The 72,089-nt window shown below is 39.9% G+C and overlaps 1 protein-coding gene across 8 annotated transcripts; it reads right to left on the bottom strand.

Annotated features, from left to right (window-relative positions):
• Positions 1–22,484: 22,484 nt before the first annotated feature.
• Positions 22,485–60,769, bottom strand: otx2 (orthodenticle homeobox 2). 8 transcript variants are annotated; one of them, XM_033027216.1, is made up of 6 exons: positions 29,728–30,006; positions 29,346–29,599; positions 29,189–29,261; positions 25,125–25,333; positions 24,549–24,700; positions 22,485–23,869 (listed from the first exon to the last, which is right to left on the bottom strand). In XM_033027216.1, the coding sequence occupies exons 4-6, from the start codon at positions 25,219–25,221 to the stop codon at positions 23,246–23,248; spliced, it is 873 nt and encodes a 290-aa protein (XP_032883107.1). In that variant the 5' UTR covers positions 25,222–25,333; positions 29,189–29,261; positions 29,346–29,599; positions 29,728–30,006; the 3' UTR covers positions 22,485–23,245. The 8 variants fall into 8 exon arrangements, with proteins under 8 accessions (XP_032883107.1, XP_032883110.1, XP_032883105.1 ...); XM_033027219.1 differs by lacking the exons at positions 29,346–29,599; positions 29,728–30,006 and adding an exon at positions 60,751–60,769; XM_033027214.1 differs by lacking the exons at positions 29,346–29,599; positions 29,728–30,006 and adding an exon at positions 33,633–33,861 and having other exon boundaries at positions 24,549–24,735; positions 25,125–25,222.
• Between the last annotated feature and the right edge of the window lie 11,320 nt (positions 60,770–72,089).

Here is a 72,089-nt window from a genome sequence, read left to right as displayed (position 1 = left end):
TACTGGATCTGCAGGGGCCAGAAGATTTGCAGGACACGTATCTGAATATGCTGGGAGACCGTAGCTACTGATAGAGATGCCGGGACTTGGACACATGGGTGCGTGATGCTAAATGACCAGGCAAAAGGTTAAGGTCAGTGAATTCAAAAACCACATCCTACTGACTGGAGCAGGTATGGCAAAGTTCACCACACTCCATTCACTCACATACATTGGTTGAGCCTCTGATTTTCAAACTTCATCCCTATATATTCAAATATTATGGAGGCTTAGGAAACTGTAGTTGCTGGAAATTTGATAAAAACACAAAATGTTGGAGGAACTCAGTGAGTCTGCAAACACACATTATACTGCCATCCGAATATGCTGGGAGACCGTAGCTACTGATAGAGATGCCGGGGACTTGGACACATGGGTGCGTGATGCTAAATGACCAGGCAAAAGGTCTGAAGAAGGGTTTCGGCCCGAAACGTCGCCTATTTCCTTCGCTCCATAGATGCTGCTGCACCCGCTGAGTTTCTCCAGCATTTTTGTGTACCTTCGATCTTCCAGCATCTGCAGTTCCTTCTTGAACACTTATACTGCCATCTATTTGCCCATGACAAGTACATGATCGGGCATATTGCACAAGTTCACTTACATACTTGATTCTTGCAGAATAAGAAATTCCGTTTGTCCATTTGTGGGATACAGCCAGTATTTATCATCCATACTTATTTTTCCATGAAGTTAGTTGTTTACTGGGCTGTTTCAGAGGTTATTTAACACATAGAAACATAGAAAATAGGCGCAGGAGTAGACCATTCAGCCCTTCGAGCCTGCACCGCCATTCAATGTGATCATGACTGATCATCCGACTCAGTATCCTGTACCTGCCTTCTCTCCATACCCCCTGATCCCTTTAGCCACATGGGCCACATCTAACTCTATCTTAAATATAGCCAATGAACTGGGCTCAACTGCCTTCTGTGGCAGAGAATTCCACAGATTCACCACTCTCTGTGTAAAAACTGTTTTTCTCATCTCGGTCCTAAAAGATTTCCCTCTTATCCTTAAACTGTGACCCCCTTTTTCTGGACTTCCCCAACATCGGGAACAATCTTCCTGCATCTAGCCTGTCCAACCCCTAAAGAATTTTGTAAGTTTCTATAAGATCCCCCCTCAATCTTCTAAATTCTAGCGAGTACAAGCCAAGTCTATCTAGTCTTTCTTCATATGAAAGTCCTGACATCCCAGGAATCAATCTGGTGAACCTTCTCTGTACTCCCTCTATGGCAAGAATGTCTTTCCTCAGATTAGGAGACCAAAACTGTATGCAATACTCGAGGTGTGGTCTCACCAAGACCCTGTACAACTGCAGTAGAACCTCCCTGCTCCTATACTCAAATCATTTTGCTATGAACTCAAATCCTTTTGCTATGTCCTAAATCCATGTAAACCATGAACTAGTGGCCAGCATTATCAACACACATTGTACTGTATTTGAGAAGGTTAGTCAGCTCTGGCATATGACGACGCACCAAAAATATGAGGTAACTAAAAATCTTGCAGCAATGCTTCCTGGTGCTTATTGCTTTGCGGGGATCTTAGGTTTCAAACTGGAACAAACTGTATAACAGGCAAGAGGATAAGAATGTGTGATTAAGCCAATCTGAGAAATGTCCCAAAGACTGTGGAGGAGTTTCCAGGTCTCTGCAAAAACTGGTTCCTTTCCATCTCCTGAAACAAGACCTGCAGTGTAGCACAAGAAAGCCACGGAGCCCATGTTGGACCATCTCCTTGGTTAGCTTCAGCACAGACCAGCATTCTTTTAAGAGGTGCAGGTTAGCTTTAACTTGTGCTTTCCATTCACTATATTGATCACTAATACAGAATCCAGCACTACCAACACCCTCCTCCTTCCCCCAACACCCGTGACTCCCTGCCAATGGCCACAATGGTTTGCAGTGGCTGTCTTTTGTAACCATCATGCCCAGGAAGCACATTTTATGAATGGGAATTTATTGGTTCGACTTCATCACACATCTCCAACCTCTTCCCTGTTTCCTTTTCATTTGACCTACTTATCTGCCCTTGTTTGCTCTCTTAATCAATTCACTCCATACATTTAGTATTCACACTATCAGTACCACACATCTAGCCTCCTGTCCTATCACTCCCAACACCTTCTTCTGCGTGGAAGTAAATTGCTTGTTAATACTATGACTTGGGGGCCTGTGGTTTGAGATTATTACTTATATAAATTTTTTAATCCTTACACACTCAGCTCCCATAATTTCTATTTTTGCAAAGGGGTGAAATTTGGTACAATTCTGCCTCTCACATGTGTTGCTAAAGCACGGAGCCAAGGTCCCCCAAAACCAAGCCAATTGCTTTAACTCCACTTTGATGGGCCAGAGATTCATGGTAATCAGTGGTAATGTTACATTTGTTTAAGGGATGTTTAAGCATACTGTTGAATCTCTTCCTCTGTCTACCTATAACGCTTTTCTCGTGACAGAGTATCTGTATTTCGGAGCCAGGTGTCAGGCATGTAAATGAAGTGACCTCCTTAACACAGCCGACTATTATAATTAGGGCCATGGTGCTGAGGATGTTGCTCCATGAGATGACACTGACATTGGTTTGTTCATTCCATTACTAGGTCACCTGTAAAACATGTTTCCACAAATGACTCAACTCTATGTTTTTGCTATTAATAGCATGGGGAATAAGCATTTTGCATTAATTATTAATTTTATGAATATGTCTTTGTCAGTAAGAGAATTAATTTGAAATTTAAATCTGAATGGCTACAATGACAGAGACAAGCCAGAAACTGTAAAGGCCTTTAAAGGTAGAGAGCGTTGAAGAGAAAAACACCATGACATTTCGGCTGCAAATGTGAATTGACTAATAAGGCTTTAAAGAGATTTAAAATATTTATATTTTAAGTTTATCGTCTGTCTGCACTTCATCATTTTCTAATATGAGAAAGCCTCAAAGAACTATCGATGCCGTGAGGAGAATGTTATCAAAAGAGTGTTTGAGAAGATGTGTGTTTTTGTAAATGCAGAAGCTGTCTCCTTACTATGAACAGCCATTCCCTTTTATTCCATTTTTTTAAAAGAACTGTCAAGGGTTGACACAAATGTAGAAGCTGATTAGTCTGAACTATTCATTTTCATATAAAAAATTTAGTTGCCCTATTTTCTCTCCTGTTTTAATATTTGGTGATACTTATAAAATGTCTGTCATATCATAAATTGTTATTACTCACTATATCACATTAATATTAATGTTAATAATACCCTATATATTAATATCCCATTCCTCTTTTGTAAACTATGTATTTACCCTGAGATGAAGGTTTCATCTTTAAATACGAAAAGAAGTATGATTTATGTGTATATTTTGAAATTTGTAAAAAATGTCTACTGTTTAAATTAAATGAGTTAACATCAACAAAGCTAAGGTTCAACATGAGTGCTACAACTTCCAGTTTAATGACACTGTATAAACGCTCACTGTTTACATGGAAAATCTTTGAACTTGATTTTGACATTTGTGGTCTCTTTAGAATCTAGTCGATGGACAGCTCAGGTGAGTTTAGCTATTGTGTTGGTCCAATTTGGGATGAGATTAGAAAATATTTACTTAGATATACTGGAAATAATTTACATATCTGATTTAAAATAAGGTGGGTGAGAAAACAAAGATTTAAGTAAGATTTCAACAAAAATAACGTTAATATCTCATTGTGCAAGAAGAAAACCAACCAGCTGTAGCCATGTATAATAGCTGTAATGTCTATAGTTCTTCCACAGACTCTGTAGAATTAGCATTATAAGAAATATATAAAATTTATTTAAACTGTACCACCATTTTAAACCTTAGAAAATATTGTATTTTTTCTAACAGATTTCTGACTAAATCCATAATTACTTAATTCAGCAACAGTCAGAATTCCCATTCCCCCAACTTTGTTTTGAGATTCTAAGAGTCCGGGAGAGAATGCTGTGTTCCATGGAGTTTTTGATTTCTTAATCTGTCAGAGTCTTCTCCAACATGACAGGTTGAATGATCATTTTGACATTCACGAATATCTAAATGGCATATTACTTATGAATTTGCAAAGCTTAATTTTATCAAATGATGATTCCGTGGTAAATAAATTACATTTTGTTGCATTTTTTTTGTATGTGTTTAAGTTTAATCTTTCTGCATTAAAATTCAAAAAACACCACGTACAGTGTCCAAGAAAGATATGGACCATTCTATTGTTTAATTCCATGAATGACATCCTGTAGGAAGAAATGTGCCTGGAAGTCACAAGGTCCCTTGAATTAATATAGACGTGGCCTATTGTTTGGCTTTCTCATTTGTAAGATAAAATTCATTGATGGTAGCGTCACTGCCATGAAGTTGTGCATAGCTCAGGCAGCAAAGGAACCGAGATCAGCATTTAATTCCGCATCCACATTTTGCAGCTAATGGCTCAACGTTCAACACAGCCTTGGAATAAAAGCAGAAAATGCTGGCAACACTCCACAGGTCAAGCAACATCTCTGGGAGAAAAAAAAATGTTAACGTTTCAGGTCCAAGAACTTGAAACTGTGTGCTGTAGTTTGAGACTCTCCTACTTGCAGAAATATCTCAACATTTACCCTGTCAATCCTCATACCTAATCCTTATTATAAGCCCTTCCCTCTCAACATGTCATTTCTACTGACATACAAGCTCTAGATGGCAGAAGGAAGCAACTCAGATTTTTCTCCATTCTAGTCACTATTTTTAGTTAAGTTTGCTTTATTATTGTGACATATACCAAAATGCAGTGAAAGCTTTGTTTTGGGTGGTATCCAGTCAAATCTCTATAATACTAAAACTCTTCCTATTGTTTGTGTTTGTGCCGATGTTGTGTCAATCTGTTTTTCCTATCTTCTTCCAAATGCTAGGCCACAATCTTCCCATTTTCACATATCCTACTCGTATTTTTCCCGTTGTGGCGATAAACATCTTCCCGTCGCATTCTCATCTATATTTCCGATGATATTAATTCTTTAAATTTTAAAATCAGCCCCAAAAACTCACCCATTTTTGAAAAAAAACCCCAGAGTGACGTAACAATGCACTCGCAAGGCAGATGGGACACTCCGGGAGGGAGGGGCACTCCAGCGCTCGTGCGGTGGCTGCCGGCGTCCGACACCTGGTGGCGAGGGTGGAGCCGCGGGCCCTGGCTAGAGCCGAGCCTGGTGCTCGAGCTGCAGTGAGGGCCGAGCCCGGGGCTTGGGGTGGGACCGTGACCGGGGCCGAAAAAGAAGCCGCCGCTGGAACCAAGGGCGAGCCTGGGTCCGGGGTCAGGGATGAGCCTGGAGATGAAGTCGGTGCCTGCACTGGAGCCCAGGCAGCGGCCGAGCTGACGGCTGGAGTCTACAGCCAGGGCCGGGCCGTGTACGAGAAGCAGGCCGAGTTCTAGGCCCTGGCGCCCCTGGGTAGGTCCTGGGGCAGGGAATGGGAGAGAGGGGAGGAGGACGAGGGAAATGAGGAGGAGGGAGATGGGGAGGGGAGTGGGGTGGTAGAGGGAGATGGGGGGGGTTGTGTAGAGGAGGAAGATGGGTGGGGGGGGGGTGGAGGAGGGAGATGCCCCCTCCCTATCTACCCTCACTCCCACCCTCTCTACCCCCCTCCCTCTCTAACCCCTCTCTCTCCCTCCCTCGCCCTCTCCCTCTCTACCCTCCCTCCCCCCCCACTCTACTCCCTCCCTCTCCCTCTACCCCATCCCTCTCTCTCTCAACCCTCTCCCTCTCTGCCCCTCTCCCTCTCAACCACCTCCCCCTCCCTCTACACTCCCTCCCTACTCCTCTCCCCTCTCGCTCCCTGTCTACCCCCTCCCCCTCCCTCTCTACCACCACTCCCTCTCTACCACCCCTTCCTCTCTACCCCACCCATCTTTCTCTAGGGATTAGAGGGAGGGTGAAGAGTAGGAGGAGGGAGTGCTTGGGGGATGAGGAGAAATGAGCCATGCCTGCACAGTTGGGGTCTATGCGTGAGTGGTGGAATATTGCGTTGGGAACGGGTGAGTGGTGGAATCTTGCGTTGCGGGAGCAGACCCAACGGGTCTGCACTTTGTCTAGTTATACATAAAACTGTACAATCATACATAAGTTTAAGAGTGGAATGATTGTAGTGGATAATGGTAGATCCTCTTGTGAGGCAGCAAACAAAGTCACCAGACTTTGGCGCCATCTTATATCTTTCAAGTGTCTGACCTTGGCCGAAGGAAATAATGCAATTTCTTATCTTCTCACTCAAGAGGCCCAATGTACTGGATCGATGACCTTGGGGTCAGCCTGGCCCAGTGCAATAGACGCCATCAGTTACTTTCACGGCTACCACCAGTCTGTGCCGCTGCCGCAGGTTGCAATCGTTTCCCTCATTCATCCAACTGCTGTAGGGTCTTCTTTTTTCCTCCATTCAGACTCAAACATTGCAACCTCTCCAGGAAGTCATAGGAGAGCAGAAAGAGTGTGATGATAAATAAAATTGTCACTCCATTTAACACAAGGACAGCAGCATGGATACTAGACAGTGTGTAAATGAGAGGTTACCTAGAACACTATGGCACAGCAAGAGGGCCTTCGAGCAATAATGTTTGTTCCAAATATGATGCCGTGTTAAACTAATCTTCTTTGCCTGCACCTTATCCACATCCCTCCATTTCCTGCATATTGCTTGGCCACTAAAAGTCTCTTACCCTCCACTATTGTATTTGCCTCCATAACCACCCATACAGCACGGTCCAGGCACCCACCACCCTCTGCATTAAAAAAAATACTTGCCCCGTTCATTTCTTTTAAACCTTGCCTCTCTCACCCTGAAGCTAACTCTCTAGTCCTTGGCATTTCCAGCTTGGGAAAGGTTCTGACTGTCTACCCTTAGTTTAATGGCAGTTTTTACATTGGTGGGACAATAGGGGTTGAGTTACTACAAGTAATGCAAGGGAAAAGAGCCATGTAATTGCCAACTCCCAAAAGAGGCAAAGTATTACTTGGGTTTGACTACAGATGACTCAGCTGATTGACATTCTCAACAAAATGTTTCACCTCTGGAGAACAATGAAAGATTATGTTTTCGATCGCACCTGAGTCTCAAGGAGGTTAGGACATTTCCACTAGAATGCCATGTTTGATAGCCAATGCCTCAGTTTTGGATGCAACTCCCTACTGAGGCTCTGCAATATTGGGGCTCAACAATGAAAGCCCAGGATTGTGCCCTGAAAACTCAGAGAGTGAGCATGATGAACCTGGATATCATTGGAGGCATTAGGATATATCTGCCTGTCTCACAGTTTGCCCTCTCACACAAGGATAGGCAAGGTTTCACCTGTGGGAGCTGTAGTGGCTCCAGGAAGCACAAACATGCTGTCCATCCTCAGGAGGCACACAGCCGCGGTTCCAGTGCCACTCAGTTAATACGCTGCTTAGCTGAGAGCAAATAGCGAGGGCAATTCCTGAATTGGCATTTGACATTATCATTTGATTGCTCAGGAGTCGTAGAAACATAGAAACATAGAAAATAGGTTTTAGAAAACAGGTGTAAGCCATTCGGCCCTTCGAGCCATTCTATATGATCATGCAAAATCGGTACCCAGTTCCTGCTTCTCCCCATATCCCTTGATTCCGTTAGCCCTAAGAGCTATATCTAACTCTCTCTTGAAAACATCCAATAAATTGGCCTCCACTGCCTTCTGTGGCAGAGAATTCCACAGATTCACAACTCTCTGGGTGAAAATGTTTTTCCTCATCTCAGTCCTAAATGGCCTACCCTTCATTCTTAAACTGTGACCCCCGGTTCTGGACTTCCCCAACATCGGGAAATCTAGACTGTCCAATCTCTTAAGAATTTTATATGTTTCTATAAGATATCCTTTCATCCTTCTAAATTCCAGTGAATATGCCCATTTCATCATATGTGAGTCCTGCCATCCTGGGAATTAACCTGGTGCACTCCCTCAATAGCAAGAATGTCCTTCCTGAATTTGGGAGACCAAAACTGCACACAATACTCCAGGTGCGGTCTCATCAGAGCCCTGTACAACTGCAGTAGGACCTCCTTGCTCCTATGCTCAAAACCTATCCCTATGAGTCTATCTGAGGGTCTCTGCCAACTGTCTCCACAGCTGCAGGAACATTTTAAACCACCTCCCTCTGGAAAAACTCATATTATTTCTTCTGCAGAAAAACAAATGGAGGTTTGACAAGTAGGCCAGACTGCATCAATTGTAACTTTGGTCCAACCTCCTTTGTACACTTTAAACCATTCACCGCAGGTGGGTCGTACTGTCATGGGTGTTCACAGTTGGCTTTGAGAAAGAGTCGATGGGCCATCCCCTTGAACAATTGCAATTCATGTCATCACTCAGGGGTAGGGAGACATCATTAAGTTGGACAGGGTACAGATGAGATTCACCAGGACGTGACTTGGGTTTGCAGGCTTGAGTTATAGGAGGGGTTGGATAGGCTAGGACCTTTTTCTTTGCAGCATAGGAGGCTAAGGAGTGACCCTTTTGAGGTGTACAAGATCATGAAGGTGGAAGATTCTAATACTGGAGGTTATAGGCTTAAGGGAAGTGATTTAATAGAGACCTCAAAGACAACCTTTTCACTTGGAGGGTAGTCTGTATCTGGAATGAGCTGCCAGAGGAAGGTATAGAAGCTGATACAGTTATGACTTTGTAAGACATTTGGACAATATATATATATATATATAGGAAGGGTCTAGGAGGATATGGGCCAAATACAGGCAAATGAGACTAGCCCAGTATACCAAGTTGGTCAGTATGAACAACGAGGGCTGAAGGCTTGTTTCCATGCTCTAAAGCTCTATAATGGTATGTGGTGAACTTGCATTAACCACTTAATTCAGAATAGGTTGTGGTTTGGAGGGGAAATTGTGGGTGGTGGTTCCCCCATGTACCCACTGCACTTCCTACAATGCTAGTGATTGCAGTGCAGTGCATGGTCAATGAAACATTGACAAGTTTCCTCAGTTGATCCTGTAGGTGGCACATGTGAATCTGATGCACTGTGGTGAATAATTTGGGAATATGTAGACCCAGATGCTGGAATCAGAAACAAAACAGAAATGCTAATTTTGAAGACCAAAAGAACAAGAGACACGGTTCTCAGAAAAGGCAATTGACTGCCACGAGCATTCCATGAACTCTCCTCCCATCTTGGAAATGCCCTAAAATTCAATGATTATCTAGGTGGAGGAAGGGGGAGGGGGAGGGGAGGAGAGTGAGTGGAAGTTACTTAAAATTAGAGAATTCAATGTTCATACTGCTAGGTTGAAAGCTGTCCAAGTGAAATATGAGATGGCGCTCCTCCAATTTGCTTGTGCCCTCACTCAGGGAATGGAGGAGGCTAAGGACAGAAGGGTCAATATTGGAATGAGAATTTCAAGTTTTAAGTAACTTCTACTAATTAGAAGTAACTTCTACTTACATTCCCACCCTTGCCACCTTCCTCCACCCTAGCTTTTTTTTACTAGTTCCACAGTTCTGCATGGTGTTTCTCTCTTGAGATCACACTTACCCTAGTCAACAATGGGCCAATCAGGGCACCGCCCTGCATAAGGGCATTTTGTGGCCAGCTCTGATTGGTCCTGGTCTCTTCTCTCCTCCAGCTCTTTACCCCATCTCCCCCCACTTTCATTCTGAAGAACGGTCTCGACCCAAAACATCGCCCATCCTTTTGCTCCAGAGATGCTGCCTGACTCGCTGAGTTACTCCTGCACTTTGTGTATATCTTTGGTATAAACCAGCACCTGCAGTTCTTTGTTTCTGACACAAAATATTAACTGGTTGCACTTTCTGCAGATGCTGCTTGACTGGCTGAGATCTTCCAAGATTATTTTTTTATTTCAGGCACAGGTTGGATTCCAGTTAAGTCATCTATTTTCCCCGGAATTATTTTGCACCTATTGTATCTTCTTGGATCAGCTTTCAAGCAAGAAATTGATGGATATTTTGTGATGCAACTGACTTGTGCCTTGTTGATGGTGGAAAATGTTTAAGGTGCCAATAGGTGAATCACTCGCGATAGAAAACTTGGCTTCTAACTTGTCCAGGAGCAGAAAAGGATGCAGAAAGTTGTAACCACTGTCCAGTCCATCATCGGCTCTGACCTCCCCACCATCGAAGGGATCTATCGCAGTCGCTGCCTCAAAAAGGTAGCCAGCATCATCAAGGACCCACACCATCCTGGCCACCCACGCATCTCTCCGCTACCATCGGGCAGAAGGTACAGGAGCCTGAAATCTATTACATCCAGGTTCAGGAACAGCTACTTCCCCACAACCACCAGGCTGTTAAACTCGCCAACAAACAGACTCTGAACTGTAACAGCCTATTACACTTTATCTGCTTATTTATAGGTATATTGAACTGAACTGTTCTGTATTTTTGTTTACAATACTCTGTTGTGCTGCAGCAAGCAAGAATTTCATTGTCCTATCTGGGACACATGACAATAAACTCTCTTGACTTGACTTGACTAGACTATGACCAATCCTGTCAAATTTCTAATCGGTACACGGCTGTTGAATTCAACAATAATGATGCCGATGAAGTTCAAGTGAGAGTAATTAGTCTCTAATGGTGGAGTTTGTGTGCCAAAACTTACTTACAACTTTTCAGCTTGTCCCTGAACAATGTTCTTATCCTCCGGTATGTCAGAACAAACTGCTTTACAATCAGAGCAGACTTAGAATTCAACTTCATAACAGGATAGAAATAACAATTGATGTCATCAATGGTCAATGCTTCATTTTATGTTTTAGTGTCATATTTGTGTAGCAAGAAGAATATTACAACTTACATCACTTACATCAGTTTGCAGAGACTAACAGTGGCATATAACGATGCCATGAGAACACTGCTAAGGAAACCTAGATGGTGTAGTGCTAGGAACATGTCTGTGGCTGCAGGAGTCAGCAGAAGCTATCCTAAGAAATCATATGTATAAATTCATTTGCAGGATAAATGACTCTAAAAATGTAATTATTGTTACCTTGTCAAACATAAGGGTTAGCACGACACGTTATGAATCACAGCTGTGGAGACACTGGTATCGTTGTCCCGTTGTAGGACATTGATCATTCTTTTAATCTGGATTTTTAATTCATGTAGTGTGTTTTTTTTTAATATATAATTTATGATGCTTTTATAAGTGATATACTAAGATTTTATATGTACTTTATGATATTTTTTAATATGCAATGCATTTATATGTAATGTTGCCCCTTGTCTGGACCTCGAGTCCGTAATAAAGTTTATTATTGTTATTATTATTATTATTATTATTATTATTATTATTATTATTATTATCTATCTTCAGTCAGAAGAAGGGTCTGTTCATTGTCATCTGTTGTCAAATGTCATCTGTTCATTCCCTCCACAGATGCAGCCTGCACCATTGTTCCTCCGCCAGTCATTTATCTATCCACATGTGTACAGAGTACATTTGCTATGTTATATGTGGAAAGTTTGGAGCGGTATATAGTTTTTAATAGAGCGTCAGAGTTTGTTACGTCGTGCTAAATTCTGTACTGTACAATTCAACATTTACAGGATTCCATTCTCTTAATATTTTGCTTGTTTGAAATCATCAGCAGCATCTTAATCCACCACTCATTGTTTTGTATAATTTAAACAGTCATTGTTTCAATGTAGGCTGGCAGTACTGAATTGTTCTCTGGGCAAGATAGCATTCTAAGCATCCTGGAGCTAAACATTGTTAATGCGGTTTGATATAGTTAAATATGATGAGCTGCCAGTGTGGCCTTAAAAGCTTCTTAAAATGGTATGGTTTGAGTTGCTCCCTGTTCATAAATGCCTTCTTTGTTTCCTGTCAATATGTCTGATACTCAGACTGAGATTCTGAACATACTGTGTGATTAATTGTAAATAAAAGGCTTTCAAACTTCAAGATAATTTATTAGTGTCATATGTACATTTTTCAATCTCACAATAAATTCTTTAAACTTTTATTGTTAGATTAAAGATTATTTTTTCAATAAAATCAATAATTAAAAGGACAATTTGCAAACACTTGGCAATATTTGTGCCAACTAGAATTATTAAAGAAAATTATTAAAGAATTCTCTTCACGCATCAAGGTTGTTGTTACACAAAATTGCTGGAGGAACTCAGCGGGTGCAGCAGCATCTATGGAGCGAAGGAAATAGGCGACGTTTCGGGCCGAAACCCTTCTTCAGACTCTGAAGAAGGGTTTCGGCCCGAAACGTCGCCTATTTCCTTCGCTCCATAGATGCTGCTGCACCCGCTGAGTTCCTCCAGCAATTTTGTGTACCTTCGATATTCCAGCATCTGCAGTTTCCTTTTGAACAAGGTTGTTGTTACAATGAACATAAGGCATCATTTAATTTAAGGAAGCTATGTTTTATGGCAAGGTAGACACAAAATGCTGGAGTAACTCAACGGGACAGACAGCATCTCTGGAGAGAAGGAATGGGTGACGTTTCGGGTCGAGACCCTTCTTCAGACTGAATATATGGCATCTATTTTGTTATTCGTTGTCATAACAGCTATTAACACTTTACTCAAAGTATCTACTCGATAGAAACATACAGAGCATATATCAGAAATAATACAGACTAAGACAGATTGTACCGATTTGTTTTCTGCTTATGTTTTATTCTTAATCTTGATATGTAATTTATGTAAGTGCCCTGTTTCTGCTGCACATACATGTTGGCATGTAATTTTCAGTTTTATAACATACGTAACAGAATTAATATTTATTTTAAATTCTGATATGAAGCTCAAAACATCCTTTGCTATCTCTAAACGTTTTTTGGTTGTATGCATTAAAGTACTTTAAAAATTGGTAATTTGTAATTTATACTGAGAATTCTAAAATATATGTGGATTTTAAGTTAACTTTATGCTGAATATTTTGTAACAAAATGTGGCCTTAAAGGAATGGTTTGAGTTGCTGCTAAAGAATCGATCCTGTTCACAAATTGCTTCTTTGTTTCACATCAATATGTTTCTCTGATACTGGGGTATGATTGTTTTAAAAATTACAATATAGTAACAATTCAATATAACATTAATCACAACAGAATAACATACATTTACAGAATTCTAATGCAACATTTCTCAATGTAGAATGGAATACATGACAATTTTGTCAAATTTATCTCCAGGTCTGGTAAACATTCGCCTACATCTTGCAATTTAGGTATTTTTACTCTGGAAACAAATTCCCATTTATTCTGCTGCAATCTACTTTGATTTGTAAGGGGTAAAACAACACTGCTAAAATAGGGGGGGCCAACAGAGAAAATTAATTTATAATCATCTGCATATTTATAATATAATGTTTTGAAATGTTTCCTTCCAGAATAGCCCAATATTTCATCCAGTCGCCCAGGTTTATCATTCGAGGTATATAAATGAACCCAAAAGTCCCATGTAATTTGGAAATAGTTTTCTAAATATCAGTAAATATAAAACTCCTATATTGCTCATATTATGTTGTAGTATTTTAAAATGCACAACTTGATAATTATTTGGAGAGGCTTCACACACATAGTCAAGTACATGAACACATTACATATTGCAGGCTTGTCCATCTCGACGTGTACTTGTGTTTTAAAGAGTACAGGCAATAAGTGTGAAGGTTAGGAAACATGTTCTGCCGCAAATGTTGCCTATGGAATGAAGGCAAAAAGCAACAAGGCAGGTTACTCTGGGTTTTGGGGAGAGCCTATGCTCTAATCCTATAGTTCCACCTAATTAATTTCTCTTTTATGGAGCTGCATTTCATGATTGTATCTTGTTTGAAGGAGATTAGGAGTCGCACACTTCATTAACAAGGTGTAAATGATCAGAGCCCCTCTCCATCCACCTGCCTAATTGGGTTAATGAAGTGTCTCTGCGGAATATGCTGCAGAAACAAACCGCCCAATCCTCACAGATTTAGCGCTCTGCAACATCCAATCCTTCAATTGCACAAAGACCACACTAACTCGCAGCGAAGATCGCAGGTTTGCTTTTACAATTTCGATGTCAATAAAATAATCTGACTCTTATCAAATTATACCAAACTGCGGCATGAATTCATTGCACCGAATCATTCAGCTCCACTCTTTTTTTAATGATCTAAACACTATCAATCTAATTAATATGGTATGTGCTTAACCTATGTCATTTGTTTCATATCTGTTAGTTGTATAACTGGGCACATATTTTCCCTCTGCCAACTATATCGCAGTAAGAAGCGCAAAGCATGGTGCACTGAAATACCGGAACGCTTCTAATTCAAACTATAACGCGCAGAATTCGTGATTCAATTCAGCTCTCGACCGAAAGCATAATTAGAAAAGTATCGATTTTCGCCTGACTAAATATACTTTGACCATTATATATTTTCCAAAGAAAACGTGTTATCCACTATATATTATTCCAAAGAAATATCTTCCAAACGCTCGGGTACTGTCCAATTCACCTCTACCCCACTACGGATATTGGAATTTGTCTTTGGTACTGATGCGCTAAAATGCAGAGAACTATTTTTTGCGCTCTGAACCTTTCCCTTCGCTCTGCTTATTTTACTTAAGCTTGGCTTGATGGTATTTATGTACAGTGTTACCTAATTTGAATGGATAACACACAAAAAGTAAAAGTTTTCGCTGTATATCGGTAGACGTGACAATGATAATCCTAAACCTAACCTTAATCAACGTTGTCTAACAGCAGGCATTCTGAATGGTCAGTGTTTGCAATTCTATGAACGGAAATCTGAATCCCACTTTAATAGCTGAACAATGTTCCTAGTAGAACAAAACTTGCTTTTCAATGTTAGGGTTTATTCGTGAATCTGGGCCCTCACTGGCACGAACAATACTTAAATCCAATAAACAAACCTGGAGCTGAGTAACTCCAGCACTCTGTGTTCTGCAATACATAAATCTAGCCTCGATTAAGAACACCAGATATAAAATTGCGATAAGATGATAATCAAAAGGTAGGGTTTAAAACAGTTTAAAGCTCTCGGAGAATGTTTTACCATACGGCACTAGAAGCCTGTAATCCGCATCAAAGTAGGTTACAGCAGTTTACTTTCCCGGTTGCATTTCAAGTAAAAGCTTATATAGTGAGAGCGTGGATATTGTGTCAGTTTGGGAATGTGTTGATTTTTTCCAAGATTTGATGATCCAAGATGGTTGTTGTTCTAAGTATACATTCAGTAAATGCCACCTTGAATAAGGATAAAACTTCAGCTGCTGAGAGAGAAAGCTGTTGTTTCCTAACACTTTTGTTGGGAAATGTTGACTCTAGATGCATTGTAACTCGGGACACCACACGCCTTTTTGGTGTTGTTAAAGGCGTTTGATTGCACTTAGTTTGACAATTATTTCGGGGAAGTGCACGGTTAATGGCGCATTTGCAGCAGGACCAACTTTAACTGGAAATGACGATATTCACACGGTTCAGCAGTGTGTCACAGTCAACAGATGCTGTCGGTGGCCACATTTTCGCCCAGAATATTCCCATGATGCATGTAGGAGGAGCATTCTCACCTCCGTGTGATGTTTAACTTGTACGTGTAGCCATATATGTATGGCTGCCACGTGCGGTGTTCATTTGAAATCGAAATATACATGTATTGGAAAAAACAAAATTCGATTGCGATTAAGAGTGGCGCAGTCAATAGTCAGATTGTAATCACTTACACGTTACATCTTGTTCATTTGCCTACCAATCTTAATTCGAAATGTAAAAAGTTCAAGTAAACGACTCTGTATCAGGTATGACAATGGGGACATTAAAAAGAACAAAATAACAATCAAAAGCTTTAAACAAGCCAGTCCCATTTAAATCGCAGACTCGATTGGTGTGTTATTTTCAGATCTTGAAAACGAAACATTTTGGCTTAATCATGTTAAGATTATAATATACATTGTGAAATACCATCATTCTCAATTTAGTCGTTCATTTTGAAAAATGTATTACCTAAGCACGCTCTCTCTGACATCTATATATAATATACATATTTATAGCTACGATTGCTAATTAAATGATTTGGACAGCGAATACTTAAATATTGAATTCAGATTGCAGTAAATCAAAGTGCCATCGGGTGATTCCCAGACAATACATCTGGCTGGACTCCATCCCCTCCTCTGCGGTAAAGATCTCACGTGCAGTCGGGGAGACTGGTCTAAAACATGTGCTATTCAGGATCTATACCGGGTGAGACAGCAAGTTGTATAATATCTGCGGAGTTTCTGGTGGCAGTTGTTCGATCGGTCACGAATATGTTTCGTAACAATAAATTAAAAAATAGTGTCACAATGTGAACAGTCGCCAAAGAACGGCCTCAGCCCCACCAGAACGAATATTTATTTAGTTAGAATTAACGCATTTCTTCCGCTAAATGTGGACGGCACGATACCTTTTTAAGTAACGATTTAATTCAGAGTGAATAAGTCCGACTAATCCGGTGTGATTTTATAATTGAAGATGACCAATATCCTAATGCCTAATATTCTCAATCTGACACAACTTTGAAAACTATCAAATGCAACTGTTCGTGTTGTTAACTTGTTCGTGGACAGCAGGCGCGGTTGAAAATGAAACCTTAAACTCTTCTTTGTAAAGTTAGAAATATTTTGTTGAGTAAACAAATTAGAAATATTGTTGGACTAAAAATGATGTGTAAGTAAGTGGTTTATGTTAGATACGTTTCGGTGACCAGGACAGGTTTACAATATTCACGTGGTTCCTCGGGAGTGTCGGAGACGTAGATTCATTTCAGCGGTTGCGCCGATCGCCAGAGAGTTCGAGTTTCATAACTTGATGGGGTTTGTGAATAGGGGCGGGATGATAGGATCGGGACAGGGACTGAAAGGTGTAGAGACTCGATGCCTTGTGGTGTGAAGCGCATTCAGCTACAACCTATCGCCCATTGCAGCCTTCTTGTTCGTTGTGCTAAGGGGAAGAGAAGGGACGGGATTCCTAGTGAGTCTCATGCAAAGAAATGTTAACATATTAGTTTCCCAATTAAGAGTCAATAGTATTTAATTGCCAGATGTACTGACAAGGAAACGATTAAATTCTTACTTGCAGCAGCATAATGGGCCTGTAAACACAATACACATAGATTAAAACATAGATACATGTGTAAGAAGGAACTGTAGATTGGAAACAGGCCCTTCGGCCCGCCGAGTGCACACCGACCATCGATCACCCGTTCACACTCGTTCTATGTTCACCCACTTTCTCTACCACGCCCTACACATTCGGGGAAATTAACAGAGGCCAATTAATCGACAACCCCAAATATATAATAATTAAAATATTATATATAATAAACTAAAAGTCAATAAATTGTGATATTAATAGCAGTGCAACAAAAATATTCAAGCGAACATGCCCCAAAATGGTTGATGTGTTATGAGTCAAAATGTCAAATTTGACTGGGGCATGAAAAAACCCCAAATACGTACGCATTTAATCTAATTTCATTGCAAATTTCACCTGGCAATTTTGCATAAGATTGAGACAAGATTTAAAGCATTGTGCCATGTTTTACCTGATGGTTGTAGTGTACGCGATTAGATCGGACTTCAGGCGCTTTCTGTGCGGTTTAGGAGAGGCACCTACACATGCCAAGAGATGCCAGTTTCACTGGAGGCGCCGCGCACATATCCCAACACGTTAGGCGGGGTAGTTCTGATTGAAGAGTTAACATCGAATACTTGAAAAAAAAAACTAAGATTAAAATAATTATTTTGTAGAATAACAGAAGGAATGTTTAATTCTCAAAGTGGCCGAATGAAAAGGTGAATGAAATGAGGCAGTCGGAGCAGCACTTACGTTATCAGTCAGAACTGATTTTTTTCTAAGCATTTACTTCTAATCGCAATTTTCTATTTTTGTTTTTAAGAATACTTTCTAATTAATTTTCACGACCCGTCTTATTCAAGGGAGCAAATCGTTTTGTTTTTTTTTGTGTTTACATTTCCTAAAATGTGTTCGCACTGTCCATTCCTGTCAGCCTGTCTCCGCGTAGTGTCTGCCTTTGGCACTGTATGGCAACTTTACGAGCAAGGGAGGGCGAATTCACCTTTTAAATGTTTATTCCGATTCTGCGCCGCTATCTGATATGTATTCTGCCCCCGATGCAAGAACAGTGATGACAAATGAACCCTGTCTCCTGCCCAAATAGAAATTACATAAATAATTACACTAGCACGACGCATACTGAGTTTATGTCAGAAATTCCCTGTCATTTCAATGTACAATAATCTACAAGGCAACCGTGAGACATACCTGACAATGTTTCGGCTGATTGTATTTTTTTAATGTAATACACTGCCATATCTCCAGTGTACTGGATGTGCGAAACATTGCCGACTTACTGCTGCTCATCTGCAGAGGGGAAAGCGGCGCTTCGATTCCAGATTCCATGGTGCATGTTTTTTATGGGTGATTTAAGAATACGGAGACAACAGAAGAATCTTTCTCCATTGGCCATTTTAGTTCAAAAATTCCCCCCGTACGAAATAGAGATTTAGGAACACATTAAGAAACCTTAAAACGCCTTCAAGGAACACCTTAAATATTACCTTGGCTGTCCATATTGCGTTTCCTTCAAACATTAAGGAACACTTCTCTTATGGTAGGCACTGGCCTCTCCTGTCGGGTATTTGCGCTGACTGGTTGGCCTAGTTTAACGTTAGTTTGTTGGAATCGCTAGGATCGCATGCGTGTAACGATGGGACTGCGATTGTTTGTCCCAATTACTCTCCTGTAGTTGTTCGCAGCGATGAATCTTCTGCAAAATGTTTGCACACTTCGTTCACGTGAGATTCATTATTCGTGTAAAGGCTGCCGAAACAAACGTAAATTGTTGCTCAAACTTCATCAAATAGACCCCAACGTTTCCCATGTGTTGTGTTTGCCTGGATAAAGAGCTAGATGCTGCATTATGTAACATCTTACTAAATTTCGTAGAAAGGACAATCTGCCAAAGAACGGCCATATATCCCAAAAAGTGGTCAATTCTACATAATCTGATTCGGATAAAGATAAATAAATAATAAGTGGAACATCACCCCACATCGAATGTATTAAACTGTTTGTGTCTCGGGAGACCAGTCATCCTTCAGTATCCAATATTTAGGCGTAGATGGATATATTAATATGGTGTGTTACTTAATCATTGGCTTTCGGAGGTCCACACTTCTGAGGTGTTATGCAATGGTATATTGAGCTCGAAAGAATCCGTGTTCAGGGTCTACTTATCACATGCATTGAAATCATAATTTTCAATCTTCCTGAAATATTCAATATGTTGTAATAATATTTGTAAATATTTAATGTTCTGCGTTTTATTAGACACGATAGAACGACGATTACATGTCCATGATCCTTCTTTAGTGAGTGGTTATTAATGGATTACATTTTCTTTATTACATATTTTTCTGTGCGTATCGTGTTAACCGGCCTATTAAGCTGCGACAAGTAAAATAAATAATGTTATTGTTCCGGTGTCGGTACATATGACAATTAAACATTTTTGATTTAACGTGCTTGTACTATCTCACACGTTGCAAAGCACCACAGTTTGTGCCTGTCCTTTAAAGTAAACAATGGATTAGCTGAAGTTAATGAATTTAAATCACATACATTTTAGGATTATTTCACTCCTTCCGCAAATGTTATATCAAACTTGCCAATTCCACAGGTCGAGTGGCAAAATATTCTGTTCACCGTGATTTCTAAACTCAAGCGCCCAAACGGATGCGCCTTGGGAATATCTTCTAACTCTGCGGAGGCTACCTAAATGCAGGCTGTTGTTGCACAATAGGCTGTAGATTTCCCGCAAAAAAGGAACCGGAAGTCAGGCACAGCTCATAAGATACAGTAAAATAAAATTGAAAGACACTCCTAAACACCCAGACATACACACAGACAGCTTTATCAATATATATCGGGGTACTTGTGGCGGGGAAGGGTCAGGGAAGAGACAAGACGGGCGAGACTCAGAGAAAATCTCACCTGGCCACGCCGTTCGTTGAAAGGCTTAGCCATCCATTCAATCACACAGACACCGACACCGGCATGTGCAGATGCGGGAGGCGAGAGGCGGGGAGGGTGTAGATTAGGAAATATTTTACAAAAGCTGCCTAATATTCCCAACTTTCTGCTTTTGTTGCGTTTGCTCCATTTTGTTCACAAAATAAATCACAAACGTGAAAGCGGGAGAGGTCAGGAGATGAGAGACATGATGGATGGGTCGGTCTGTTGCTACGAAAGTACATTCTCTGATTTATTATCGTTCATATCGTCAACAAATACAAACCTACTAATTGGCAGCGTAAACGGAGCGTGAACTTCGTCTGTGGCCCAGAGATACAGTGGCCTAGATCGCTGCTACATATCCAGGTGGTCTGAAATTGTAAATGTATTAACCGAATACGAGTGTCCTGGCAATTAGTTGTAAGAAACTTTTCACCAATTGACTATACTTTCCTAATTCCCACCATTGCGCGAGTGATCTTAAACGTGAAATACAATTGAGATTGAAACGATTCCAACTCCAACACAATTCAGTTGATTCAGAAAAAAGGCGATGCAAATGTTTATTAACTGTGTATATTCGCAGAAATGTTGAAAGTTCCAGTCATTTGTTCTTCATTTCTAGTGTTTTGCGGAGGCTAACTCCGAGGCAGATCAAAAAGGAACATTTTGACTGAAATACGTTATAGGTTTTAAATCTAGACTTATAAAACAGGCCGAGAAATGTTCTTCAATTAATTAAAATTACAACCAGTTTGATTTGCTTTGACTCCTAGTGGTACTTGTATGAAATAAAGATCATGAGCTCGATCGTATCCGGGTTTTAAGACCTAATGTTGGAAACCAAATTGAATAACTAGACAGGTGTGCAATAATATGTTTTCACTACGCCAAATGTGTTCTATATGTTCCAAAGTTAGGATGGGAAATTGCAATGTGGTTATTTCAAGGAGTTACTAGCGTCGCAATGCAAACTGACGTTTATATCCTAAAATGAATTTCTCGTGGAAGGAGGAATTCATTATAATGGCCGTACACTTTTTGAACACATCTGTAATCTTGCTAATCCTTTCCCCATGTTTGTAATGATTGCACCAAAGGACGCGCTCTTTGACGTGAAGACTGACGTTTGGTTTGATGCACACTTATTAAAATAGTGTAGAGTGTGTGCTGCCTGGATGTGATTTTGATGTATTGATAGGAGATACATTGTAATTCTGTTTGAAGGAGATTCTGTTTGAACGCGATTTTGCGTCAGGTTACAATTGTTTGCATTCAGACACTTGATATGTGCTGTCATCTTAATGTAAGTCAAGATTGAAGTTAAGTCTCTGCATTATTACTTGTTAGGAAGTATAGCACACGGGGGTCATATTAAAGCCTCCTTAATCGGCAACTAAATCAGGAGAGTAACAAAATAGTGGGTGGGATTTGCTTGTAGAATGGACATGGGGAGTTATCAACCAGTTTAGCAGCAAAAGTGATATTTATTATGAAGAAATGATCGAAATTTCACAAGACTTTTTTTTCTATCATAAAATAAACACTGTACATAACCGAATATTTATATGAATTAGTTGGACAATAAATATTTGAAATGGACAAAAAAAAATCACTTGTAAAAAGCACAATTTATGAATTATTTTGCCTCACCTACATTTACATTGAAAACACTTACAATACCCACTAAAAAAAAGAAAGTATGTTGCAGAGACTAGTTTCCAGGTCTAACCCCAGTCCTTTTTTTTTTTACATAATAAGAAATACTAACTACAAAAGTATCCTGTACATAACAAATTTGATAAAATTTGAGAACTTTTCAGGGAGAATAAACAAGTAAAGCGCCTAGCGTGTTTAGCTTCAGAATTTGCTGGTCGGAGTATGTATAATATATATAAATATATCTACACATATTCTAATTCAGGCATCATCTGCGCATCATTTTCTACAATAATTTGTTTCCCTCCCGTTGTAAAACTAATAAACAGAGGGCGTGTATCTGTGCCTCTAAAATGGAAAACCAAAATGGAAAAACAGGATAACTGGTGCAGTGCAAATTTTCACCACTCCGATGTAACAGACCGGCTGCCAGCTATAAAGCATATTATTATCCTTTATGTTTGATGATGGGAATATGAAGGGAGGAGTATTATGTGTGTGTGTGTGTGTGTGTGGGGGGGGGGGGGGGGGGGGGGGTGCAGGGGGGGGGAAAAGGACAGATCACCTGAACACATTATTTGGTAAACTGATGGACCCTAATGGCAGACTTGAAGTCGCGGCACTTTTTGTACACACTCATTGCAAGTGCCAGCAAGCGGCGTGGTTTCTATAGTTTGTTTATTGGATATTGTTTAAGATTGAACCGTGGAAGACAAATCAAAAATTGTGCTTGAATGACTTTAATGTAGCCACATGGATCTGTCGACTCCAGTATGGTTAACGTTTATGCATATATAACATTATTAACATCTGCAAACAATTTAGAGCTAATTTCTGAATACTTGATCCTCCATGGGACCAATACAACTGATCACATTTTAAAGATATTGGCATCAGTGTGATAGAACCTTAGCGTCCATGTGAAGTCTGTAGTCAGGATGAAGCAGTCACAGTTCAATTTATGTTTGAAGGCGCTCGTTTCAAACGATGGCGGGTATTTATTTTTTTCCAGCAGAATTTGGCTCCATTTGAATTCAGCAGAACCTCCACCAACCCCCCACCACACACCAGCCAGTCTCTCTTGTCCAACAGCATCAAGCGGTTCACATACTTGCATACAGTACAGCAAATCATACTTGTTTTTGAGTCTAACACAAATAAAAACACAGATGTACCACTGATATAAGACGCACACTGATTGTCTCTGAGGACTACATATGGAGACCCTTATAAACATTTTTTAAATAAAGTAGTGCATCTGTGACAACCAATCGCACAATTCACACAGCCCTGATGGTCCTTTATGTTTTAAATGCCAACCTTTAAAAAAAAATGGCTAACATTGGAATAATCACAAATATTGTCCTGTCCATTCCAAAGTGTTCAACCTCCAGACTTGGCCACAAGCATGGGAATTATGTCGTTTCGTGCTCGAAGATCTGACATTGGAATGATTTGTCCAGGTTCAAACAGAGTCCCGGCACTTCACAAAACTTGGAACTTCCATGAGGACGTTTGATCTTTGTAATCCAAGCAGTCGGCGTTGAAGTTGAGTTTCCATGAAGCTGTCTGGTCTTTATAATCCAAGCAATCGGTGGAATTAAAACCTAATCCGCCGGCCGGGTAGCCTTGGGCGGTGAGGGAGGCCGGAGACTGGTTAAGGTGGCCAGCGGTGACTGCGTTTGTGCCCATGGGACTGAGCCCCGTGCCTGGGGCGGGGAGTTGGTGATGCATAGGGGACAGGTAAGAGCCGCAGTCCATTCCCCCAAAGTAGGACGTGGATCCGGCATATCCCTGCGTGTAACCCGAGGCTTGGGTGTAGGTCATGGGGTAGGAACGCTGCATGCAAGACGAGGACGTGGAGAGGCAGTCAGGGGCGATGGGTGATACGGAAGCCGGGCTCCAGATTGACACCGGGGCTGTGCTGCTCGAGATGGCCGTCGCCGAGGTGCTGGAGGGCGGCGTGAATTGGCCGCCGGCCACGCTTTCAGAACCCAGCTCCCGGGCAGGAGAACTCTTCTTCTTCGCGGGTCTAACTTTATGCTGCCCACCGTTCTGCTGTTGTTGCTGCTGCTGGCGACACTTCGCTCGGCGGTTTTTGAACCACACCTTTAAAAAAAAACAACAAAAAAGTTCAACCGTAACACAAAAAAGTATTTACTGAATCAATGCAATTAATTAATGTGAGATAAAATGACTGCAAATACAAATATCTTTGATTGTCCCTTCACTGAGTTCCCGGCGTTAAGGTAACTAGTTCCCATTCTAATCGATAAACAATATTTCTTATCAATATTGAAATATCGATATTGACCATAATCTTCAGGACGAAACTCGAATATGAGTTTTTGGATCTTTTATATCAGTTTCTATTTTGTACGTAAAGGAGGGACATGATCCTGCATAATTTTACCCGGAATTATTGCATGTACAGGATGAAATCTTGTAACACTCGGAAAAGACACAAAATGCTGGAGTAACTCAGCGGGTCAGACTGCCTGACAAGCCGTGTTAGTCCAACACTTCGTATTATTTTTTTTGGTAAACCGGCAACTGCAGTTACTTGTGTCTATAAAACTATCTCCCCGAGTTTACCACCGTTCGTTAATAATCCCTTTTAGAAAATCGCAGACCTCTCACGAGTTCCCCGCACAGCGACTGACCCCCTGGTTCAATCCGATCCCATTTTAAAGAATTCCCTCCTCAGTGAAGCCGAATTGTGGTCGGAACAGGAGCGCCGGGCGTGCTCCCGGGGAAGGAGAGTGTGTTACTGCCTGGTTCTGCTCACCTGCACTCTAGATTCGGGCAAGTTGATTTTCAGTGCCACTTCTTCCCTCATGAAGATATCTGGATAACGAGTCTTGGCGAAAAGCGCCTCCAAAATGTCCAGCTGTGCTCGTGTAAACGTGGTTCTCTCTCGCCGCTGCTTCCGCGGGGTAGCTTGAAACATATAAAACAAACCAGACCTTCTAGGACTGGGAACTCCACAGTAAACTCGGGGGACCAAACATCCCACCCCCCACCCCACTCTCTCACTCTCCAGGCAAAAACGATTTAGGCTTCATTCCTTTCCCACAACCAACGCCATTCTCGCTTTAATGTTTGCCGCGGAGAGAAAGAATTGGGCTGGTTAGAAGTTTAATCAAGAGAGGGAAATGTCGCCCAAATGTTTTACGCTCATGGGAAAACACATTTTTCAAAGAGAATGGGACATGAGAATGTGTCTGCTGCCCTTCAATAAATCTAATTTAAACAACAAGCCAGAAATACTCCGCAAAAAGCGGGGTCAGTTTTGCTCTGTGACCAAGAGGGAGCCTTGAAGTTTGTTCCCAGAGATTGCAGCTAAAAGTAGAAAGATACTTACAGGGATAGCCGACCGAAGGGTGAAGCAGATCCATGCCCGATGCCGTGAGACTCAGACCGTTCACTGTGTATGGAGGTTGCTTGAGATACGACATCATGCTAAAGTTGGATCGGATGGCGAATTTGCAATAAATAAGTAAAATTTAAAAAATGCGAAATCTGGTTTGCTTCGGTCCTCTGGCGACTTGGCAGTAAGGCCTCTGTTTAAATCTATACACATACACACACGCAGGGAGTAAAAGAGCGTGTTAAGAGGAAGGATCCAGAAGAGCTGTTGTATCTCCGATCACTCAAAGTATCTGATCCCTCTATAGATCCCAGCCTGTCCCTTTAAAGCATCCGGGGACCCCCAGCTGCCTCTTGAACCAAGGGATGCTGAACGGATAAATATGTCCCCCAAAACGTGCTACACCCATTCTTCAAACACGCGCGCGCACACACACACACACACACACACACACACACACACACACACACACACACACACACACACAAAAACAAATAATGCAGATGCGCACACCACATTGTTAGCATTGCAATTTGCATAGATCCCATTCGTTAGCATCAAGCTGTTATCACGCTAATTGGTTCAAACAAAAAACTTGATTGGGACCATTTGCAAAGACAGTGGCAGGCCCAGAGAGAGAGAGAGAAATCGGCGAAGTGCTGGCAACAACAAAAACTTAGAGAGAGAAAAAACAATGCGTAAGAAGATAATTTGCAACCTGAGTGAAGTTGGTAGTTTTATATTGCGTGTTTGACAAACGAGAGGCTAGATTGTTTCTAGATCGTTCGAATACACCTTTGAGCAGGAAGATAATTGTTTCTGCGACGCTTTCGTCGAATCGAGTGCCTATATTTTTGGGATAAAGAATGTATCGCTACGCCTTTGAAACTACGCTCTCCAGAACCAATAAGGGGAAACAAACAATTAATTGATTCTTATATCAGGGGGGGAAAAACTTTGGGAAGGCAAATCATTTGCGCCTAATTGTATTGCAGGTGAATGTAAAACCCAACGTTATTTAATGAAAAGCTTAGTGTGCATATTGCACAAACAAGAGGCAGGATCCCTTGTTGATTGTACAACTTTGCACATTGTTTGGCCGCGGAAGTCACATATTGTCACCTGATTACATGGCCCAAGGAATGGCAGATAAACCCCCGCGAGGCGACAATATTGAAGATATTTTTTACTGACTTTGAAACAAAGCGGCCGTGTGTTAGTGGCGATCGACATCGCACTTTACAGAGCGTTGTTTAACAGGGGCGCGCACACCTTCAACATGGCGGCGTTGCAATGACAAACTTTGACCAGCGCAAGATAGTCTATTTATTTTTAAAGACTAGTATTTTTTTTAAAAGGGTTAAAATAAATCACAAGACCGTCTCTTCGTTAAAAGCTAAGCTGCGCTGCAATCGGAATGGGAACTAGTTTACCGAACGTAAAATGTAGCAAAGGATTTTTATTGCAGTCCAACCCGCTGTGCTGAGCAATGACTACTCCACACGTTGAACTATCCACTGACTTGCACCATCAAACAACCAACAAACGCGCAAAAAAGTCGCTTGTCCAATTCCAAGTGTAAGTTCTTACCTAAAATAAAACTTCACCCGAACAATCAATGGGCTCCGATGGACTCACCTCCCTTCCCCTGCCCGAGCGCCTCGTCTCTCTACCTGCAGGGAAATCGCGTCTCTTGGTTGCTCACTGCTGAGGCCAGTTATATAGAGCTGCCCGAATCTGTCGGCTTTCCAGCACAATCTGTCACTTTTTGCAAGAATCCCATCCACCAGTTGCTCGGTCCTTCGGTCGACCATAATTACCCGCCGTGCATGCGGCCGAGAATTAATTATAATAAATGTTTTCTTGATAAATTAACGAGATTATCCGGGTGGCACACGTTCCTTAATTACAGGGACGCTGCAAAAAAAACTGGGATGGCGGAGAACGCGTTCTCCCCTCCCATCCCTGCCGCATTTGTTCTGATTAATTTTATGCTTGATGGAAATGAAACAAAGCTACAGAATCGAATTATATTTATTAAAGAGAAACACCATTAACCTCGGCCCTTGCAACTTTTAGACTCGTGGGACAACGACACACACTTCAGCATTTGGTTTTATTTGTAACATGTAAAGGTCGCTGTCCAACGATTAAAAATGAGTGTATTAAAAAAATTGGCTAGTAGGTTGCTTATCACAACGCTCATCTAATGAACATCCTCACCACCGCCTGTTTGTTACGAAGCGGAATGATGAATATTCGATATATTGTTTTCGATGGCAGTTGGGGTTTTTTTAATCGTCTTTAAAGCGAGCAGCACGCGTGAGCTGTCTTTGCCTCCACGTGTCTAGGAGTCTTTGAAATTTTGTTTCAAGACTTTGCATTTCGTTCGAGTTTGAGTTTATACACTCAGGGGCGAGCAGCTGAGGTGGAAAGTGCCTCGCAAATCTCAGCATACACACACATGGGATAACCCTGCCTCGCTCGGGTCCAGTTTTTGCTTAGTTTATACTAAAAGGCCTGTACTAATTTTACAAACTTCCGGCAGACTTGATCATTATTTTCGCTATCGTTTTTTTGAAGACTAGGTTTAAATACAAACTTTAAGTCGTTCGTTATTTGTGATATAAACAAATTCAACTATTTAAACCTCAACACGAACTTCCTGGACAAAAAGCGACTGAAAATTGCTGAAAACATCATAACACAAAATCAATCCCAAATGAGATTAAGGTCAAGGAGAGCAAATGTTCAATTAAAAATATCGTTTTTAAATTCAGTCTCTTAAATGTGGTCTAAACTAAAATACGAACACACTAGAGACCATGCAGTTACCAGTAAACATTTAAACTTTAAACGCTAATGCTTATTTTTTCAGGATTTCAAAATCTTCATTTTAGTTCAAGAAAACATGCCATTCTAATTGAAAACTAGTTACTTGAAATGGGAAAACTGTAATTCAAAAAGTATTTTGTTGTAAACAAGTATGTGGTCAGTAAAAGGAAAAGTAAAGTGAATTCAACTTTTTTCTGTAACTTTCAAGTGCCTACACGACTTAGACGAATGAATAAGCAATTGTGTTTTGCAGATGTAGTGAACTTTCTATTGTTTGGCTAGAAATGTTGCTATGAAGTTTAATCTTAAGACTCTGTTCCCACAACCCCCACCCCAAAAAAAAGATCCTAAATTTGAACACATTTTGTATGAACATATTCTGACTGAAAATAAATTGAAACGCAGAGTGATTGATCTAGGTTTTGTGTGCCAAAGACTCTTCTCTGCGGACCACTGAGCGGTCCACCTACTGGAAAAGCTTTTGGTCAATAATTTGGAAACGATCGATTTCATTCCAGTTTATTTGAGCTGATAAATCTTTGACAATGAACATCTGCAACCAGCGCTTCCCAGATGAGGATGTGATTTGCAAGGACTGATCGGCGATGGTGAAGGGGGTGGGGTGAGGGACCGAGAGAAATCCACGCCTCCTCAATTATCCCTGTGTTTGAACATTCATTGGGAAGTGGGTTGGGGGGGGGTTACTGGGATTTAACAGCGATCCTAACACGGGCGAAAATGAAATAGTTTTTGCTCTATCCACTCAGGAATGGAGAAACCAATAATTGCAACATATTTATCCGAAAGCCCACAGACAACTCGAGAAACAGCGAAACCCTTTCCCCCAACTTGAATAATGAGAATTTTGTCTACCGTTCCCCACCCCACCAGCACATCTTCCCACACACATACTCACACATACACAACCACAAACTAAAAACATAAGCGAAAACAAGCAGCACACAAATTCTGGACTCATTGCAACCACTTTAGAGGAAATAAAAGGAAAAAGACTTATCAAGATTTGGAATCAGCGAAAAGTGTTCTCATGCACGCATATCAATATCAAACGGTTTCATTCCAGGGCGGGTACACTCGTCGATTTTTTCCCCCCCTCTCGGAAAGGTTTCGCGCAATATTCCGTATCAAATCTCCAGTTCGTTGAAAAAATATTATCATCGGTTCCCAATCAAAAAGGAAGCGCGATTTGTCAAACAAGTCACCTGTTTTACTGGACTCTGGTCGACGTTAAACACCCTAAAATTCAGGCGTCCACGTTCCTGACGGCCTTTGTCCCTGAAAACAAAAATAAAATAAATAGGTTAGAAGTCTTCAGATTGTGGATTGAGAAAATACCTTCGCATGAAATGGATTCAATACCTGCCGAGTTAATATTTCTGTTTTAGGAAGGAGATGAGCCTGTTTAAAGGCGGTGTGTGTTGTTTTCAGAGTGGGAAAATGGTTGAGATTGCTCAGTTGCACCGGTCTCTCTCTCCTTTCTCTGAGACTTGCTGAGAAAGCGCCTCTCTGGTAACTTTTTGACGCAAACTCCGCAGCCAATAGCAAAGGGAGAGTGATTGACACATCTCAGCAGAACCAGGGGGAAAATAACACCCAGCGGGAAGAGAGAAACCCTACTCCAAGAAGGGGAAAAAACAGAGCGAAGTCACCCAAAGCAGGAAAATAAAGGAAATAAAAACAAATTCAAGCAATGGGAACGACAATCCCAAGCAAAAGAATAGAGATTGCACAGGGAATATACCCAGTTTACAGTGAACTGGCATTAGCCAGCCAGCCAGGATAACAGGGCCAATAATCCACTCATTGGAGGTAGTCTAGGATTAAAATAAATATTACTAAAACAGGACCGATTGAAGAAAAACGGGTTAGGCCAAGGAGACATGGGCAAAGAAGGACAATTTAGAACGTGGGATGGAAAGCAGAGGCGAGGGAAGGAATGAGAGAGAGAGAGAGAGAGAGAGAGAGGGAGGGAGGGGGAGAGCGAGAGAGAGAGATCGTGAAGGCATTAACCAAGAGAATAGAGGGAGCAATCAGGTTAGAGATTCTGAGCTGAACCGGCAAGGGGAAGGAATCTCGATAGAATAAACCAGAGCTGTACTGGCAGGAGTGACACAGTGAGGATGCATGAACTAGAATAATTCAGGATAGCTGGCTCAGGGAAAAGAAAAATCCGGCTACAAATGCCAGAGAGCCAGAGAAACACCAGTGATGAACCAGTGTGCGGAAATTTCATAGATAGACATGGGACTGTACAACACATGGTAAGTGAACCGCATTTAAAGTTGCCAAAAGAGAGGACTTAATCTAGCGACAAAAATAGTGTTAAGCAACATGTACCAAGGATGACAATTCAAAAGAAAAATTACATCGCAGTTAATCAGTCGGTAGTTAAAGTGAAAGACAAGTGAGTAGATAGATAGATAGATAGATAGATAGATAGATAGATAGATAGATAGATAGATAGATAGATAGATAGATAGATAGATAGATAGAGAGAGAGAGAGAGAGAGAGAGAGAGAGAGAGAGAAATAGATAGATAGATAGATAAATAGATAGATAGATAGATAGATAGATAGATAGATAGATAGATAGATAGATAGATAGATAGATAGATAGATAGATAGATAGATAGATAGACAGAGATCGACATAGATAGACATTCATATAGACAGACAGACTGATTGATTAGAAAGAAACGAAGCCGATTGTAGCAACTCCATCCTAATAAAACGAGTTTTATCAGTAACCTGTGGCCTATGATGCAATTTGCCTGCTTTGAAGAAAAGCATTTCGGATAAAAGAAAAACACCCCTCGCACAAACGGAGAACAAATACACCTTTAATTCAAACCATGAATAAATTAGTTCCACTTAAAAGGAGAATAACAATATTCTGAAATTGATTAGGTCGGGTAGGACCGACGTTTTCATATTTTGCGGTCTGTTATCATATGCCTGTTTGTGTTTCTCGTTTGTAGAGTCCTCGCTTATTAAAAACCCAAAGCAAATGGGCCCATATGCTTCCTGGCCCTAAACAAGACTGGAATAGTCGGACGTTTAAAAAAAAATCGTAGATACGTTAATTGCAAACGTTTCGATTCTTGATAAATGGTGACAATACTGGATAAAAACAAAGGTGTTGGTTGCTTAAATAACACAACGTGGGCGTGAGGTGGAAGCTGCGAGACTGCAAAAGGAAATGTCCACGAGGAACACGGAGAAATTCTAATTAGAAAACTGATGAAAAGGTTTGTCCCTTTCGGGGCTTTGTCCAAACCAACCGTTTAAAGACCCACCTGAGCAAATGGAGTTCTCACAATCTGCTCCACGTCGATTCTACACAAAATCCATATTTTACAGTAATAATAACTTTCTACACAGAAAATGGTTCCTTCCGACATTAAAGGAATTACAATAAGACGTGTATCACTTTCTCAACCCAACAAAGTGTCATTCTGTGAAATATGCAAGGCTCTAAACATAACCCACAGCTATACAACTTTTAGGACTAACAAATGTATTTTTTTTTTTGAAGAAATGTTTCTCCATCAATTAATTCGGGATATTTTCACAGCTATAAATAAAACAAATAACAAACTGAGGCGCACTACTTCAAGGCAATCAGTAAAAAGCGTTCAAGTATCAAGGATGACAAAAAAAACACTCATTCAACTGCCACCAACTGATATCAGGAATTCTCGCCTCCGATTTTTACTTTTGACATTGATGATAGATTTGAGAAGTTCTGAATAAATAGCCGGAACAACATCGCCTATTTTTTAATAAAATCTATAAAAGCACAACAGCGCCACGCCGGTGAAAACCACTTCAGAAGGTCGAAGCCAATGCAAAAGGCGACAAGAAAACTTGGTGTATCCACCATTGCAAACATCGCTACAGCCAAGTTTCTCAGATGTGTTGCCTAATTGCAGAAAACGCAAATGCTTCTTGCTCACGTTGGTATCCAATTCCTAACACAGGAACACAGCAAAATACAAATTGCATAACACCGAGATCACAGAGAAACATAGTGTGGTATGTAGCATGACACTGATAATCGGTGAAATATTTTAAATTACATCAGAACTTTGGGCTGGATGTCTGGTGCACGATAAAAACTGGGGAACTGTTTGTTTACCTATGTTTCAGTATACTCTCCAGTGCGTTCCACTTTAGGTTTGCCACCTTGTTTTACAAACACCTGTCTAAGTAACAAGTTAGTCGCTACAAACTATCGAATTCTATTTATTATCGACGTGTTCTTACCTTTTATCGAATAGTTTTATAGTTCGATCTCAACTAAATCAATCAATCTTTATTTGCCCGAACCATTCGATCAGTGCGTAAAATGGCCCCCTCCCTTTAATTGTAACTGCGAACAAAAGCTGCCAAATGACTGGAAGTCGTCTCTGAAATGTTCGCTGTTGTTTGTTCCACCGCGACCAGCGAGCACTCTGCCGGGGCTTAAACTCATGTCCCAGAAGGAAGGTTCGAAAACACTTTTCAATGCATGAACATGTGTTCGCAGCTTTCCACACTGAAAAAATAAATCGCCTCCAACTCCAAACCTTTTAGAGTGCGGCGGATACATTTGAAATTGTTTCTACTTTCAAATGATTGTATTTCTTTAAACAAAATGCCATTTATTTAACCTATTGCCATTTGATAGGCGATGTAAGGATACATTTTCTTTAAAATACTTCATATTTGTATTATTTCGATTGAAATTATTGACATTGAGATATATCCCTCTAAAGTTGTACTTGTTACAGTGGTTCCCACGTTGGTCAAGACTTGGCTGCGCATTTTTTCTGCAAAATCGTCAATTAATTATTGGAAATAATAGTTTTTTAAAATTTTGTATTTAAGATCTTTGTTTTAATATACCTAGACCTTTAACAGTTAAATTATAATATCGATAATGCTAATTCATTAAAGTGCAACGGATGATATTGGTAGCACCCAATCGGGATGATAAATTGTGAAATTAGGATTTTACGAACTAGTGCCCAGGTTAAATACGGACACAGCTGTGCAAGTATTAGATCATAGCTTTGAGCTATGTAGAGTATCACAAAGTTTTAAAAGAATACACGACTTGCATTTATGTAGCGCCTTTCAGGACTCCCAGAAGTGATTTTATGTCGAAGTACTTTTGAAGTATCTTCACTGTCACAGTGCAGGATGCATTGAAGGACCGCATCTTCTAATTAAAGAAAACATATTCTAGTTTCAGTGAGCCTTTAAACTTTTTTATATCTATGGTAAGAGTGACATGGGTGCCGGAGATTTGTTTTCTGGATAATGGATCTGATTGACTGTTGTGTTAACATTTTAGGTGTGCTAAATTATTCGAGGAAGGAAAATTTAAATCTGGATACGATGGAAGAAATCGGTTTAAGCTCGTCTCCAAATCATCATTGTGGGACGTTTTATATATGGAAAACAAAATCCTGCAAAAACACACATTTCTACGGAAAACTGTATATCTATCAGACAGTATTTATATCTGATAAATGTTTATGTCGATACAACATACTGTATTTTCTAGCATTTCTTAGACATAGGAATACGGGTTATTTTGGTGTTTTTTTTACTAGAACATTTCACAAAATAACAAGCAAGGAATGAAAAGACGCTGTTTTACCCGCTGCCTGACACCCAGTCAGTTGCCATCAATTGCAGTTCAGCTGATGATTTACTCTTACAGATGTTAATCTTCTGCCCAACATTAAATAAAATTGATAGTTCGCTCCTTAAGTAGATCCGATCACATTTGCCCAGCACCTGTTATTTCGCAGTCCAGATGTACTCTTTGAACATACACCACTTCCTGATCTGAAGAAAAGTAGGAGGAGTCGTTTAAATCAATGAAAATTTGGATGGTTTTATGTCTAAATCGGCTATCACCTCACCGCCTGTCAAAATAAGAACACAAGGAGCGTAAAGTCATCGAACGCCGTTCGATCAGAAGTATTAAAACGGCTTAAACCGGGCTCACTTTTTTCCTCCGGTAATAGAACGGGTGTTTCTCTTAGTTAATTAGTCCAAGTATCAGACACAATTTAATTAGTAGGGACACAAACACAAAACCTCCCACCTCACCTGAGCAAATAGAAGACTGTCCTCAACAATAAAAATAATTTCCCAAATTTCACAGGAATATTTCAAGTGAGGGGGAAAAACCCAAATCAGTCGTCAAGCAAAATAAATGGGGGAAAAATACAGTCTTGTAATGCATTGCCATATAAAATCCGAGGTAGGTAGGGGCTCGGGAGGATCAGCTGCCAGGAGGCATTTTTTCATTGCTTTAATCGGGATAAAGTTGTGTTGTGGAGAACGCGGCGCTGCAATCAGTCTCTGACACAGCTCTGGAGCAGATGCCTCCTTTCCAAATTATACAGTTTAATCCCTTCACAGCAGCGGGCTGCCAATACACACACACACACACACACACACACACACACACACACACGCACACACACACACACACACACACACGCACATACACACACACACACACATACACACACACACACACACACGCACACGCACACGCACACACGCACAAAGGAACGAAGCAGGAGTTCGGTGCAAAAATAGCAATCTAAGGCAGATCCAAGTGTGAGTGAGTGAGTGAGTGAGTGAGTGTAAGAAACACAGGACTACTTCACACTCGTGCCTGCCCCTGCCTTATCACCTTCCATTCTCCGGCTTTGCCAGTTCCCCATTTTCTAGGATTCTCGCCTGCACTGTTGTTATTCTTGTTTCCTTTGAAACAAGTTAACTCCTTCGAGGCAAGTGGCGCTTTTCAAAAGACACGGCACTCGATTTTTAGACAACTGGCATAACTTTCTCCTTAATGAATTGGCCATTCTCGGTGAAGGTTGATTTGTAAATTGGGCTATCAGTAACTCGTTTTGTTGCATTTAACATTCATTATTAATAACAACACATTGGTGGAATCAATGCAAATAATAATACAACAGGGGCCAGTGTACTGTTCTTTTTAAACAAAGAGGTCCCTGGAAAACTGAAACTAAAAAAATGCACACATAACAGATCAGACAGCATCTGTTGAGATATTTCAGATAGGTCATATGCATATCTCTCTCTCTCCACAGATGCCGACTGACCAGCCAGAGCTTCTGCTTAAAAAATATATATACTGAAATGCTAGCATCTTTTAATTTCATTAATGTGTAACAATTGGATAATAGTTTTGCGAGCGACACTGTTTATTCATTAAGTTCCACACTAGAGATCAGCCAATAGTTTAAAATATCAGATTAGCTGTTACTTTAAATAAACAATATTTTGCTAATCTAGCGATTTTCTCGTCTTGGGGTGCCTCCTGCGAAAATAATTTACTTTCTTTGCAACACCACAAAGGGGCCAGCTGTCGATTGTACTCCGTTTTTTATTCTGAGGGTGTTATTGTGTATGATCGTGACATGTGCGAATATTTAGCTTTGTATCTCACAGAGTCATAGACTGATTAGGTTGGAATTTTACTACTAAAATTAGGAAATGAATATAACTCACTTTTGACATGTCTTCATTATGGAAATTGACTGTTGAGCTGAAGAGATCTTTTAATTGAAAATCCGCCATATTTCAATAGTAATGCAACTGAAGAAGATTATATACTTTATCCAAACATTCGAACAATTACTGGTGGGATCGAGGATAACAACCAAACACCAGAAGGCATTAGCTCCAATATAACAGGTTATATTAATTGCTGGGCGAATCTGATTTTATGAAATAAATTATTTGACAATATTTACACGACTAGGGCAGTATTACAGTTTGAGTGAGACACTTAGTATATAAAACTTCTGAGTCAAGACCGTGTGATTTTGTTTAAACTGATGAACTAAATAGAACGAGTGTGATGAATTCATCAGGGGCGATTAAGCTTGAATTCTTAATATATATATATATTTTAAAGTTATGTTCTGATATGTAAAATGTATTTGCTTTAAATTCTGAATGGCAGCTTATTTACACCAGATCTTCAAAATAAACGTTTTCTCGCCGCTTTGAACACTGGATGCAAGTTATGGTGTAAATCGGAGAGGTTTTGTTGCGTTTTGGGGAATTAAGAGGCGCAGAGGAATGAACAGCAGCAAGAACTCCATACATCAAGACAGATTAAATTTAAATCTAACTCTGTTATTATGGATGTTTGCGAAATGTCAATTTTGAAATTTAAACTGAAGCGAGGACAACAGCATTCGCAATTCATCTAACACAGACTAATGATCAAACCCTGATGTTTAATATTCAGTTTCACTTCATATGGATGTTGACCATTACTGCGAACATTCATTATCCCAATTCTGCCTTTATTTATCCTCGACCTTCTTTGCTACCCATTTTGTGGCAAAGGGAGCGGAGCTCCAGCCAAATTTCTTTTGTACTACCCATCGCATTAAAATAGTAAGCAACTTCTGCAAAGCCAACGTGACGTGTTCACCTTTTTTATTTAAAATAAAACAACACAGGTTCCGACAATGTCGGCCGGTGAATAACAACATTAGAGGAGTCGCTCGAGTGGTTTGTGGCTGGGAATTTGTCGCCCTATCTGCCAACAGGAATAACTTGGAATATCAAAAGCACTTAAAGAAAAACAAACCCAGAGAACCACAATAGACGCGAAATCCCTTCCATTACCTTGGCATGTATTAAAAGAGCCTGAGAAAAATTACTATGCAGCTGAAATAAAGTGTATTAACAATTGTAGTGGATCTGGGCGATGATTAACATACAAGTCTACTTTACCAATACACCTTTAATAGCAGTGCAGCGATGTAAGATTTTATTTGGTTTAGTCTAAGTGTTTCCTCATTTCCTCGGCAGTGGGCTACTACTAAACCCCAAGTAACAACTCCAGTTTCGGCAGTTACAAATCCGAGGAAAAAAAGATGTTGATACGTTAATTACATTTCCAAAATTTAAGAATTATAGTCTGGTATTACTCTATAGATCTGAGCAAAATACAACTACATTCACAAATGCAATCGTGATTTAATTCAACCCAATTAAGACGAAGTTCGATTTATTTTTCGACAGTGACATAATGTAAACATTATGTTCGAAATTGTGATAAATAAACGCCTGCTATAGCATTTATTTTTTATTTATAAAATAAAACAGCCCTAAACGCAACTTTAAATTTCCAATGCTATTATCGAGAATCCCCTATCAATGACTCGACTTGTAAACTTGCGCCGGGAAAAATATTTCTTGTGAGCTAACAAATGCAGCAAACAAAGGTGGGCACAAAATGTTGGAGTAAGTCAGCGGGACAGGCAGCATCTCTGGAGAGAAGGAACGGGTGACGTTTCGGGCCGAGACCCTTCTTCAGACTACAAATACAAATGCAGCATACAGTTGCAGGAAATAAAATACATTTTCATAAATACCCTCCCGAACAACAACTTGTGTGTTTACCTCAAAGATGCAAAATTAGTGGTTTATTGTTTATGTCTTTCACGGAGAGGTCTTCAAAGTAAAGTTTAAACTTTGCGTCATATTTAATTACAGAACCTGATAGGCGTCATCACAATTTGCAAATAGTCATCGTATTTTCCTCTGGAATTATGTATTTTAAAATCCCATTCCTTGTGCATAAGGTACGTAATCCCAATCCTTGTGTATGATGTACAGAACAAAACACCCCTCTTGTTCTAAAATAAAGTTTAAAAAGACCTTCTCAGGTAATGAGCAACTGCCTGAAAAATACTAATGTAACCACACTAACATTGTGTCCACGAAGCAAATGGGAGGAAGCAACCCCCAACACTGCCTCTCCTATCCCCACCCATCTTCCCCTCTTCCCTATGCATAATTCCAGGCATGTAAACAAACTTGCAAAATGTCCATCAGCCCATTTTATCCTGGGAACAAGATTTAGGACTTAAAATTTAAACAAGGCAATGAAAGCATCGCAAACATCCGAGTGCTGCGACTTTATGTTTCCGACATCGATGCAGAGACAGGAGAAGTACGCGGCATTGAAGCGACCCACCCCCTGAAAGTTTCTCAGAAGCATTTAAAAGTAATACTACCCCTTAAACGTATCACCTTTATTTGTACAGGCGGCGCAAATATTTCAGGTACCCTCTGAAAATACTAGACACATATTTACAGAATACCAAGTGAGAAATATTTCCAACCACAAAGCAGAGGGCATCACCTGTACATATTTTAAAACAAGCGTGTATAGACTAGTTATCAACAGTAAGGAAAGTGTATTAAAAATCCCATAGGTCTTCAATATATCAACAAATAATTTAACCCAACAATTATTGCAGTTTATATGTGAGCATATGTGCAAAGTAACTGTGGGAAAACAAAAAGGATGATACTGCTGGCAATGTCCAAATTACCAACGATTTAATTTAATCAATCGAACTAACTGTGACTTTCGCTGACCAATATAACCATTGGTTGCTCACTGTGAAATAAAAAGTACGTTTCATTTGCACAGTTCAATATTGTTCAGGTCATACCAAAGAATACCCGTGGAATTTGGCGGAGTAAATGCAACAAAATCCTCGCTAAACAAGTGCAGGGAAAGGGGAAAAATGAGTTTCAGCGTAATATCTCCAGACCTGGACGTTAATGCAGAAGTAGGCAGTTATTGTGAGCGACATCCTCTAATGACACATTGTACATGTTGCATGTCAATTGATGTAGGACACTTGCTACATCAGTATTCTGAAAGGTACATTTTACATAATGTCATAGAACTTTAAAAAAACATAAGTAGGAGCAGGAGGCGGCCATCCAGACCTTTGCGTCTGCTCTATCTTTACAGCATTTCGCTCTCTCTCCCTCTTGTTTTCATCCTCTCATATCCGGGACCAAGTGAATGTGAAGACATTGAAGGTTCGGGGCTGGAGAGGGGAGGTGACCTCTGACCCTTTGCACGCTGTATTTACCTGGTTGATCCACTCACTCTCTGGTCAATGATGTTCCCCAAATATACATGGTGGGTAAATGCTACAATGGTTAGACTCTGTTTTTGGAGATTGTCAATGTGTTACACCCATGTGGTATGAGTACTATGTGTCTTTGATCAGCTCAGGTCATTGAGTCATATAGCATGGAAACAGGCATTTTACCAACTCATCCATAGAAACATAGACATAGAAACATAGAAAATAGGTGCAGGAGTAGGCCATTCGGCCCTTCGAGCCTGCACCGCCATTCGATATGATCATGGCTGATAATCCCTCAGTATCCCATCCCTGCCTTCTCTCCATACCCCCTGATCCCTTTAGCCACAAGGGCCACATCTAACTCCCTCTTAAATATAGCCAATGAACTGGCCTCAACTACCTTCTGTGGCAGATAATTCCACAGATTCACCACTCTAAGATGCCCTATCTTGGTCTTTTAGCTGCAGAGTGCTGTATTAACTAATGGGTAGTGACTGGAATTGAAAGTCGTCCATTGATTACTGAACATTTATACCTTGTGACTGAAGATGGGTTTGCCTGGGACATGATGGTAAGAGACACTCACGGTGATGTATTGGGGTTGATATGATTGGCTTGAAAACAATACATTTTTCCTTAATTCCTTTCTATTGAACATCAAATGGCAAACTTGTGACACTCATGAAACATGCGAATGGGCTGTTTAAATTTGGACTGGCTTATTAATCCATAATTCATACATATAAACTGGTAATCTTGTGATTGGAGGAACAATATATTTGTACGTTTCAGCCCCCCTTGTGTTTAACTCTTAAATATACCTCTCCCACTGCCTTCTCAAACCATGCAATTCGGCTTGAGAGCCTTAATCTTTAAGGTAAATAAAAACAGATTTAACATTGCTGTTTGGCATATTATTCATTGGCCACGAGTAAAATACGCTTTCCTAAAACTTTGTCCCAGACCTCTGCAATATATTATCTCAGATTACCATGAAGAACTTCTGACTCGAAATTCAAGGTAAAGTCCATTAATGCCACACATTTCCCACAAGTAACATCAAATATATTTCCCTCCAGTTGCTTTTACAAATGTAATGCTAATTAAGTTGAATTAAAATACTTAGGATTCTTTACATCGCTGAACTGAATCCTTCTGCATATTGACATTGTGCCTTAAAAAACTTCTAACAAATTTGCAACTGGTATCCTTGAATAAGACCAATACTACACAACACTTGCCAGTTTTTGCCCAGCTCCTACCTCTTCTTCAACTTTCTCCCCCATATTGCCTTCCGTCTGAGGAAGGGTCCTGACCCAAAACGCCACTTATCAATGTTCTTCAGGGATGCTGCCTGACCCGCTGAGTTACTCCAGCACTTGTATTTTGCTGTTAAGAAACAATCGTGTTTTGAGCACGAATCATGATTTATTTTTAGGATAAGCTGGAAGAGGGTTTGGATATTTTTGGCCATATATTTAATTGTGCAAATAGAATGTTCATGATATTTCATGTTTAATTGTGTTAGTACAGTATTCATAATTCTGCAACCCCACACAAACATCCCATTTTTATTTGTCAGACATTACGATCACAATTTTAAGAATGCTTCAATTAGAGATAATTATAAGTATAGAAACAAGGAACTGCTGATACTGGTTGACAAAAAAGACACAAAATGCTGGAGTAACTCTGTAGGTCATGCTCAATTTAAGTATGTTCTTGAAAAATAGTTATTATTTCTATATTTGATGAGTCATATCTCATGAGTGGGACCTATCTACAGTATGCAGACAAGATTTTTTATTCATGACTATTTCCAATTACCTTTTTCCAATGTGTAGGAAGGAACTGCAGATGTTGGTTTAAACCGAAGATAGATGCAAAAAGCTGGAGTAAGTCAGTGGGACAGGCAGCATTCCTGGAGAGAGGGAATGGGTGATTTTTTCGGGTTGAGACCCTTCTTCAGTCTGAAGAACGGTCTCGTCCCATGTGAGGAATGTGGAATCCACTGTGATGGATGTTTGTGTTAACTTTTATGTGGTTGTGTGTCTTGTTAGATAGAGCTTTAAAAGATAGTGGTCGGGATATTTGGGGAGAAGGCATGAACAGGGTACTGATTGTGGATGATCAGCCATGATCACATTGAATGGCGGTGCAGGCTCGAAGGGCCGAATGGCCTACTCCTGCATCTATTGTCTATTCTCTATTGTCTATTGTTGCTTTTCACTTAGTATGGGTGTATGGTAACTCAAATTTCACTATACCTTAATTGGTACATGTGACAATAAACTGACCTTGACCTTGAAATCTTGACCCGAAACGTCACCCATTCCTACTCTCCAGAGATGCTGCCTGTCCCGCTGAGTTACCCCAGCTTTTTGTATCTATCTTTTTCCAAATATGTCTTTGGTCGGATAATGTGAATGTGCCTCAACTAACAATTTCAATTAGTTGTTGAACTATGCATGTACAGCATGAGAAAATCTTGCCATCTATTCATCAAAGGCAGAATATACACGCATATTGTTTTTCAATAAAACATTTGCATCTTGTATACTTGTGCCTCAAAATTAACTTCTTATAGCTTGCATTCAACTAGTTCCCAGTCACTATGCTTATCATTGATCTTGCCAATTAAATGTAGAGGGAATCAATATCTTTATCTGTTTCCTCCAAAAGAATTCCAGGAAATTATTTTTAAAAAAGTTGAATGCAACTGAATAAAATGCACATTTGCAAGCAGTACATCGATTATAATTTGGAGCTTAATCCATTTTGACTTTGCAAAATATGGCAAACAAGAATTGCAACAAAATTAAAAGTTTAAAGATAAGGGAAATGTGATTTTCCTTTATCAATGTGAAAGTGTAAAGTATTTTCACAAAAATAAAAACTGCAATAATATTTTGCACCAATATTGTCTATGCTATGCAGTAATAATATTGCCTCAAACAACAGGTTATTGTATTTCAATATAAATTTTACAATGATAAATTATCATTATGAGGGACCATCTTACTTTGGTGGCCAATGGACAAAAGCATCTGAATGTGGCAATATAAAAAAAAAATTGAAATTACATCAGTGTTGCAATTTCTAGGATAGAATGATTGCATTAATAATCTAACACTTGAATAAACTGAACCAATACATTATTTTAATCATACATGAAAAGATAGTTCAATTATTCAGAATATAATAAACAATTTTCAATGTAAATGCCAAATACTCTATTGTTTCCAAAGGCTTAACAGGAACTAAAAACAACTCAATTGAATCATACAAAACTATTTACTCATTAGCTTCTTATGTTCCTGCATACTCCTGCAATCACACTTCACTCTGGTACTTTCGATGTTTGCACATTTTTGCTAAATTATGTTCACCAGTGTACATGTAATATCAAACACTTCTTGATTCTATTTGACAAAATGGAATTACGAATCTTTTATACTTTGTTCAGATTTACAACCCATTTTCTATTTGTCCAGTTAGCCCACCTGAAGTACTACTATATTATCCTAAAATATTTTATATTATGAAAGTGTCATTATTTTATTTTATTTACAATATTTATTGCAGGTAATATGCTCACTTTATTTTCAAGTAAATTAAATCTCTTAGGAATTATATGAAAACCACTTGATTGAACATTATATTAAGGAACAAATATATCCTACCTCTCCCCTTTCTATATGGTTATATTTTATTATATATCAGATGGATTTGGACTGGCTTTGTATGGAATTCATTTTAACAACTTGCTCATTTCATGTTACAGTATTTAACTTCATGATGACAGCGATATTTAAGTATTTTTCAAAGGGAACAGGGTTTGATTTCTAATTTAAAAAAGTTAGTACTAATTAAAATGTCTCTTGGAAATGTACGTAGATAAGTTCATTGTTCTCTCCTGAAATACTATTTCGATGTGCAATCCCAGGTTATGATTATATATTGTTCTTGACTGGTGTTATTTTGTGTAGAAGCTGGCGTATTAATATTAATATTTACTATTGCCGAATAGTGCAACTGCCCCTTCATTGTATTTTAAAAGTCTACAAATTGCTCCTGTGTTATTGATTGAAACAAGTTTCTCTGATGTTAAAAGTAATCATATATTGTGCCATAACCATTGTCAATCATAAATTGTTCCCATGCCAATTATTGTTTAGCATTGTTCAGGTTATCTCTACATTGTTCACTATTCCAGATTGTCCTCATTGGTTTAAATCCATGCATTCAAACAGATTTAATAATAAATACAATACATCTTTTTAAAAGTGTGATTTGTAGGTGAACAATTATAACATTTTCAGTTATGGACATTGTGGGAAACAAGGGATGAAATTGCTTTGGCTCTGACAGAGATTGCTGTATCTTCATTATATACAGTTGAGGTACCAGTAGAAGTGGCTAATGCTGTGTTTTGTTTAAGAATGGCTACAAGGACAAGACAGGGAACTAAGATATGGCAAAGGGGCTGTCCTACTGCGGTGACCTAATTGGCAAGTTTAGAAGAGTTTAGGAGAGTTTGAAAAAGTGTAATGTTGAAGACCTCCTTTGACTATGTAGAAGACCTCCTTCAACCTCCTTCGACTATGTTGAAGACTAGCTTCGGGAAAATTTGACACCGAATAGTACAAAACCACTAACTTTTGTATCATCAGCAAACTTGCTAATCTTGCCCTGTATGTTCCCATCCAAATTGTTTGTGAATGATCCACGACAACATACATGGTGAAAGATTAATCTTTATTTCATAAGTAATCCAGAACATTTAAACTGCCAGCCATTCATTTCCAGCTCGGCTGACCTTGTTAGTGAGAGCCTCTGAGACCTTCTGAGAGCTGGCTGACCTTGTTAGTGTAAAACCGTGTAGTACCGTAATACCATGTAATCGGTGGCATGCATATATGTGTAGTGGAGATTATAAATGGTATGGATTAATAAAGGTTAATCTACTTCCTTCCTCTTAAAGAAGCAAAACATATATAGTGGTTAGTGGAGCATATTAACGTTTCTTATTTTACTTGTATATGCTTGTGCATATGTGAGCACATAAAACAAAATGAGTCATTCACAGTTCAAGTATAGCTGGTGAACTTTCCAATCAGTGGGTTTGGCTTGCAGACACGACCTGCACGTGTACGGTAGAACCCCTCGTGTGCCTCATCTTTCTCTGAGGGAGCAAGTCCCTTATCGGGTGATCGCAGAGGAGAAGACACCGGTGGAGATGGGGGCACCGGGGAAGGCAGGGATGGTGCCGGCACTGGTAGAGGAATCGCTGGAGTGGCATTCGTGGAGCGTGAGGGAAGTACAGGCTGGTCAGGGTAAGGATGTGGAGATGCTGGTTCATTTGATGTCAGTGGGTGAGTTGGGCTGAAGGGCCTGTCTCTCCATTGTATAACTCCACGGCTCTTTTTGCTGATTATTCATTAGTACAGGTGTCAGAGGTTATGGGGAAGGCAGGAGAATGGGGTTAGGAGGGAGAGATAGATCAACCATGATTGAATGGCGGAGTAGACTTGATGGGCTGAATGGACTAATTCTGCTCCTATCGCTTATGAACTTATGAACCAAACCTAACAGCATGTTTCAGGCACTTCCAGGCCAAACATGATGGCTAGACCAAATTTAATCTGCCTGCAAATTATCCACATTATACATATCCCTCCAATCCTGCATGTTTATGTAGTCTCCAAAAGTCTCTTAAATGCCACTATCGTATCTGCCTCCACCACCATGCCGGCAGTACAATCCATGCACTTACCACCCTCTGTGTAAAGAAATTGCCCCACACATCTCCTTTAAACTTTGCCCCTTTCACCTCAAAACTATGCCCTTATATTTGATTTTTCCATCCTCCATAATAATTATCAGTCATTTGCTGAGTATCCTTTTGACCATGATCATAAATTGTTTGCACTGCGTACACAATCTTCTCTATTTTGTTTTAGTCATGATTGAATGGTGAAGTAGACTTGATGGGGCCAAATGGCCTAATACTGCTCCTATCACTTATGATCTTATGAACAAGTTCAATTGAATATTGCTTGAATTTATAGTAAATGTGTTTTTTATCAATGTTACGTTATTTCTGTGACATAATACATTCTATGATCATGTATGTACAAATCTTCATATGTTAAGTTGGCCTCTCAAAGAACCTTTGCAATGATTCTTTTGCAGATAGACCTGGATTGACAGTAGTTGTAAATTAAGCATGCATTTTAGTCAGACTGGTTGGTGCTATGCAGACTCACCATCTGCCTAGCCTTTGCTGTACACAGAGTGCTGGATGAGTTACTCTCTGCACCAAAGAGGCAAGAGGGACACATGTGGAATATCACTCACCTGCCATTCCAGAATCCCCTGACCATTTTTGACAATGGTTTAACTGGCAAGCACACAGCTGCATTTAACTAGAAACAGGATGCGAAATGGAGTTGGTCTTTCAGGTTAGTTCCTCTTCTCCCACCACAGATGCTGCCTGACCCCTTGAGTATCTCCAGCATTTCTTTTTTATTTCAGATTTTCAGCATCTAGACTTTTTTGTTTTTAGCTTAACTTTTTCTATAAATTTCTTTTGGATGAATTGTTGTCACACACTTCTGTTGTATTATTTTTATTATCAAATGTTTGTCCATGAGGTTAAATGACTCACAAATTATTGTAATACGGTTCATGGCAACATATTGTTCAAGAGGCATAACATTCACTGAACTCACTACTTGTGATGTTGGAGTTTAGAACACAATCCTATCTTACAATATTCATTGCTACAAATTGATCCTCCAACGATCAAGGCAAGAAACTGTGCTGAGGTTTTTCAGTCATGGTATAATTCTTCACTGTGAATGTTTTCTCAGGTTGGAGGATTCTAAGACTGCAGGGCATAGGCTTAAGATGAGAGGAGAGAGATTTAAGAGAGACCTCAGGGACAATTTTTCCACTCAAAAGTAGTCCCTATCTAGCATGAGAGGAAGTTGCAGAAGCGGATACCATTACGACTTTTAAAAGACATTTGGACAGATATATAGATATGAAGGATTCAGAGAGCTAGGAGCCAAATGCAGACAAACTAGTCCATGGAATAGGTGGGACAAAGGACATGTTTCTGTGCTTTACAGCTCTATAACTCTATGTTCATAGTTACAGACTGATGTTAGAGTATTTCTAGTTACAGTTTGATATAGCAGCATCTGGATTGGTGCAGCACTGTACAATGCCACACTTCAATCTTACACTACTTATAGTCACAGATTATTGTTATAATATTTATGTGTAGGTTTGTCCTCCACAGCGTATGCTCACAGACTGATACTCCATTCCCATGAATGTTTCTAGAGAACCTATTTTCACAGTTTTATCCCACAACTAAGTTACAGAGAAAGGTTGAATAAGTTAGGTCTTTATTCTTTGGAGTGCAGAAGGTTAAAAGGGGACTTGATAGAGATCTTTAAAATGATGAGAGGGATAGACAGAGTTGACGTGGATAAGCTTTTCCCATTAAGAGTAGGGAAGATTCAAACAAGAGGACGTGACTTGAGAATTAAGGGACATAAGTTTAGGGGTAACATGAGGGGGAACTTCTTTACTCAGAGAGTGGTAGCTGTGTGTAATGAGCTTCCAGTGGAAGTGGTGGAGGCAGGTTCGATTTTATCATTTAAAAATAAATTGGATAGGTATATGGATGGGAAAGGAATGGAGGGTTATGGTCTGAGTGCAGGTAGATGGGACTAGGGGAAAATAAGTGTTCGGCATGGACTTGTAGGGCTGAGGTGGCCTGTTTCCGTGCTGTAACTGTTATATGTTTTTTTTGATTGTTTTTTATAAAATAAATATTTTATTTTATTAGAAGTAAGTACAATCATATGGCACCAAAGTGCCTAATATATATTTGCATAATACATTTTATGTACAACTTCTTATTTTTTTTTGTTATATTACTGAAAGATTAGAATAAGAAAAAGAAATTAGATAGTAAAGGATAGAAAAGCGTGAGATATATAGTGTGTGAAGAAAAATAAGAAAGACGAATGAGTGAAGAAAGTTGAGGAAAAGAAAATAGAAAAAAGAGAATAAGACATAAAGAAAGAAAAAAAAAAAAGAAAAAAAAAAGAAGAAGAAAAAGGAGACAATTGTTTGTAATCTTGACCAACCCTCGTCCAGTCCTGAAACAGTTAGTTTTTACAATTGTGTTGCACCATATGATTCCAAGAAGATGACAAATGGAGACCAACTCGTTATGAATTGGTCTGATTTATCCATTAGGAGGAATTGCATTTCCTCAAGATGTGCGGTGTCCAACATATTTGCAATCCACATTTTAAGCGTTGGTATTGATGTATTTTTCCAAAATTTAAGTATTAATTTTTTTGCTATTATTAAACCATAGTTAAAAAATAAATTTTGAGATGTGTTCAATTTATTCCCATCTTCCATTACTCCAAATATAATCATTTCTGTATTAGGTTCCAATCTTATCTTGAATAATTTTGTAAATATTTCGAAAATATCACTCCAAAATTTATAAAGTTTTGTGCAGGAGACTAAGGAGTGTGTTATAGTTGCGTTTTGGGATAGACATTTATCACAAATGGGGGATATATTTGGATAAAATTTGTTCAATCTTGTTTTTGAATAATATAATCTATGTAAAATTTTAAATTGAATTAGATTATGTCTTACATTAATCGAACATTTGTGAATATATATCAAATACTTTTCCCATGTAACCTTCGTAATTTTTATCATTAGTTCCCGTTCCCACTCTTCTCTAAGTACCTCTGTCGATGGTAGGTCTATATTTAGAATACTATTATATAAATATGATATTAATTTTTGTGAGTCAGCTTCAATATTCATTGCTTCTTCCAATAATTCAGGAGTTATTTTTTGATATCCTTGTATATATTTTTTCCATGAAATCGCAAATCTGAAGATATTTAATATATTGGTTGTTTTTCAGTTTAAATTTTAATTGTAATTGTTGGAATGATAGTAGGTTTCCCATTTCGTACATATCCCCGTTCCTTCTAATTCCGAGACTTTCCCATTGGTTATATGTTTTATCAATAAGAGATGGTTTAAATAAAGGGTTATTCGCTATTGGCATTAACAATGATAAATTTCTTAGTTTTAAAGATAATTTTATTTGTTTCCAAATTCTTATTGTACCATATATAATTGGGTTCTTCTTATATATTGTGTTATTCAGTTTTTTTTTCAGGGAGAAGAGGATCGTTCCTATATTACAAGGATGACAATTCCTCTTTCTCCATTTTTATCCATTCTGTCTGCTGGGTAGAACTATCCAGCCAATAAATTATATTCTTAATATGCACTGCCCAGTAATAATACAGGGGCCAAGGAAAGAGCGTTCACGTCGCGGCCCTGTTTCAACCAATCTTTCCACCACCACGCACAAGAAGCACAAGAAGCGCAAGACAGACACCATTGTGCAGATGCCGAGAACAACTTCTAATCTTGTGTGTGGACTCGATAAGAAGAAGAAGTAATAATACATAAAATTCGGAAGTGAAAGTCCCCCGACCTCTTTTGGTTTACATAAGTGTTTTTTTGTAATTCTATGTGATCTATAGTCCCAAATAAAATTAGTAATATTAGAGTCTAATTTAAAAAAAAAATATTTTGGTATATATACCGGTATAGACTGAAATAGGTATAGTGATTGTGGTAGGAAGATCATTTTTATTGCATTTATTCTACCTAATAATGATAAAGGAAGTGTATTCCAAAATTTAATCAGCGTATTAAGTTTATTTAATAAAGGTATGAAATTAGCGTTGAATAATGCTTTATATTTTCTAGTAATCTGAATACCCAAATATTTAAATTTTTCTGTTGCGATTTTAAAGGGGAACTTCAATAAGTGTGTAGGTTCTTGAGGTTTTAATGTCATGATTTCACTTTTATTCCAGTTTATTCTATATCCAGAAAAATACCCAAATTCCTCTATTAAATTTAATAAATTTGGTATGCTCGTTTGTGACTTTGTAATATATAAAAGTATATCGTCTGCATATAATGAGATTTTATTCTTTGAGTCCCTGGTATTATAGCCCTGAATATTTGGCCCTAATATGTTATATGGTTATATGGTTATAAATTACATTGTCACATATTGCAACCAGACTGCACAAAGTCACATATTGAGCAGATTGATCCAATGCTGTATGTAGTTAACAAAAGATCCTAGGTCATGTACAAACCCAGTCAACAAGGAATCCTAAGGTGTTTACTTTCTAAAGTTGACTGGGGATATTCATACTGGTCGATTAATCTTACATTGAACAGAGCCATGGATTAATTTGGCATTGTGTGCAGTCTAAAATGAGTAGTATAATGTACTTTGTAACAATTGATCAAATGCAGAAATAATTCACACCATACATAGTCACAGAATGATTATAGGCCTTCATTGTCATAGACTGATCATATGGCATTTACATTTCCCTACTGTGACAGTATCTGCAGCATTCTTAGTCAAAGATTGATCCACAATGCATGTTGTTGCAATTGATCCACTGCTGTTCATAGTGATCTTACATGTGCATCGAGTAAGAAATTATCTTAAATTGACAAATTATTGAGTGTTCTGGGCCACACATTGTTGTGACACTGTTTAAACCTGCGTCTTTGCAGGGTTGATCTAACTACACAGTCACAGACTGACTTTACACAGAATGGAGCCTCAGTTAGATCTTATGCTAATTCTTGTCAAAGATGAGCCTTGTGTTTTATATACATTGTCTCAGATTCATGTAAAGACATTCAGGACTAAGATGAAGAGAACAGAAGCAATGGAGGCCACTGGAGCAGCAGAACGGTCTCACAGCTACAGAGTCCCGGGTTTGATCCTGACCTCGGGAGTTGTCTGTGTGGAGTATCTAAGTTCTCCCTGTGACTGCATGGGTTTCCTCTGGGTGCTCCGTTTCCTTTCACATCCCAAGGACGTGTGGGTTTGTAGGTTGATTGGCCTCTGTAAATTGCGACTAGTGCATAGGGAATGGGTGAGAAAGTGAGTTAGCAGAGAACTCATGTGAACGGGTGTTCGGGTTGGTGTGATGGGTGGTGTGGACTCAATGGGCCAAAAGGCCTGTTTCCATGTTGTATCCACCCTACACTGGACATGGTCACAGATTAGTCCAACAGTCTTCACTCTGCAGGTGGATCTTCAAATATACATCAATACCCAATCATCTTGCACTTTGTAAACTCAACATTTGATCTTGGACAGATTTGATTCATCGTTACAGTTCAGCCCTGCATTTCACAGAGATGCAAATTGATCCTAGACTATACAGTTACAGGTTGACTCCATACTGTGGTTGCACATTGTTCGTCATCACAATGACCCTCCAATATATATAGCCAAACATTAACACTATACCACACGTGGCCACGGACTGATATCACGTGTCATTGATCCTAGGCCATTTGTAGTCACAGATTGATGCTGCACTGTGTGCGGACAGAGTGACAGACTGATCGTATGGTATTCACAGTGATAGACTGATCCTATAGTATTCACGGTGATAGACTGGTCCTACAATATTAACCATATTTAACCATATTACAATTATTCATGGTGACCGATTGATCGTACAGTAATCATAGTAACAGATTGATCAGACGGTATTCCTGGTGACAGACTGATGATATGGTATTCCTCATAACAGATTGATTGTACAGTATTCACTGTGACAGACTGTTCATACAGTATTCACTGTGATAGACTGTTCATACAGTATTCACTGTGATAGGCTGATAGTGGCAGATTGATGGTACAATAAACACGGTGACAGACTGATCATATGGTATTCATGGAACGTAGACAAAAAATGCTGGAGAAACTCAGCATGCGAGGCAGCATCTATGGAGAGAAGGAATAGGCGACCTTTCGGGATGAGATCCTTCTTCAGACTTCAGTCTGAAGAAGGGTCTCGACCCGAAAGGTCGCCAATTCCTTCGCTCCATAGATGCTGCCTCACCCGCTGGGTTTCTCCAGTATTTTTTATCTACCTTCGATTTTTCCAGCATCTGCAGTTCTTTCTTAAACATGGGACTGGGGAGGATACGTGTTCGGCACGAACTAGAAGGGTCGAGATGGCCTGTTTCCGTGCTGTAATTGTTATATGGTTATTTATATGGTTATATGGTATTCATGATGACAGGTTGACCGGATGGTATTCCGGGTGACAGGTTGATCGCACGGTATATACTGTGACAGACTGATGACACAGTATTCACAATGACAGATTGATCCTCAATAACCATCAGCACTGGGGCACCTAAAAGATGTAAGCTCAGCCCCCTGCTCTACTCACTCTATACCCATGACTGTAGCCAGACACAGTCCCAACTCCACCTTTAAATTCGCCAACAACATCTCCGTTATGGGATAAATTAAAGATAATGATGAGTCAGAGTACAGGAGTGAGATTGATTGGCTGACTGAATGGTGCCTGAAGAACAACCTTGATCTCAACATCATTAATACTAAGGAATTAATTGCTGAATTTAGAAGAGGAAGACTGAGGATGCACAAATCTGTCTTCGTTAATGGGCTGGTGGTGGAGAGAGTCAAAAACGTCAAGTTCCTAGTTGTGGATATCTCTGAAGTCCCTGTCCTGGACCCAGCACATTGATGCAGTCATAAAGAAAGGTCACCAACACCTCTACTTCCTTAGAAGATTCAGGAGATTTGGTATGTTGATGGACATCTACAGGTGTACGGTAGAGGGCATAATGACTGGTTGTATCACGGCTTGGTTTGGCAACTCAAACGCCCAGGAATGAAGGAGATCACAAAAAAGTGGTGAACACTGGTGGTCCATCAAGGGTACTGACCTCCCCCACCATTGAAACGATCTATATGAGGCACTGTCTCAAAATGGTAGCCAATATCATCAAGGACCCACCACCACGCTCTCATTTCACTCTTGCCATTGGGAAGAAGGTATAGGAGTCTGAAAACAGTAACATCCAGGTTCAGGAACAGCTTCTTCCTAACAACCATCAGGCTATTGAACACAACGAACTCCAATTAAACTCTGAACCACAAACTGCCTGGGTTGTACTCGGGGCCTTCAGCTTTGTTTTTGTTTTTAAACTCTATTGGGTTTTTCATTTATTGAACTTGTTTTTTTTGTTTGTTTATTACATTGTCTATTGAATACTGTGTTTACAAACCAATTGTACTGCTGCTGCAAGAATTTCATTGTTCCATTTCGAGGTGTATGATAATGAAACACTCTTGGCTTGACTGTACAGTATTGCCAGTGACAGATTACTGTACAGCATTATTGATTGTACATTGTTCACGGGTACACTGATCTTACAATATTCACAGTTACAGATCAGTCTTATGGTATTCAGGGTGACAGACCGGTCATATGTTATTGATGGTGACAGTCTAAAATACTGTATTTAATGTAACAAATTGATCACAGATTATTTATGGTGACATTTGTTGTACGGTATTCACGATCACTGCATAATCGTAATGATATTCACTGATAGATTGATTATAGATTATTTATGGTGCCAGATTGATCGGAGAGTATTAAAGTCACAGTCATACAGTAGTCACACAGCAAAGAGTAGGAGTAAACGGGTCCTTTTCACAATGGCAGGCAGTGACTAGTGGGGTACCGCAAGGCTCAGTGCTGGGACCCCAGCTATTTACAATATATATTAAAGATCTGGATGAGGGAATTGAATGCAACATCTCCAAGTTTGCGGATGACACGAAGCTGGGGGGCAGTGTTAGCTGTGAGGAGGATGCTCGGAGGCTGCAAGGTGACTTGGAAAAGTTGGGTGAGTGGGCAAATGCATGGCAGATGCAGTATAATGTGGATAAATGTGTGGTTATCCACTTTGGTGTCAAAACAGGAAAGTAGACTGTTATCTGAATGGTGGCCGATTAGGAAAAGGGGAGATGCAACGAGATGGTACACATGGTACACCAGTCATTGAAAGTAGGCATGCTGGTGCAGCAGCCAGTGAAGAAAGCGAATGGTATGTTAGCATTCATAGCAAAAGGATTTGAGTATAAGAGCAGGGAGGTTCTACTGCAGTTGTACAGGGTCTTGGTGAGACCACACCTGGAGTATTGTGTACAGTTTTGGTCTCCTAATCTGAGGAAAGACATTCTTGCCATAGAGGGAGTACAGAGAAGGTTCACCAGACTGATTCCTGGGATGGCAGGACTTTCATATGAAGAAAGACTGGATAGACTCGGCTTGTACACGCTAGAATTTAGAAGATTGAGGGGGGATCTTATAGAAACTTACAAAATTCTTAAGGGGTTGGACAGGCTAATGCCCATGTCGACCAAGATAGATAGATAGATAGATAGATAGATAAATACTTTATTAATCCCCTTATTCAGGGGAAATTCTGATGTCCATGCAGCACACTAATAAAAAATACAACACAGTATTCATAAAGAAATTCAACACCAAAACATCTCCCCACAGTGATTCCCACTGTGGGGGAAGGCACAAAGTCCAGTCCCCATCCTCTTGTCCACCCATAGTCGGGCCTATTGAGGCCTCCACAGTCGCCGCCACGGCGCCCGATGTTCTCGCCGGGTGATGGTACTCCGGCGTCGGGAGAACCCCCAGCACCTTGGGGTGCCAGGAACGGCCGCCTTCCCACCGGAGACCGCGGCTTCCCAGCCAACAGACCACGCCAGACAGAGCTCCGCACACTGGTGATCTCGGCGAGATGTAAGTTCAACGTCGCAGCTGGCCGCTCCGCAGAACCGCGGCTCCACGATGTTTTCCTCGGCGGTACCAAGCATACTGGAGTCCCAGCGCGGCGACCCAGGAAAGGCATCGCCCGCTCCGCAATAGCGCTCCAGCGCTGCACTGCCGCCAAAGCCGATGTTCTGCGCCGCCGCCGCCACCGCCGACGTTCTGCGCCGCCGCCAAAGCCGATGTTCTGGCCAGGTCCCCTCAGGGAAACGTCGCTCCAGGACCCGCTGGTAGGCCGCGAGGACAGGTCGTAGACGCTGCTCGGAGGAAGGCAACCCCTCCGACCAGGTAGGGACTTAGAAAAGCAGTTTCCCCCTTCCCCCCCACCACCCCCCACACATAAAAGATTTAGACCCCCTGACTGTACATTTAACGAACTAAAAATAATAAAAAAGAAGGGGAAAAAATGGACAGCTGCAGGACAGGCAGCCGTTCAGGACAGCGCCTCCTCCAGATGCCCCATTTACACTAGTCCCACCTATTCGCGTATGACCTATATCCATCTAAACCTTACCTTTATATGTACCTGTCCAAATGTTTTTAAATGTTGTTATAGTACCTGCTCAACTACCTCCTCTGGCTGCGGGTTCCATACACCCACCAACCCGTGAGAAAAATATGCCCCTGAAGTTCCTATTAAATCATTCCCCTCTCACCTTAAACCTTTGTCTTCTGTTTCTTGATACCCCTACTCTGGGGAAATGACTGTGCATCTACCCTATATATTCCACTCATGATTTTATGCACCTCTATAAGATTGCTCCACCTCCTCCTGCGCTCCAAGAAATAAAGTTCTAGCCTGCCCAACCTCTCCTTGGTGCTCAGACACTCAAGTTCTGGCAACATCCTCGTAAATCTTCCCTGCACCCTTTCCTACCTCAGGGGAAAGAAACTATCAAACATCTTTCCTATTGCAGAGTTACAAAAACTGAAAACAATATTCCAAATGCAGCCTCACCAACGTCTCGTATAAGTGTAATATAACATCCCAACTTCTATACTCAATACCCTGACTGATGAAGGTCAATGTACCGAAAGCCTTCTTGACCCTCCCTATCTCCCTGTGACACCGCTTTCAAGGAACGATGTACTTGCCATCATAGATCCCTCTGCTCTACACCACTCCCTAGGGCCTGCCAATCACTGTGAAGGACCTGCCCTGTTTTGACTTTCCAAAATGCAGCACCTCGCATTTATCTGCATTAAAAGGCATTAACCAATCCTCAGTCCACTTGTTCAACTGATTATCCTGCTGATAATCAAGTTCGCTATCCATAGATGCTGCTGCACCCGCTGAGTTTCTCCAGCACTTTTGTCTACCCTCGATTTTCCAGCATCTGCCGTTCCTTCTTAAACAACTCGCTATCTACGATACTGCCCACTTTAGTGTCATCTGCAAATATACCAATCATGCCTTGTACATTCTCATCCAAATCATTGATACAAACCACAAACAACAAAGGGCCCAGCACTGATCCTTGATGCACACCATTAACCACAGGTCTCCGGTCTGAAAAACAACCTTCTACCATCACCCTCTGGTTCTTTCCCTGAAGCCAATTCTTTATCCAGTTGGTCGGACATCTCTCTCTGGTTCCCGTGCAATCTAATTTTGCACAACAGCCTACCATGCAGAACCTCATCGAATGCCTTGCTGAAGTCCATAAAGACAATGTCTACGATTTTGTCCTCATCATCCTTTATGGTTACTTCTTCAAGGAATGTAATCAGATTTGTGAGATGATCCCCACATATGAAGCCACGCTGACTATCCTTAATCAGCCCCTGACTATCCAAAGGCATACATATCTTATCCTTCAGAATACTCTCCAGTAACGGGCTCAGATGGTCTATCGTTCTTAGGCTTCTCCTTGCAGGTCTTCTTTAATAATTCTTCATACAGTTCAATATTACAGATTCAACCAACACTCTGCCTAGTTGCATGTCAATGTTACAGCAGTAATCATCTCAGAGCAGTCCTACATACTTCAAAACCACAGACTGACCATAGTGTACCTATCATGAGAAATTTTACCTAAATTACGTGGAGTTGCAGGTGAATCGTACAGTATTAATAAACTCAGATTAGTCCTACCACATTAATAGTCATAGATGAATCCTATAGTGATAATATTTACAAATTAATCCTGCAGTATTAATGGTCACAGATTAATCCTGCAGTATTAATTGATGAAGTTGAATCCTAGAATATTAATAGTCCAAGATGAATCCTGCCAATGTTATTAACACACAGATGAAACCAATATTAATATTAAATACAATATTAATAGTCTAGGATGAATCTTACAGTATTAATAGTCACTGAAGAATCCTACAGTATTAATAAACATATGAATCTCGTAGTATTATTAGTCACATGAATCCCAGAGTATTAATAGACCCAAATGAATCCCACCTTATTAGTATTCACAGAAGAATCCTACCATATTAATACATACAGATTATTCCTACCATATTAATAGTCACAGCTGAATTTTATAGTATTAATAGTCACATATGAACCATGCAGTATTAATTGCCACAGATTAATCCACCAGTACTAATAGATACAGATAAATCATGCAGTATTAATGTTGACAGATGAATACTATAGTATTAGTACAGATGAATTTAAGATTTGTTAATAGTTACATGAATCCTACAATATTAATAATCTTAGATGAATCCTGCAGTATTAATATATATAGTTCTATAACATTGATAGTCACAGATTAATCCTGCAGCATTATTAACACTCACATAAAAATCCTACAATATTAACAGTCTCAGATTAATCCTACAGAATTAACTATGCAGATGGATCCTGTATTCTTAATAGTCACTGATGAATTCTGTAGTATTAATGGTCACAGGTTAATCCTGCAGTATTAATAGTTACAGATGAATTTAAGAGTATTAATTGTCACAGATGAAACCTACAGTGCTCATAGTCATAGACGAATCCTACAGTATTAGTTGTTACTGAGTATTAATGATCACATTTGAATCTTACAACATTATTAACACACAGATTAATCATAGTATCAAGAGTGACAGATGAATCCTAGAGTGTTAATAGTCACAGATAAATTCTACAGCATTTATAGTCAGAATCATATAGTATTAATAGTCTGATGAATTCATGAATATTAATAGTCGCACATGAATCCTATAGTATTAATAATTACAGCTGAACCCTAGTATTGATAGACACATATGAATCGTGTAGTATTAATAGTCATAGATGAATCCTAGAGTAGTAATCAATACAAATGAATCTTACAGTAATAAAGTTCAAAGAAGAATCTGAGAGCATAAGTAGACATAGATGTATCCTAGAGCATTAGTAAACACATAAGCATCCTGCAGTATTAATAGTCACACATGAATCATGCAATATTAATAATCACAGATGAATCCTATAGTATTTATAGTCACAGATGAATCATACAGTATTAATAGTCATGGATGAATCCTACAGTATTAATACGGGATTAATCCTGTAACATTATTAACACTCACAGGTGAATTCTACAGTATTAATAGTCTTGGATGCATCCTACAGTATTAATAGCCATAGACGAATCCTGCAGTATTAATAGATACAGTTGAATCCTACAATATTAATAGTCACTAATGAATCCTGTGGTATTAATAGTCATAGATGAATCTTGCAGTCGCAACTAGTTATAAAGGGATTTTGGGAAGCAGCCTTTAACCGTGCCCAGAAGGCTTGACAGGAAGTTCAGAGTTCCAGAGGGTAAGAGGAAAATTGAGCAGAATGGTGGGATGAGGGGTTGTGGGGTTTGCATAGTGTGTGGGGGCTAGGCAAAGATGAAACACAAAAAACTTAAACATTGAGCCAGTAGACAGAGAATTAGACAAGGCTAAGGAGGGATTTCAATGTTTAGATGTAAACAAATTACTCTTTCATGATGGAGGGATACGACCAGAAAGGATGCTCACCTCTCGCAATGCCATCTGTGGCCACTTAGGGAATTTCAACTGAGCCCTTGTAATTTTGTCTGGTTTATGTGGGTGGGCGGACCATCAGTTACCAGAAAATTGGTGTTCAACCTGTATTAGCCACAAATTAATCCTATTATTAGTCATAGATGAATCCTGCAGTATTAACTGTCACAGATGAATCCAAGAGTATTGATAGTCACAGCTGAATCCTACAGTAATAATAGTTGCAGATTAATCCTGTATTATTATTACACACCGATGAATCCTAATTGTCCACATCAATGAGTACTAATAGTCATGGATAAATTCTACAGTATTAATATTCACAGAACCATCCTGTATAATTAATTGTCACAGATGAATCAGAGTATGAATAGTCACAGAAGAACCCTAATGCATTAAAAGTCGCAGATGAATCCTGCAGTATTAATAGTCACAGATGATTCCTTCAGTATTAATAGTTGCAGATGATTCCCATAGTATTAATAATCACAGAAGAATACTGCAATATTAATAAACACAGGTGAATCTTAGAGTATTAATAGTCACAAACTATTCCTAGAGTATTAATAGTGACAGATGATTTCTGCAATATTTATAGTCACAGATATGTCCCACAGTATTAACAGTTATAGGTGAATCCTTAGTATTAAGTCACAGATGAATCTTGCAGTATTAAGTCATATAAATTCTACCATATTAATTGTCACAGATGAATACCACAACATTCTTAAATACTACATTAATAGTTAGAGATGAATCCTACAGTATTTATAGTCATAGATACATTATACGGTATCATTAGTCACAGATTAATAGTCATAGATGAATCCTGCATTATTAATAGATACAGTTGTATTCTAGTGTATTAATAGTCACAGATGAATCCTGTAGCATTATTAACACTCACAAATGAATCCTGGAGTATTAATAATCTTGGATGAATGCTCCAGTATTAATAGCCACAGATGAATCCTGTAGTATTAATGGTCATAGATGCATCCAAGTATTAATAGTCACAGATGAATCTTACAGTATTACTAGTCAAGTGAATCTGAGTAGTAATATAGAGATGAATCCTTCAGTATTGATAGTCCTGACTGATCCTGTAGCATTTCTAGATTGTTCCTAGAATAATTCAAGAGGCAGAATGATTTTAGTCTGTACACAGTCATTGATATTTCTTCCCCTGTACATTGTCACAGATAGATCCTACCTGGTGCAAAGTTACAGCTAAATTCCATAGTAGAACACCATAAATCGATCCTACAGTATTCACTATCAAAGGTTGATGCTACATTATATGTAATTACAAATTCTACACTATATGTAAACACAATTGCTAATTGGTCCTAAACTATATATCGGTACCTCTTAATCCAACAATATTCACAGTCATGAATTAATCCTAAAGTACTCTGAACCTGAGCACTGTACTGTCATGGATTAATCCTGAAATAGACAGTCACAGATTGATTCTGAAGTATTCATTGTTGAAGACTGACCCTAAATTGTACAGTCAGACTGACTCCAGGCAATGTCACGTGCTGGTCCTCCAGTTTCCATAGACATGAACTGATCCAACCCTGTACAATGATGGTCACTGACTGATCTCACACACTATACAGAAATAAATTAATATGACAGTATTTATTGTTGCACATTATTCTTATAATATATATGGTCACTGACTGATCCTTACAGAACTCATGGTAACAGATTAAATATTCAGCAGCTGCTTAATGCCACAGTGCACATTGTCATACACTGATTGTGAACATTCAGTCACAGATCGTCCTTGAGACTCTTGAAAGGCGCCCATAAATAAAATTTATTATTATTATTATTACAGATCGATGCTGAAAGATTCATTGATCTTCGAATGCCTAAAGACATATTCTCACAATATTCTTCTCACAGCTTAATCCTGGGGTAGTCGTGGTCCCACATTCATGGATAGGGCCTAGGTGAAACTTTCAAGTAAGAAATAACTCCAGATGCTGCTTTACAAAAAAAAAAGAAAGCTGAGAAATGAGGTGGGGGTGGGACAAAGCCTGGCAAGTGATAGGTTGATAGAAACATAGAAACATAGAAAAATAGGTGCAGGAGTAGGCCATTCGGCCCTTCGAGCCTTCACCGCCATTCGATATGATCATGGCTGATCATCCAACTCAGTATCCCATCCCTGCCTTCTCTCCATACCCCCTGATCCCTTTAGCCACAAGGACCACATCTGACTCCCTCTTAAATATAGCCAATGAACTGGCCTCAACTACCTTCTGTGGCAGAGAATTCCACAGATGATACAGTTGAATGAAACCCTTGCATACTTGTATCCACCTATTATTTGCCAGACTTTGCCTCACCCCCCACCTTGTTTTCTGTTCCCCCCTCTACCCCCATTACAATGAGTCTGAAGAAGGGTCTCAAACCAAAACATCGACTATGCATATCCTCCAGAGATGCTGCCTGACCCGCTGAGCTACTCCAGCAACAGAATTCTATTTAAAATTCCAGCATCTAAAGTTACTTGTGTCTCCCCGGATATAACTTTTCTATATATTGTGTTCTTTTACTTTGCTGTTTTTCTTGTTTTTATAAATGAATCACTTTGAGATAACAATGTTGGATATAAATTAATGTACCTGCCAGAACACAGAAGCCAGGTTTTACTGTCGTGAGATTTACTCATGAATTATTATTGGTTGTTATCTTAGAGTCATTGCCATTACATTCTGTCACTTATGCCTACAGACACTGCATATCAACCGTTCAAATCTGACGGACATTTTGGCAAATGTTTCGGCAGTCAAAGTTGCAGTTAAAAGTAAAGCAATATCATGCAACACTGCCAATTTGTCTGTGCTTTCTGCCAAGTGAAGAGCCATTTTTGTGTCAGTCATCAGTCTGCCTTGTCTCGCTCTCCACGGCTGTGGCAGACTTTCTCAACTATCCCACCAAGTGTGACGCTGCCCATCAACTGCCCCCGTTGCCACTCCCCTATAATTAGACAAAGTCAACACAGCAGTCATTCATTGTAAAGCCACAGTACCTGAAGCGTCAACAATTTCCAGTCCGAAGATTTAAAGAACATGGCTTCCTCCATGAATGCATCAGCTACCGAAGTAAAACTGCAATTTACCCAACAAACTCTGATCAAACTGATAACCTGAACTTGTGCTTTCAGTTAGTCAAAATCTCCCGCTAAGAGGTAAGAGCTGCCACTCAGACAGCCTGTGCTCAGGAGACAGTAACCATGCTTACTGGATCATTTGCTCAAGAATGTGCTGGCTCACATACAGAGCTTGCTGAAATGATGAAGAAAGTGCATGGGCCGCACTAGCTTGGCTGGGATGGTGGGGAATGTCAGACAGGACTGCTGGTACTCTGCATGCTATTTCTGAGTATGTACACTTTGTGGCAAGTGATAGACACCCCCAATGGAACAAAAAGGTCCTGGGGGTGTAAGTAAGGATTCTAATAATGCGACCTGTCCAGGAAACCCACTGTTTTGAAATGACAATTATAGATCCAGCTGTTTTTTATCAGTTTTACACTAATTAAAATCTTAAATAATACAAATACCTAAATTTCTAAATTACGCAAATTAGACTCTGTGTGAGTATGTGTGCGTAGTGTCTGTGTATGTGTGTGCTTTTGTGTTTGTATGTGTGTATAGTGTATGTGTGTAGTGTGTGTGAATGCAGTGTGTATGTGTGTGCTATTGTGTTTGCATGTGTGTGTAGTGTGTAGTATGTGCGCATCTTAAATGTTTATATACGTGTGTGTGCACTTTTATGTTTGTGTGTGTGTAGTGTGTCTGTGTGTATCGTGTGTATGTGTGTTCATGTGCGTTGTGTGTGAATCATAGTCATACAGCACATAAACATGCCCTTCAGCCCAACTTTCCCATGCCACTCGACACTAGTCTATCTACACAGGTCCCACCTGCTCGTGTTTGGCCTATATCACTAAATCTTTTATTTCCATGTACCTATCCAAGTGTCATTTAAATGTAAGTGTGTGCGCTTGTAAAATGTGCTGGTGTGTGAGTATGGGTGTGTGTGTGTGTGCAGTGTGCATATGGGTGTGAATGAAGCTGAAGAACAACTTAAAAGTACTATCACACCTGCCATCAAATTTAGATTGTCTAATGCTTGCTTCTTGGCAATAGAATCCATTTATCCCAGTGAACTAACTATTTTGTTATACCTTATTTGTCTCTAACATAATTTTAAAAAAAATCTTTATTAAAATGAGGCCAGGAATAAAACAGAATTATCCAGAATTCAGTTAAATATTAGATTTTTATTCTGATATAAATCATTGATGCATTCTAGTTATATTCACTAACGTTAGTGCCTCTGAAAACTATAGGCTTTTAATAGTTGCACCAACTGTAAAATTAATCATCATGCAGGTGATTATTTTTGTTGACTGATCACACCCCTGATAACTGGATTCAGATGAAGATTGAAAGAAAACCTTTTTATTTATTCTGGTTTTGTGGAAAATCATGTGGCCTCTATTTATTTGACATCCCCCCCTCCCCAACCTGATTTCAGGATGGTGGCCTCACTATTAAGTCACTTTACAGCTTGGAATAGACTTAATGGAAACTATTCAAAATGCCTTTCCAAAACATCTGGCTTAAGCTACGGGAGGAAATGTGGAAAATGTAGTGACTAATACAAAGTCCAATAATGGAGACTTGGAATGTAATCAGATGGATTGCTGACACTGCCTTATTCTTCTGTTATACACTGTAATGAAAGTCACAAACAGCCCGACTTCATGAACTATGCAACACTCACTCTGAGCACAGAGCTATATGCAGCTTAACTACTTTTAGCAAGCTCCATAGCAACAGTAATACACATATAAAACAGTAAGAAGCAATTGGGACTTCATCCAGCAAGTACAAGATGGTCTTTAACAATGATCTCTTCTTGGCTTTTTCAAATGGGAAAATAAGCTAAATGCTGTAACATCGGCTTAATTGGGCTGGGAGTGCCATCTAATTCATTTAATGGTCATAGTGATAATTAGTTCACGCACAAAGATAACATTGCATCATCCCTTAATCTGAAACATCTTAATATGTGAATTTAAGATTAAAAACAAGTTTCTGTTTCAATTTATTTTACAAACTGGGGCAGAAATGTACAAATTTCAAGTGAAATTATTTACATAATGATTTTCACAAATCATGAAATGTATTTATTTCAGGAAAATATCATTCAGCTTTCGATTTATTGGAGTAGAACAGCTGTCTGGTTGATGCTATCATAATTGCATTGATGTATAATCCATCCTACATATGGTTTTTGCTTTATACTGTGACATATTGCTGAGCCTTCCTTCAAACGTATATACGTATGGCATCTGTTCCTTTGACATCACCAAGATCAATGTGGCAGGAATTCAAGGCAACATGAAAAGTTGCCTTTGCATAAGCTCGGCTCTTCAAGTCTTTATAGTTGACACTGGACCAAGCCACAGACAGATTTTGTTTTGTGCTATTCCTCATAAAATGGCTTACACTGGTGATACAGATCATGATAGAGTGGAGCCTAAAGCAATAATGAAAAGCATGATTCAGTTTAGTTTAGTTTCAGTTCAGCCATACACCTTGGAAAAAGACCCTTCGGCCCACTGAGTCCAGGCCGACCATTTCACACTAGTTTAGTTTTAGAGTTTGGTTTAGAGATACAGCATGGAAAGAGGCCTTTCGGCCCACCTAGCCCGCGCCAACTATCGATCACACATACACACTAGTTCCATGTTATTTTACTTTATCATCCACTCCCGACACACGAGGGGAAATTTACAGAGGCCAATTAACGTACAAACCCGCACGTCTTTGGGATGTGGGAGGAAACTGGAACATCGGGTGGAAACCCATGCGGCCACAGGGAGAACGTGCAAATTTCACACAGATAGCATTCAAGATCAGGATTGAACCTGGTCTATGGCACCATGAGGCAGTGGCTCTACCAGCTGTGTCTCTCTGTTGCCCTTATTTAATTTACCATTCTTATTATTCGTATTCCCTTTTGCAATCAGCAAACACAATGTCAAATGCTTTGATATATTTAAATTGTTTTGTCGGGTGGGAAATCCTTTAAAATGAAATGCAAAGAATAGGAATGTAGTTGGCGTGTGACATGTAAAATAACATAGCATGCAGCCAAGACATACATAGAGCATACAACACAGAACAATGCAGCCGAGGAACATGTCCTATGTGCGCTTCCCTTAACTTTTCCCATTTTTCTCCATATTTAGACTTGCCTGTTTCCCAGCACACAGTCTCTACGGAAGAAAAATGGCCTGAAGTGAAAGTAAAATACATACATTCAGAGGGCTCTGCTCCTTCCAACGCAGTCGCAGTCGCTATGCGTCTGACGATATGACGCGTGTGCGCCTGGACGGGGTCTCTTCACGTAGTCACTCACGTGACTCCGAAGTAAAATCATATACGTGCATAAGAGTAGAACGTTTGGAGTAGATAATGGTAGATCCTCTTCTGGGACTGCACACAAAAAGTCCAAAGCACCAGGAGCAAACCCATGGCCGTCAAAGCTTTAACTTGAGTCTTTTAACATCAATGTTTTAAGGGAGTTCAATATTGACTAAGTATGCTGTTTCTTTTCGTTTACTTTTTGACTTGCTTTTAATTTGAAGGCCATTGTCTTTTTTGTATTGTATTTATTACCGGGGTCAAAGGGAGAGCGTGCAAACTCCACGCAGACAGCACCCGAGGTCAGGATTGAACCCGGATCACTGATGTTGTGGGGCAGCAGCTCTACCAGCCCTATTTTATATCCACTGCAGTTATACATTCTGTGACATAAGCCTATGCTCTTATTGTTCAGACAACAACACAGAAAAACAGTTCTTCGGAGCCCATTAATAGGAGACACCAGGCAGATCTGGCTGTGAAATGGGTCAGATCAGCAGAGAAATATACACTGTCAAAATGGTGCTCCTGGTATAGAGTTTCACTTTTTATGAAAGCTTGTGTAAGATTGCTTCCCCATCCATTCTTCACCATTTGCGGATGCAACCTCAAGTGCAGCCACATGTCAGATTACTTCCTGGATTTCTTGTGGGCTGCACGGAAATCAGGAGACACGGCCACAGGGGTCAGCTGCCTAGGGAGGAACAACTTTCCTCCAGGTAAGTTTATTATTGTCAAATGTACTAAGATACAGTGAAAAGCTTTGTTTTGTGTGATATCCAGCCAAATCATAACATGAGTACAATTTTACATCAGTATAAGTGTTGAACGATTGTAGCGGTTTATGGTAGATCCTCTTATGAGACAGTACACATAAAGCGTGTGAACCCTGAAACCACCAGCACCTCCTCTTGAGGCGAGGGTGAATTGTAGGAAGAACCCTGAGATCATCACTCCTCCTCCTTCGAAGACCAGGACTAAGCTGCTGGGACAAGCCCGAGATCGGCTGCATCATCGCACATGCGCTCTGACAGTGAGGTAGAGCGCCCCATGTGGTCCTGGATTTTCCTCCCACTGTAAATAAAATATATACGTGAATTCACTCTACTGCGAGTGTCAGTGTGGTCACTTCCAAACCCGGCATCATCCACGCACCAGTGTGTATAATACAAACATTTAGCAGACGTGGGCTGGAGCACCGATAGGAAATATTTCGAGGGGTATGGGCCAAGCGTGGGCAGATGGGACCAGTTTGGATGGAGCATCATGGTCAGCATGGATGAGTTGGGCTGAAGGGCTTGTTTCCGTGCTGTATGACTCTATGATAATATGATTATTAATTTTTGTTGATGCATCATAAGTATTTATTTGTTCGAGCCAGTAAAGCCTTTCGTGCACAATTTGATAATTTTCAATTACGTTCACTGCCCTATCCTCTTGAAGAAAAAACGATCTTCTTTTGTATTCCTCAGTCAGATAAATTGAGCAATTTCCATTTACATTATAACTAAAATTAGTGATTTTTTAAATGTGGGTCAGTTAATATTTTTAGCAGTAAACTCCCCATTGAGAAATCTTTACCTCAGTATTACTATCAAATGAATATTCAAGAAAGCTTTTGACATGCTGGCCATCGCTCGTGGAATTGAGTATAGATGTTGGGACGTTATGTTTGCACAAGACGTTGGTGAGGGCACACTTGGAGTATGGTGTTCAGTTTTGGTCATCCTGCTATAAGAAAGATGCCCTTAAGCTGGAAAGGGTGCAGAGAAAATGTACTAGGATGTTGCCAGGCAGGTCTGAGCAATAGGGAGAGTTTGGGCAGGCTAGGACTATATTCTTTGGAGCGCAGGACGCTGAGGACGATCTTACAGAAGGGTACAAATTCATGAGGGAAATAGATAGGATGAATGGACACTTTCAGAGTAGGGGAATTAAAAACTAGAGTCAATACTTTCCATGCTATATAATAGGTTTAATAGGGGGAAAAGATAGGAACCTGTGGGGCAACTTTTTCACACAGAGGGTGGTAGGTATATGGAATGAGCTGCCAGAGGAAGTAGTTGAGATAGGTATAATAATAAAACTTAAACACATTTGGACAAGTAGGATAGTGGGATATGTGCCAAACACAGGCAAATAGGACTCCCTTAGATTAGGCATCTTGGCTGGTGTGGACAACCTGGGCTGAAGGGCCTGTTTTCATACTGTATGACATTATTTATTATGGGGAAATCATGTCTCAGGAATGGTATCAGAGGGAGGGTTGTGTAATCACTAGAAGGATTAAATCAGCCATTTGACTGAATTCTACTCCCCTGCTGAAGAGTCAAGAAGGTTTTATTGCCATGTGTCCCAGATAGGACAATGAAATACTTACTGCAGCACAACAGAATATGTAAACATAATACAGAACAGGAGATAAAAGTTCAGTGTGTCTATAGACCATATATACACAATAAATAAACAATAAATAATAGTGGACCGCTCTGCAGTATATCTGGTGACTCGCTATCCGACTACTCATAAATCCCTTTAGTTGAACATCTGGCTCACCAGGTGATATTTCCTGCACCCATTTAAACACACCAGGACCCAGAATGGTGCAGATAGACACAAGAAGCTGGAGTAACTCAGGCAGCATCTCAGGAGAGAAGGAATGGGTGACGTTTCGGGTCAAGACCCTTCTATGGTGCACTCCCTTTAGACATACAGGGACCCAGTTTCACAGACAGACTTTAAACTCATCAGTGTCTTATTTGACACACTCCCTTGAACCTCACTTGGGACTTTTTTCCTGCACTCTCTTTAAACTTAATGGGTTCTTTGGGAAATTGGAATAAATCCGTGAAACAAAGTGACATGAAAACCAAATGTGTTGGAAGGAACTGCAGATGCTAGTTTACACCGGTTAGACATAAAATGCTGGAGTAACTCAGCGGGTCAGGCGGCATCTTTGGAGAAAAGGAATTGGTGACGTTTCAGGTCGAAGCCCTTCTTCAGACTGAGAGTCAGGGGCGAGGGAAACGAGGTATGAAAAGGTTCAGAACAAATCAGGGCCGGCACCGATGACCAAAGAAAGATAGAACCCACAATGGTCCAGTGTTGGCTGTGGAAGCGGTGATAATGAAGGGATATATGGATTCAAACATTGAACCACCTATCTCACCTACGCTCAGTCTGTCTTGGCTTACATGATCTTTTGGTTGCCAAAAATTTTAACTCCCCTTCCTATTCCGATACTGACCTTTCTGTCCTGGGCCTCCTCCACTGTCAGAATGAGGTCACACACAAATTGGAGGAACAGCACCTCGCAATTTGCTTGGCCAGCTTACAACCCAGCGGTATGAATAGTGATTTATTTAATTTCAAGTAACCTCTGCATTCCCTCTCTCTCCGTCTCTCCCCCACCTCTCTCCGTCTCTCCCCCACTGTACGTATCCATATTATAGAAACATAGAAACATAGAAATTAGGTGCAGGAGTAGGCCCTTCGGCCCTTCGAGCCTGCACCGCCATTCAATATGATCATGGCTGATCATCCAATTCAGTATCCCATCCCTGCCTTCTCTCCATACCCTCTGATCCCCTTAGCCACAAGGGCCACATCTAACTCCCTCTTAAATATAGCCAATGAACTGGCCTCGACTACCCTCTGTGGCAGGGAGTTCCAGAGATTCACCACTCTCTGTGTGAAAAAAGTTCTTCTCATCTCGGTTTTAAAGGATTTCCCCCTTATCCTTAAGCTGTGACCCCTTGTCCTGGACTTCCCCAACATCGGGAGCAATCTTCCTGCATCTAGCCTGTCCAACCCCTTAAGAATTTTGTAAGTTTCTATATCCCTTCATTATCACCTCTTCCACAGCCAACAATGGACCATTGTGGGCTCCACCTGTCCTTGGTCATCGGTGCCAGCTCTGATTTCTTCTGAACCTTTTCATACCTCTAGTTTCCTTCCTCCCTGAATCTCAGTCTGAGGAAGGGTTTCAACCCGAAAAGACACCTATTCCTTTTCACCAGGGATGCTGCCTGACCCGCTGAGTTACTCCAGCATTTTGTGTCCGACTTGAAAACAAGTTGGATGTGAATAGGAATAATATCCAATAGTCTGGAAAGTCTCCCAGTCCGGCCCCACCAAAGTCCTTAGTGTGTCTGAATATTGGAGTTATATTGTACCTCTTGTTGGATCAGATGGTCACTGACTTCCAAACTTGTGTGTTGAGGACACAGATTTCTGGAGCAACTGACCCACTGCTCTGCCATCGGTTTCACCCCAGTCAATAAAAACCCATTTGAGTCACGCATGTTCAGAGATGAAAAGATACTTCACATGCAGCCAGACAGGTCTAGTATCAGTACTGATACCCCATTAGTTTAGTTTTGTTTGTTTTTGTCACATATACAGAGGTACAGTGAGATATTTGTTCAGTGGGCTATCCAGTCAAATCATACTATACATGAGTACAGTAGACCCTTTTCTGGAACAGCGCGTAGAGGCTGCAGTTGCACAGGCTGCGCTCGCTACCCAGGTGATATAGGGCCTCCCGCGGACGCCTCTGCCAACACCACCACCCTGCGACCACTGCAAACACACTGATGGTCGCCTCCAGCAGCCACCCCTCTACTATATGTGCAGAGGCCACCGTGTCCCATTCCTGAAAACAATCACAGAACTTTAAGGCATTTTCTGAGGGCAAAAGTGGTAAGTTCACGCGCCGCTCACAGATGCCAACTTTCCCTCTCAAATTCCATCTTGGAATGCTGGTACAATAATTTTGTGGAAGGTGTGTAGTGAAGATTGAGATACAATGAGATTGCAAACATCGTTTTAAATAGGAAGGTTTAGTTAAATAGCTGATTTAATTTTCATTATTTTACTTAACCTTTAATTTGTGATTCATAATACATGAAGGGCTTTTTTTTAATCTCCTTTTTAATATTTTTTATCTATTTAAATTATTTAAATCTACCGACATTGACGGTTAGGCTTAGGTTTAGGTTTATTATTGTTATGTGTACTGAGGTACAATGAAAAGCTTTTGTTTTGCGTGCTATCCTTTCAAATCAGATTATACTATACATGAGAATAATCACGCCAAACAAAAGCAACTACAAGAGCTAGAGTGAAGAGAAAGATACCAGCGTGCAGAATATTACGTCACAGTGTTACGGTGCAAAAGTTCCAGAGAAAAACATCCAAGATCAGGATTGAACCCTAGCTTATGGAAGGAGGCTAATAACAGAGGGGAAGAAGCTGTTTCTGAGTCTGGTGGTGCGTGCTTTCAAGCTTTTGTCTCTTTTGCTCGATTGGAGGGGGTGGTGGGAAGTGAATGTCTCTGTGCTGACAATGAGCAGCCCCAGGGCAAGGCAGCGGAGAGTGGTGTTTCAGGCCTCATTGTTACTAACTGCCTGCCCTGCCCCATCGATTAGTCACTAGACCTAACTCCAGCATGCTTCATCCAATGGAACCAATGTAAGTGCAGCCATTGGAAAATTGCATGCAGAAAAGTACAGGTGGCAGGCTGGACGGAGCACAAACCAGGCTATTGTGTCTTGTTTACCATCAATTAATGACAGAGATATTCAAAAGACAAGAGTGTTTAATTGTCATGTTAACCGCAACAGAACAATGAAATACTTGCTGCAGTTTTACAGGCCCAGAAGTTGGACAATCTTGGATTGTTTCCTCTGGATTGCCGGACTATGAGGGGAGACCTGCTAGAAATATATAAAATTATGAGAGGCATAGATAGGGTGGACAGTCAGAACCTTTTACTGAGGGTGGAAATGTTAAGGACTAATAATAATAATAATAATATCTTTTATTGTCATTGCACATAAGTGCGACGAGATTTGGTATGCAGCTTCCATCTGATGTCATAACTTAAGTAACTAATAAAATTTAGATTTAGATAAGGATACCCCGAGAACATGGCTTATAAAAGAACATTACAACAGTGGAACATGGTTTGTAAAAGAACATTACAACAGTAGAACACTAGAATGACTAGTGGACATAACTACGGTGAAAGGGGCAAAGTTTAAAGGAGATATGGCGAGCTAGTTTTTAACACGGAGGGTGTTGAGTGCCTGGAACTCGCAGCTAGCGGTGGTGGTGGTGGGAGCAGACACGATAGTGGCAATTAGAGGCTTTTAGGTAGACACATAGATTTGCAGGGAATAGAAGGATTTGGATCAAGAGGAGATTGCATTGTGTTTGGCACTGTCATGGTGGGCTGAACAGCCCTATGCTGTACTGTTTTATGTTCTATTAATGGAATAGCACACAAATAAATATATAATAATCAATAACACAATAAATTAATAATCAGTAATATTAGGTAACCAGACCAAAAGATTGTAAAACCAAAGTATGTTGTGTAACTGAAACAAAGCCCACAGTAGACCATAACCGCTGAGGTAGTGGTTAGTGTTATGTTGTGTTCAATATCGTAATGGTTGCTGAAAGAGTGAACTAGTGGCCACAACATCCTCTTCCAATACCTCTCAACTCCTCATTGATTCCATCCTTGTCTATCCAGTGGTAACCAAAGAATAACCTGTAATATCTCCTCTTTCGACCTCTGTACTGTTAACTGCTGCATCTCCAAACAACCCATCTTTGGTCCTCATCAGTTTTTTATCCATCTGTTAGTGCTTGTTGGCATTATCAGAGAAAATATGATCGCATAATCTCTTTTTTATAAGTTCTCTGAAAATTTCCATCTCCTCCAATGTGTCTCACTCCATGTCAGACACTATTTGGTGATCAAAAACGTCCTCCATTTACATCCAAAGTAACTGTTTTTGTGGGATGAGACCACGCCAATTATCGATCACCTGTTTACATTAGTTCTATGTTATCGCACTTTCTCATCCATTCCCTACACACTAAGGATATTTTTATCCAGAGGCCAATTAACCTACAAACCTGGACATCTTTGGGATGTGGGAGGAAACTGGAGCAGCTGGAGGAAACCCACGTGATCACATGAAAATCGTGCAAACTCCACACAAACAGCAATTGAGATCAGAATCGACCTCAGATCTCTGGCGCTGTGAGACCGCAGTTCTACCAACTGAGTCATTGTGTTTGTTTTAACATTCTGAACGGTGTGGACAGGTAGAGGGTCAGTGAATGATTTGTTATAATTCACACAAACATCTACCTTCATCTCCAATCTGAAACATTAGCACTGTTTCCCTTTCCACAAATGCTGCCTGACTTGTGAAGTGTTTCCAGGAATTCCTGTTTTTATTTCAGATTTTCAGCATCTGTGATTTTTGATGTACTTCCACTGCTGATTTGCCAGGGGAAAGTTGTGACAGTTAAGTGGAGCCTTTGTGTTCGTCAAGGACTCCTTGCTCATAAATATAGGAGTTTTGCATGGATTTGCCTAAGCACACTTGGAAGAGTCAAGGCTTTGAATTAGATTAATCAGAACACATCCCAGACATGCTCCAAGTTAAAGCAATTTGTTTAATTTTACACAAATGACAGCGTGAACCTAGATCAAGCTCTTGAATATGTAAAATACAAACAAAACAAGTTAAACCTGAGCAGGCTTAATTACACCGGGATGCATGCTGTAGAATAAATCAAGCAAGCTACAGTTTTAATTAGTTACAGCCAACTAAGTGTTTTTGGTATATTTTTCTCCGTCTGTACATGGAATTATTATATTACGGTTAGAATATCTCACAGGTAACAGTGACACTACAAGTTGCTCATAAGAAAGATATCCCCTTGATGACATTTGTGATATAGACTATATTTCATCAAACATGCAAAGCAATCTGAGCACATGTCTGCTGACAAACTCTTAAATGTGGCTTTGAAATCAAACTGATTTAGTTATCTGGTAACTTTACGTCATATTTGATTTTTATTTTAATCAAATGTTATCCCGTTGGGAGGTGCAATGTCAA

The sequence above is a fragment of the Amblyraja radiata genome, chromosome 9, assembly GCF_010909765.2.
Source record: "Amblyraja radiata isolate CabotCenter1 chromosome 9, sAmbRad1.1.pri, whole genome shotgun sequence".
Taxonomy (NCBI): domain Eukaryota; kingdom Metazoa; phylum Chordata; class Chondrichthyes; order Rajiformes; family Rajidae; genus Amblyraja; species Amblyraja radiata.
The sequence above is the reverse complement of the archived record's forward strand: the minus strand, read 5'-3'. Positions and strand labels throughout refer to the sequence as shown.

What these genes read in the sequence shown, in the direction of transcription:
- otx2 (XM_033027214.1), bottom strand. Translation starts at nt 33,661, where the DNA reads ATGGCAACTGACTGGGTGTCAGGCAGCGG. An exon ending in ACCAGAGTCCAGTAAAACAG is followed by an intron (nt 25,223 to 29,188) that starts GTGACTTGTTTG and finishes ATCCAACTTTAG; the next exon opens with CATGATGTCGTATCTCAAGC. An exon ending in CCCTTCGGTCGGCTATCCCT is followed by an intron (nt 24,736 to 25,124) that starts GTAAGTATCTTT and finishes TGGAGTTCCCAG; the next exon opens with TCCTAGAAGGTCTGGTTTGT.